At 49.8% G+C, this 71,213-nt stretch overlaps 1 protein-coding gene across 7 annotated transcripts; it reads left to right on the forward strand.

The window, feature by feature from the left end:
* The first annotated feature begins 17,264 nt into the window (after window positions 1-17,264).
* CMKLR1 (chemerin chemokine-like receptor 1) lies at window positions 17,265-57,679 on the forward strand. Of its 7 annotated transcripts, none has more exons than XM_028480674.2 (3): window positions 17,265-17,568; window positions 53,172-53,247; window positions 53,882-57,679. In XM_028480674.2, the coding sequence occupies exon 3, from the start codon at window positions 53,885-53,887 to the stop codon at window positions 54,980-54,982; it is 1,098 nt and encodes a 365-aa protein (XP_028336475.1). In that variant the 5' UTR covers window positions 17,265-17,568; window positions 53,172-53,247; window positions 53,882-53,884; the 3' UTR covers window positions 54,983-57,679. The 7 variants fall into 7 exon arrangements, with proteins under 7 accessions (XP_028336475.1, XP_023976862.1, XP_028336473.1 ...); XM_024121094.3 differs by having other exon boundaries at window positions 17,265-17,517; XM_028480672.2 differs by lacking the exon at window positions 17,265-17,568 and adding an exon at window positions 32,951-33,118.
* Window positions 57,680-71,213: the final 13,534 nt, after the last annotated feature.

Genomic DNA, 71,213 nt, shown 5'->3' on the forward strand with positions numbered 1-71,213 from the left:
AGCTGGATACTGTTGCCTGTGGGCTCTGAGCCTGAAGCCTGCTCTTTCTTTGTTATAGAGGGAAATTGGCAAGTGTTGGAGAGGATGCTGAAGACCTGTTAGCACCAAATGGAGACTTTTTCCTAGGTGTCATTGGAAGGGTTGAAAGAGAATTGGAAAGAAAAATTTCCTCATGTTGTGATTCCATATGTATTTTGTGTCTTTTTCATATTATCGGGTATTTTTTTATCATGTAAATTCATTTGCACGAGCTCATAGCTTGCTCTTATAAAGTCAATAGCAAGTCTGATGCTTCAGCGTCAAGTTTATTTTAACTGATTTTGTTTTTCTCCAGGTCTTTCTTACGACATTACCAAGGTCGAGATCAGGGTAGGTCTTAGGGTCTTTTGTTCTGCCTAAACAGTAAAGTTAAGAACCACCGACAGATATAGGCAATAGACTTGTGGTTGCTAAATCTGGAGAGGGGTTGGAGGAGGGAAGGATTGGGAGTTTGGGATTAGCAGATGCAAACTATTATATATAGGATGGATAAACAACGAAGTCCTACTGTAGAGCACAGGGAACTACATTCAATAGCCTATGACAAGCCTTAACGGAAAAGAATATGAAAAAGAACATATATATGTATAACTGAATCACTCGCTGTACAGCAGAAGTTAACACAACATTGTAAATCAACTATACTTCAATTAAAAAAAAAAAAAGAAAAACCACTGATAAATCCCAGGTATCTTGGAAGTATAACTGACCAGGGTTGGAACCTTGGTTTTACCATTTGTTTGATCTGTGACCTTGGGCGAGCACTTCACTTCTCTGGCCTCAATTTTCTCACCTGTACAATGTGAATAATGGTATCAGCCTCCAAGAGTTGATGTGAAAGCTTATAAAAAAAAGTATTGTACGTGAATCCCCCTCTGCAGCAGGAGACAGGGTCTGTAGTTGGTAGTTATGGTTGATCCTCTATGCTCCGAGAAAACAGGACAGTGTCTGTCTTACTCACTGGCATAGAACCAGTGCTGGTTGATGCTCAAGAAATATCCTCACGCTTGACCAGGTTCAGGGGTGCAGAGGGTGGGGATGCCATTTGCTCACACTGCCTTCTTTGGAAAGTCTTCTTCAATTAGGTGGATTGAAAAGTGTCACTCAATTTAGAGACTGCCTTTGGGGGCAGAATGGCCCTTGAGATTCCTGGGGCAGGGGCTGTACTGGGCTGTCGATAGGAAGAGCTTCCAGTTGTTTGTTACATGGATGGTAGAAAGAAAGATGGCAGATGTGAGACCATAGAATCACAAACCATCAGAACTAGGACCCAGTGGCCTCATTTTAAAGAGGGGGAAACTGAGGCCTGGAGAGAGATGGTGACTTGCTTGACTAAGGTCATCCAGCCTGTTGGAAGCAGAGCAGGAGCTCGAACTCACATCTGTCTCCTGGTGTCCACCCAGTTCAGAGCTCTGTCCCTGACATCTGGTCCAGTCCTTATTTACCTCCTCCAGCTGTTGTCACTTAACGATGATCTTCCTTGTCTTTATTCCCAGAACTTTGCAAAGCTTCTGGTCTCATCTCTCCTCTGGAAAGAAGTCCACATTCTCCGCCAGCACCTGCAGAAAGCAAGGGATGCTGGGAGCCTCCATGAGGGCACGTGTTATTCCACTCAGCCCAGCTCTGATCCCAGGGGTGTGAGTGTGCTCCCACCAGAGGGAGGGCCAGGCCAAGCATCCCCAGAAAAACATTGCCTGATGTCTTCCCTCCCGGGTGTCATCTGTTGGACTAAAAAAAAATGTTTATTCTTTAATATTATGCAACATCCATTGTGAATATGGAAAAGGAAAAAAGGTGTCCGGAAGTTTTAAAAGATTGCAATTCCACAACCTGGAGATAACCACTGCTAATACGTTGGCATATTTCTTTCTAGTCTTTTTTCTCTTCAGACCTATGCATTTCCGTTTCCCCCACCCACTCGTGTACTCCCATCCTGTACACAGAGCTTTATATCTGCTTTTATCATGGATGTGGAGAAAATAATTTTTTATATTAAAATTAACATGGCCGTATTTTGAAGTGGAAGGCAAAATGGGCTGGAATTTTGTAACTAAAACACGAAGCTTCCGAGAAAAATGTTCCAGTGGCTTAAGCTCTACCCCAGACCCTCAGAGCTGTGCATTCATTCTTCTTTACCATTTGATGGGTAGGTCTGAAAAGTTATAAGGCTACTATTTCAAGAGAGTGTTTTTATATAATATTCACCAAGAATCATTTACTTAATATATATTTACACATTACATATATATACTTAATCTATACTTATATATATTTATATTATCAGTATACATTTATATGTAATACACTTAATAAATGATATTCATTGTGTAATAAGACAAATAAAACAGCTTTGTTGAGATATAATTCACATACAATTTGCCCAAAGTGCTTATTTCACTGGTCTTTAGTATGTTCACAAAACATACTATTTTGGTGCAACTATCACCAGAGGCAATTCTAGAACATGTCCATTACCTCAAAAAGAAACACTGTATGCATTTGCTGTCATTCTCCGTTTTCCTCCAATCCCTGACAACCACTAATCTACTTTCTGTCTCTAGATTTGCCTCTTCTTGATATTTCATATCAATGGAATCCTACACCATGTGGCTCTTCGTGTCTGCCTTCTTTCACTCAGCATAATACCTTCAAAGTTCATCCTCAATGTAGCAGTTATCAGTACTTCATTTCCTTTTTACGGTTAAACAATAGTTCATTGTATGGAGAGACCATATTTTGTTTATTCTACTTTTCGGCTGTTATGAATAGTGCTGCTATGAACATCTGTGTCTAAGTTTTTGTGGGGACATACATTTTCATTTCTCTTGGGTGTATCCCTAGGAGTGGAATTGCTGGGTTCTATGGTGACTCTGTTTCTCCTTTTTAGGAACTGCTAGACTATGTTCCCAAAGCAGTTGCATCATTTTATGTTCCCACCAGCAGTGTGTGAAGGTTCCTTTTTCTCCACATCCTCTGCAACACTTGTTATTACAGTCATCCTAGTGGGTGTGAAATGGTATTTCACTGTGGTTTTGATTTGCGTTTCCCTAATGACTAACGATATTGAACGTCTTTTCGTGTGCTTATTAGCCATTTGTATATCTTCTCTGAAGACATGTCTATTTAAATCACTTGCCCATCCTTAATTTGGGTTATTGGGTTATTTGTCTTTTCATATTGAGTTATAAAAGCTCTTTTAATATTCTAGATGCAAGTCCCTTGTCAGGTATGACTTGCAAACATTTTCTTCCATTCTGTGGCTTGTCTTCACTTTCTTGATGATATCCTTTGAAGAACAAAATCTTTTAAATTTTTAGGCAGTTTCAAGAGTATTTTCAAGACATGACTTTACTTGATTTAATGTTTCATATTAGTATGAAACATTGTTTAACACCTGCTGCTGGAGACTTACATTGTCTTCAGTTTCTTTGCTGTTCTTAATCATGTTAAGCTGTATGTCTCTGTGAAGAAATCTTTGTCACAATTCTGATGCTCTTCTTAGGACAAAGTCCTGGAAGGGCAACTATTCTGCCTAAGATTGTGAATGCTTTGACGCCTCTTACAAGATTGCTTTCCAAAAAAGTAATGGTCCCGTGTACCTTCCTTCGCCCACCACCCGTCCCTATAATGCCTACCAGTGCCTAGTCGATGCAGCCTCTGGTACTATTATTTACAAAGGAAGACTTCTTTACCGAATTCACTGCATTTTAAGATGTGTATTTTCTAGCTGGTCTGGGGAAAAATTTGGGGGGTTGATCAGAGGCAAGTCTAGGTAGAAGAGATGGCTAATTAGATCCCAGACTGTCTTTTAAGAGATGCAGTTTCATTACTTTTGTGTGCAGACAACTGTCTGGGATGAGAAAGCATCTTCTTTGTAAAGTTCCTTGGGGAGCTGCTTCAGTGCTTGGAGCAGGAAATGGCAGCTCTGAGAACACTCTGCTGGCCGGCAGTGGACACCCTTTAACGTCACTCGCTGCTCAATCTTCTTTCCGTCATTAATGTAACTCTCCCTTCCTGGGACAGAAAAAGAATCCATTCAAGTGATTCCCAAATTCCAGATGGGAAAATTGGAAAAATCTGATTATCAGACAGTTTGGCAACCTGTGGTTTGAAAAGGTCATTCAGTGAATGATTCATTCAGCAAACACGTCTTGAGCACCTATCATGCACTGGCTACAGTACGAGACAGTAGGGACGGAGCTATGCATCAGATTTATGATCTCACATTTACAACCATCTCAGGTTCTGGAACTCTTTTGAAAATCTGATGAAAATGCTGGACAAGCACCACCCCCAGAAAAATCTGTGCCCACACACACGTGATTTTATGTGTTTATGTCCACCTGAGAGACCACCAATGGATTTCCTAGGGGGGCCATGGATCCCAAGTTCAGAGTCATTGTTATATTCCGGTAAGTGAGAAAAAAAAGATGCCGTGTCATATTTGTGTTATTATAATTATGTAACACCCTGAAGCTTGCCTCCGGATCAAGGATTTCCTTCCTCATACCGCGGGATTTGTAGACTTTGCCATCTGAACATCGGTTCCTAGGTTCTCTGCTGGGGTTGTTTGAGATGCTCCAGCTTTAGCAGAAAGTTTGACAGACATGGTCCCGGCCCTGGAGCCTGCAATCTGGGGGAGGAACTTCTGTCCTTACTTGACCTGGGCTACCCTGAATCTCGGCAGGGTGTTCCTCCTCTGGCTCTCACTGACAGTGTGTCAGGAAGAAACAAGGGTGACAGAGATGAAGAGGGGACGTGCAGGTGGCAGTGGTGTCAGGGTGCACCGGGTATGATGGCCTCCAGTCAAGGCAGGGGCTGCGGGTTGCTGAGTCCAGCCTGGTGCTTTAGATGGACATCAGAGCTCAGTTAGGGTTTGGGGAACCAACACGCCTCAAACAGTGGAAACCAAAACCAATGCGTTACATCTGTGGGCATAAAACAAAGCCGAGGAGCGTGGCCACCAAGATCCTCCAGATCTGGGAGGTCCACAAATGACTTTGTGTGCGGTTTTCTACACCACATCACCAAAATCCTGTTGAACCGATGAGGAATGGCAGGTTCTCCCGTCTGCCTCCAAGGAGTGAGTCCAGTCGGACATAGGAAGACATCTTTCTGGGGTGAATAATTCACAGGTTTCCTCTGTCAAATTCCAAATGAGCTCTTGGGCCCTCCTTTCTTTCACCCCAACATCACACAAAAGGAACACGAAGGGTTCTGAACCAGGGGGCAGCCAGTTGTTTCAGAACAGGCAATACAGCAGCACAGAGAGAAATCTTAGTGATGAAGCCTCGATGTCTTGGTGCCCTGGAGCAGGACTGTCTGAGAACAGGCAAACCCGGGAAAATAAAGGAGGCTGTTGATTTAGACCCGGGCCAGCTCCTCAAGCGCTCATGATCCGGGGCTTCCCTGGTGGCGCAGTGGTTGAGAGTCCGCCTGCCGATGCAGGGGACACGTGCCGCGGAGCGGCTGGGCCCGGGAGCCATGGCCGCTGAGCCTGCGCGTCCGGAGCCTGTGCTCCGCAACGGGAGAGGCCGCAACAGTGAGAGGTCCGCGTACCGCAAACAAAAACAAAAACAAAAACAAAACAAAACAAACGCTCACGATCTTGTGACTGTGTCCTTCTCATGGGTCACAGGCTTTGAGTAGCCAATGAAAGCTATGGGACCCTCTCTCCATACGTTACTACTGCGAATAACTTTGATGAGGTTTTTGGACCACTGGAACCCAACCATGGGTTGCTATGTGGTCCCTGGAAAGCAAATCTTAACATGTATCGTCCACTGAGGGAGACAAAATGTATATGTACTGTAATTATTGCTGTTAAAGAAGGTATGAATGATACAAATCAGGCAAACTTTCTCTTAAAGGGCAAGACAGTAAATACTGTAGGCTTTGTGAGCCATTCGGTCTCTTGCTGCAACTGCTCAGCCCTGTGGTTATAGCATCAAAGCAGCCAGAGATGATCCATAAATGAATGGGTGTAGCTGTGTTCCATTAAATGTTTATTTACAAAAACAGGCAGTGTTTTTGTAAATAAACAAAAATAAAATATGTTTATTTACATATTTGGCTTATGGGTACTAGTTTTCTGACCCTTGATAATAATAACAGCCAGTGTTTAGGAACACTCATCATAAGCCAAGATCTGAGTATGTTTTATTATATTATAATAATATAATATATTATGGGCTATTATTATCCCTATTTTACAGATGAGTAATTAGTGTTGCAAGTTGCCCAAGGTCACTTGGCTGGTAATTGATGGAGATAGATTCTGATTTTATTGCTTTGTTCCTAAGAGATGATCAGATAGGTTCTGATTTTATTGCTCTGTTCCTAAGAGATGGTCACAAAAAGTGTTATGAAGGATAGGAGGTAGGAGATGATGATGATGTTGATGATAATAATAATAAACATTTATTGAGAGTCTGCTATGTGCCAGGTGCTATGCTAAGTACCTTATTTGGGTTAACAGAAGTCATCCCCACCACAACTCACTGTCACTATTACAACCCGTGAGCGGGAACTGAGGCACAGAGAGGTTAAGCCACTTGCCTTAGGTCACACAGCTCATCAGTGGTAGGGCAGGATTCAAACTCACACTGTGCTCTCAACCTCCTTCAGTTGCTGTCAAAGTCCTTAGGCTATGGGGTTATCTGCTCTCTCATCTGAGAGGACATGGGCTCTGACCAATTAGAAGGCAGCCCTGAGTCAAGATTCTGGGCCCGCCGCTTGCCTGTTGTTGCCCCTTTAGTTCTTGGATCAGAGGGTGGTCCTAGGAGAGGGTCCTGTGTAGCTGGGGTTTCCCAGCTGGCCAGGAAGTATTTTGATATTTACAGAACCAGCTCAAGTCGTCCAGCTGTGCTCCTACAAGGTGGGCTGTTCTGAAGACGCACTCCTAGGTGGGAGTATGTGGATGAACACAGGGAGGGAAGCCCGGGTGATGACCAGGAATGTCAGGGGCATCTGGGTGGCTGGAGGACATGCCAGTTGAAGGGGACCTGAGGCCTGGGGCTCCTGAGCGTCAGCAGGACCCCCAGCCCTCCCTCAGAGGCAGCAGACTGAGCTCTGGGCTTGCCTCTGAGTCAGAGGCCCCAGCAGGAAAATAAACTTTCTGTACTAAGAGGAGGAGGGAACAGCTAACTTTTTAAAAATAGGAGAGGCAGCCCCGTTGCTATGACGAATTTCTCGTGTTGCTCCATGTTTTTAAATTTAAAAAACTTTTTTTTATGACCCACATAAAAAGGTACATACAGCCTCCTTGGAAAAATACATGGAAAAATCTTCATCTTATGCCCAATACGAGTGAGACTCAAGGGACTATGGACCAAGAGAGCTTGTTTTAAGGCCTTTGAAGGCTCCGGGACCTCTGACGTTATGGGGACCGCACCCCACACCATGGCAAACCTCAAAATGTCGCTACGGATCCCATTACACATATGCATTTTTGCTAAAAGTATCTGAAAAGGTGTTAAAGTAATTCACATATATGGGGTTTATGAAGAATAAATTTTTCGTGTCCTTGTGATTTGTGCTTTTCTATTTCTAAACACAAGTGCCATTGGATAGCAGTTGACTCACTAACATGTTGTAGACATTTAATCAGACATTTATTAATTTTGAGTTTGCAGTTGCCTTTTGGTGTTCTGTGGTCGATTTGCTTGTGAGTTCAGGTTTCAAATATCTCTGTAGGCCCTTGACAGGTTTGTAGATCTCAAGGTTCTGGGCCTCTAATGTTGGACCATGGAGGTAGGGGCCAGAAGCAGCTCCTTGGGTCTCAGTTTTCCCATATGCAAAATGGGAGTGGTTCAGGAAAAGATGTGCAGAGAGAGAGAGAGAGAGAGAGAAAGATAAAGCAAATGGGGCAAAATATAAATAATTGGAGAATCTGGGTGAACGTATAAGGGAGTTCCTTGCACTACTGTTGCTACTTTTCTGCAAGTTTAAAAGGATATCAGAATGATGGCACATATCTGGAAAAGACACAAACTCTAGTCCGAAAAGATACATGCACCCCAATGTTCACTGCAGCACTATTTACAGCAGCCAAGACATGGAAGCAAACTAAATGTCCACTGATCGATGAATGCATAAAGAAGATGTGGTATACACAATGGAATATTACTCAGCCATAAAAAAGAATGAAATAATGCCATTTGCAGCAACATGGATGGACCTAGAGATTATCATACTAAGTGAAGTAAGTCAGACAAAGATAAATATCATACCATATCACTTATACATGGCATCTAAAAAAATGATACAAATGAACTTATTTATAAAACAGAAATAGACTCATAGACATAGAAAACAAATGTATGGTTACCAAAGGGGAAAGGGCAGGTAGGGATAAATTAGGAGTTTGGGATTAACAGGAACAAACAACTATATATAAAATAGATAAATAACAAGGACCTACTGTATAGCACAGGGAACTATATTCAATATCTTGTAATAACCTATAATGGAAAAGAATCTGAAAAAGAATATATATATATATATGTATAACTGAATCACTTTGCTATATACCTGAAACTAACACATTCTAAATCAACTATACTTCAATTTGAAAAATGAAACGACATTATATCAAGATGAAAAATGAAGAAGTCCCCCCACCCAAGGTGGGAGGGGGCAGGGTCAATAGATTAAATGGAAGTTTGGGGCTGTGCTCAGATGGAGCCTGGGGACAAGCAGGGAATTGAGGGGTGTGGCTCCCTGTCCCCTGACCCCTCTAGCCAAGCACGTCCATTTTCATGTGCCTTATATTTTGGGGATCCAGATTCTTCTGGAAGAAGAGGGTTCTCTAAAGAAAAAGCCGGATACCACTGGCCGTGGAAGCGCTTGAGGACGGAGGCAGGCCGAAGGACATGAAGGATCTTGTCCAGCCATCTCGGAGGCCTTGGGTTTTCCTAACAGTGAAGGGAAAATAGGCCAAGTCATTGGCTGTAGATTGTGGGTGAGGCAGGAGGAGGAGGTGGGCAATGGCAGAAGAAACACGTGGAGGAAGAAGTGGCAGAAGACGATGGTGAGTTTGAGTCTTCACCCGCCAGTGCTCAGTGCGTGCCAGGTGCTAAGCTAGGTCCTTTACAAGCACTAACTCCTTTGATTCTCAGAATACCCTGCCAGGCAGGCACTGTTACCATCCCTATGTAACAGAGGAGGAAACTGAGGCTCAGAGAGGTGAAGTCACTTCCTCAAGATCACACAGCCAGGCAGTGGCAGACCCAGCGTGGCTTTACTTCTTCCCTGTTAAGAACACAGCAAGAGGGACTTCCCTGGTGGCGCAGTGGTTAAGAATCTGCCTGCCAACGCAGGGGACACGGGTTCGAGCCCTGGTCTGGGGAGATCCCACATGCCGCGAAGCAACTAAGTCCGTGTGCCACAACTGCTGAGCCTGCGCTCTAGCCCGTGAGCCACAACTACTGAGCCCGCATGCCACAACTACTGAGCCTGCGTGCCACAACTACTGAAGCCCACGCACCTAGAGCCCGTGCTCCGCAATGAGAAGCCACCACAATGAGAAGCCCACGCACTGCAATGAAGAGTAGCCCCCGCTCGCCGCAACTAGAGAAAGCCCGGGCAGCAACGAAGACCCAACGCAGCCAAATAAATGTTCCTTTAAAAAAAAAAAAAAAAATGAACACAGCAAGAACAGGGACTTTGGTGAATGACGCAAGGCCAGAGAAAGGAGGGAGGATGGGGGGAAATGGGCTTCCAGAAATAACTCACAGAGTTATGGCAACACTATGTATTAAGCACTTGCTCTGAGCCCCATGCCATATATACGACACGTATCATCTAGGAGAATTCTCCTAACCCGCCCTATGAGGTGGAGATTATGGTCTCCATTTTACAGAAAGGATAAGGGAAGCCCAGAGAGGGCAAGTGCCTTACCCAAGGTCACACAGCAAGAAAGTAGCAGAGATGGGATTCAAACCCAGATCTTTCTGATCTCAAAAGGCTGTGTTCCTACAACACTGTACATCAACTATACTTCAATTAAAAATAAATAAATAAAAGGCTGTGTTCCTGAACACTAGGTTGAACTGCCCGAGTATGCAGTGGCTTTGGTGTATCTGATCCATTTCTAGTAGCTCACATAACAGCTGGCCTTGGGGAGGGATGGGCAGGCATGGGGGCTACCTCAATCCATCAAACATTTCCAGTAAGGGTCAGGTCTAGTGTCAGGAACTGGAGCAACAGAAGTCCAGAGGCTGAGACAGGTGTGCACATGGCAGAATGAAAAAGCAGTGTGATTTGAGAATGGATGGATGGGTTGGCCAAGTACAGACCCACCTGGCAGAAGGAGTGACCAACTTTCCCAGGTAGGTGGGAAGAGAAGGGACAATCCTGGAAGGCTGACTGAAGGAAGGGACGATTGAGCTACGTTTTGAAAGATGACCAGGTCACCAGGTGGCTGGGCACAGGGCGGTGAGAGAGAGCATTACTGGCAGAAGGGGCAGCTCAGGCAAAGGTGCCAGGATTTGAAACTGCACGAAGGGGTCAGAGTAGAAGGAGGGGAAGAGGTGGGCCATGTGGCTGGGGAGATGGGCAGGGGCAAGGTAATAGAAAACGTGTGTGCGCGTGCGCGCGCCATGTGTAGCAGAGGTGAGAGGGTTCTCTGGGAACTGGGAAGCTTGCCTGCTCAGGACTTGCTGTGTGGCTCTGAGCAGCTGCTAACCCTCTCTGGGCCTCTGTTCTACCCCCTGGAAAATGGAAGCTTTCCCAGAATCAAGCTACATGCTGTCAGGCACCACCTGAGAGCTGGGGAACTGCAGGCAAGGGGGCTCCAAGCTTCTCCCATCCCCAACCTGGAGAAATGGGCCGGAACGACCTTGCCGGCCCTCCCAGCCCTCCCAGGCATCCGGGGTGGTTCCCCCCCCTCCACTGCCAGAGGCAAACTGTCTCTTCCAGCAGGAGGAGCTGGGTGGGTGGGGTCTCCATGGCTCACGGGGGAGCGGTGGGCCTTATCGACCCCTCACCAGGACAGTCCCCTCCCCTGGTCTCAGAGTTGAGGTTTCCTCATTCCTTATCCCACCCAGGCCCCACTTAGCGCTGTTAACCCTTCCCAGCTTGGATGAAAGCCAGGGCCTGGATGCTTGCTGAGTGGACAGAAACCTGGGCTACTAGCATCCTCCCCTCTCTTCCTCCTTTTCAGCCCCCCCCCAATTCAACATCTCACCTCAGACAATCTCTGACAGCTCGAGGGACCCGCCTTCACCCAAGAAGAATTAACTCTTGCTGTTACTTGAACCCAAATCAAGTTTGCAATACAATTTTTGGCTGCGGGTGTGACAAGTGTCTAGTGATGCTTGGCCCAGTGCTCAACTCTCCTGTCTCGATAACTCTGCAGCCCTCTCAGTGGTTAAGAACCAGAACTTGGCTGTCAGGAAAAACTCTGGGTCCTCAGCCCAGCTGGCCTGGGAGGTTGCTGACTGGTTATCCATCTCTTCATTCATTTAACAAATCCTTATTGGGAAGGGACTATATGCCTAGCACCAGTCTCTGCCCCCATAGAGCTCACCTGTGGAGGGGGAGATGGATGGTATATTCCCAGCACAAATGATCCTCACATTATGACTGAGGTTGGTACTGCTGTGGAGGTCAGGATGCCACAAGAATGGACAACAGGGGTGCTGACCTGTCTCAGGGGGTCTGGAGAAAGTGACGTTTCAGTTGACATCTGAAGGTTTGTCTCCTCAAACTCTTTCCAGCTTTGCCATCCCTTTGTTTTCTCCTTCCTGGGAGATGAGGCTGGCAGGAGCCCAGTTATGGGGGATTTTGAGCAACCAGATTAAAGACATTGTACTGGGGAGCCATGGAATGTTGTTGAGCAGTGGAGGGACACTGAATGAAATGGAGCATCAGGAAGGTGGCTCTAGCAGCATCCCAGGGGAGATTAGAGGGCATGTATTTGGGAATGTAGGCCTCTTAAGGCCCAACAGAAGGGGGGAAATCCAACATTTATTGAGTGCTGTGTGCCAGACTCTGTTCTAAGCATGTGGTGTGTATCAACTGATTTCATTTTCCCTACAGCCTGAGGGTGGTTCTTTATTACTCTCATGTGCAGAGTAGAAAGCTGAGATTCAGAGAGGTTAGGAATTGCACAAGGCCACACAGCTAGCAAGTGGAGCAGGGACTCAAGCCTAGAACTACCTGCCACCAAGGGCAGTGTTCTGGTCTTCTCTGGAACAGCCCTTGTATTCATTTCCTATTGCCACTCTACAAATTACCACAAATTTAGGGGCTTAAAACAGTACATATTCTCCCACAGTTCTGGAGGTCAGAAGTTCAAAATGAGTATTAAGGGGTTAGAATCAGGATGTTGGCAGGGCTGGTTCCTCCTGGAGGCTCCAGGGTAGAATCCATTCCTTGTCTCTTCCAGCACAGAGGCTGCCTGCATTCCTTGGCTTGTGATCTCAGATCTCTGCTTCCTTCATCACCCTACTGCCTTCTCCTCCCTTTGATCTCCTGCCTTCCTCTTCTGAGGCCCCTTGGATTATACTGGGCCCACCTAGATAATCCAGAATAATCTTCCCATCTCCAGATTCACAACTTAATCACATCTGTAATTTAATCTCACGAGCACTGAAGGAACCAGAGAGGATAAATGACTTGCCCAAGGCCACACAGCCCAAGGCTGAAATGGCGTTCTCATTCGGTGTGGCTTGTTCATGCCTTAAAGAAAGTCCAAAATAGGCATAGTTTGGTTTTATAGAGAATCCTGCATGTCACAGAAAGCATCTTTGAAGGTTCCCTTTGGTTTGAGAGCCTCTCTGGTGAATCTGCTTTAGCAACTGATGATCAGGAAGACAGAGGAATCATTTAGCTTTAACTAGGATATTAGGGATCCATGAACAGTAAAGATCAATCAGAAATAAATACCAAGGAGTGTGGCAATTGAGATACAGATTAGATATACACTAGGATCTGCCAATTCCTGGAACAAATGGGGCAGAGCTGGAACCAACCCCTGAGCCTTCTAGTCCAATGGGATGGATTTTTGTTGGAGGAGAGAGTGGGATGTGAAAGCCAATACGGTCCCACCCCACTCCCGTCCAGGGCAGGCATTGCTAATCAATCACGGCGCTCTTCCCAGCCAGGCCTGGAGGTGGCCTCAGATTCCCTTAAACAGAGAGCTCCAGGACTCCAGAACCAACCAACTGGAGTTGGGCATCAAGGTGAAGCCTGATCTGACAAAACTATAATTCAAAAAGATACATGCACCCCTATGTTCATAGCAGCACTATTCACAATAGCCAAGGCATAGAAACAACCTAAATGTCCATTGACAGATGAATGGATAAAGAAAATGTGGTGTATATATACAAGGGAATGGTACTCAGCCATAAAAAAGAATGAAATAATACCATTTGCAGCAACATGGATGGACCTAGAGATTATAGTAAGTCAAGTAAGTCAGAAAGAGAAAGACAAATACCATATGATATCACTTATATGTTGACTCTAAAATATGACACAAATGAACTTATGTATGAAACAGAAACAGTCTCACAGACATAGAGAACAGACTTGTGGTTGCCAGTGGGCAGGGGGTTGGGGGAGGGAAGTATTGGGAGTTTGGGATTAGCAGATACAAACTATTATATATAGAATGGATAAACAACAAGGTCCCACTGTATAGCACAGGGAACTATATTCAATAGCCTGTGATAAACCGTAATGGAAAAGAATATGAAAAAGAATGCATATGTATGTATAACTGAATCACTTGGCTGTACAGCATAAATTAACACAATATTGTAAATCAATTATACTTCAATAAAATAAATTAAAAAAAAAAAAAAGAATGAAGCCTGATCCGCCACCTTGGAACGACACAGTTTCTATGGGAATAAACAGAGGCGTCTTTGCAGGCCCTGAAGAGCACCACGTCTCTCTCAGGCCCCAGTATTCCTATATCAGGCCTTAGATTTCAGAATCCTATTTAAAAAAAAAAAAAACACCAAAAAGTCAAAAAACTCACCGAAAGTCTTTTCACTCCAAGGAAGAAAAAGCCAAACCTTGCCGCCATGTTCAGAATGGTGGCCCAAGACTGTGGCTTCTGATTGGTCGGAGCAGCGCGACTCCGCCTGTTCCTCGCCGGGCCGGGTGGGGCTGTGAGCTCCGACCTCCACCTCTGGCCTCTGGCCTCCGAGGCCTGGCTGGCTGGAAGCCCAGCGACCTCCCGCAGCCTGGTGTGGCTCCCAGCTGATAACACCTGAGCCTCATTATTATAGCCTTGGGTTGGCTCGGGAGGCGAGAGGACTCCGGGGGGCCTGCAGTAGCGGCACCCAGGGAAGGAGGAAAAGGCAATTTCCATAAATCCATCCAGAAGCCGGATTCTCCCAGCTCCTCTTTCAGGATCTCCCCTCCCCCACCCCCAGTGTGCTACATCTTCCTGGAAGGCTGCTTCCTCCTTCTCCTTCTCCCCTCCATCCTCTACTTCCTCCCCCTTCCTCCTCTGCGTCCCCCCCGCTCCCCGTCCCCTGCTCCTTCATCCAGAACAGATGAGGAAACTGAAGCTCCGTGAGGTGAAAGGACTTGCCCACACAGCTTCCAGTGGTGGAGACAGGGATTCAGTCAAATCGGGTCTGTCTGATCCCAAGGTCTCTGTTCTTAACTACGATTCTGTGGATTGAGAAGGTGACCTGTCCTGGGATCCAGAATGTATTCTTAATGGCTTTTCCATTAAGAATACAGACATTTTCTGTATCAGTGGTTTTTAAACTTGAGCCAGCATCAGAATCCCTTGGTGGCTTGTTAAGAGCCTGCATTTCTAACAAGCTGCCAGGCAAGGCTGCTGCTGCTGGTCCAGAATCCATGCTTTGAGTACCACTGGTCTGTATTAGTGACAAACCTTTAGATGGTGATGTATAGGATCCCCGTTGCATGGTGGAAATGTCCTCTCCTTTGGACCAAGGAGACTTGGGGCTGCTGCTCTACTGCTAACTGTTGAGTGACCTTGGGCGAGTCCCTTGCCTTCTCTGGATCCAATGTTCCCATCTGTACAGTAAGGATTTGCATGGGCAAGCCTGGCAGAGTGGGGAGGAGAGGAGTTTAGAGTCAGGCCGGGTCTGACTTCTGACCTTAGGAAGCTGTGTGACTTTGGGCAAGTGACTTAACCTCTCTGTGCTTCCAGTTATTATCTCTGAAATGAAAGCATTAAACCAGATAGTTTCTAAGTGTAAATTTCACTGAATTAAGGGTTGAGGATGGTGGGGAGAGAAGATGAGGTTCTCGGGCTAGTCATATGGTGAAGGACATGTTTCCCCACTTGCCAAAGTTCTGGAGGCCCAAGAAGAGCAGATGTCCCTTCTTCCCCCTCCCTCCCTCCTCTCCTTCCTCCCCCTTCCTTCTTTCTTTTTTCCATCCCTCCCTCCCTTCCTTCCTTTTTTCCTTTCCTTCTTTCCTATGCCCCCTCCTTCCCTTTTTCTCTGTTACCTTTTCCCCTCCCCTCCCCCACCCCTCCCCTTCTCTTTTCCTTTTTTCACAGGTTACTTTCAGCAGCCCCAGCTTTGGAATCAGACAGACCAGACCTAGGTTCAGTCATGCCTCTGTTGGCATGATCTGGGAGCCCTTGGCAAAATGACTTTCCCTCCGTGGCCCCAGAATCCTCATCTGTAAAATGGGCAAGTGTCACCTCCTGCAGCTTTCACTACTTACTCCACGGAAAGCACCGGGCACAGGGCAATGCACACAGTGGGCCCTTCTGTTAGTTCTTTAGTTTGGAGGCTAAAGGCGGGGCTCTGGAGCCAGCTTTGCCAGCTACTAGCTGTGTGCCTTGGGCAAGCGACTTAACCTTTCTGTGTCCCAATTTTCTCATCGCAAAATGGGGGCAGAAATAGTGCCTGCTTCCTTCCTTCCTAAGGATTAAGTACCAAGTTTCTAGCACGTTGCCTGGCTGTCAGCTATTTCGATTATTCACTGATGATGGTGATGTTGCCAGGCACTGTGCTTAGTGCTGGGGATAGAGCAGGGGACAAAACACAGACCCTTCCCCAAGGAGTTCCTAGTGCAAGGGAAAGGGACACCCTAACAAGCTGGGAAAACATTGCATCAGTGCTGTGATGGGGGGAGCCCAGAGCAGTCCCCCAAGGGGCAGGGTAGTCTTACCTGGGAGGTGGCCCCAAGCTGAGACATGAAGAGAGAGTGGGCGACTCCATGAATAATAAACATGTTCATAGGAAATTTGTATAGTAAAGTAATTGGACAAGTGTGCAATGGTGTGCTCACTATAGTCGAAAAGTTGAAAGTAACCTAATCATCCACCCTCAAAGTATTGTATTGATTAAATAAACTACGGTACATTTTGAGTAAATGAAATAATTAGCAACTTTTAAAATATGGTAAGGTATATATACATATACACATATATTTTATATATATAATCATTGAGTGCAAAAGCAGGTTACAATAGGTACACAGAGCATGACTGAGCCATTTTACATTTATATATAAAATATATATGTGCATGTGTTCATACCAACATGTTAATGATATTTATCTCTGGGGAGCTGGGTTTAGGATGAAAACAGAATTTATATTTAAACAACACAAGGTCTGAACATAGTTAAAGGTTTGATGTAGTTTGTTAGCTTTCTAGAAGTGGTACATGAATGTATGTAATTCCAATGATGGATAAGATTTTGGCTTCCCTGTAACATTTACTACAATCAAATATTACAGAACATTTTAATCTTTGTTCATTTGATACTTGAAAAAAAAAACACATTGCTATTTTAATTTAAACCCCCCCCCCCCCTGCAAAAAAAAGGAAGCAGGAGGTCATCAGGCCACGAATAGGGGCAGGAAGCAGGAAGGGCATCCAGGTGGAAGGATGTACAAGGATGCACAAATGCCTGGGGTGAGGAGGTGACCCAAGGTGGTGGGATATCCGGCAGCTAGTCTTGCTTGTACGTAGTCTGTCTGGAGCTCCGGAGGCCCTTGCTGGGAGCAGACGTGCTTCCCACAGCTGCCTGGGGCCCACATGTGCTCCTGGTTTGTGCTCAGACGGTGAGCAGAGCTCCCAGCTCCCAGAGGGGCGGGTCGTCCCCAGCAGGCCTCATCACCAGCCACCACCCACGACAGACAGACCCGCTCCACGCAGCTGGCCGCCCCCGCCCTCGGGTCAGCCTGGTTTCCTGCCCCTCCCTCTCTCCTCCCTCCAGCTGTTTCTCTGGCAGAGGCCTGTCCTATTCAGGACAGCAGCTCTGGTGAGCAAAGGGCGCAGGACAGACCAGGGTCTCCCTGGGAGCCTCCGGGGGATGAGAATGTTCTAGGGGGGCTGAACTCTGGGCTGTTTGAGGGGCCCTTGAATGAATGGATGAACTGCTTTCTGGGCAAACGGCCACAGCCAAAGGACAGTGTGATTTCAAGAAAGAAGTCGGGGAACACGGGTCTCCTGCACAACCTCGAGTGGCCTGAAGTCAGGGAACCCTTGGGAAGACCTGGGCGGAGACCAGCCACAAGGTATCACGCTTGGCTCTGACATCACCCAGAGGCGCCAGGAAAGGGGAAATGGTAATAGAGAGAGAAGTTCTTTGGTTCTTGGTAAAATGTAATTTTTGTCAAAATGGAAATAGCTTTATTATGATTTTCAGATTTCCAAAGTAATGCATGCTAATTGTAAAAAACCAGCGAGGTCACCATAGTTATAGGTGAAGAAACTGAGAGTCAGACTGGGGGGTGTGGGGCTGGGTGCTGAGATCCAAATGACATGAGAGTCTGCATAGCCCACCTTCTTAGCTGCTGGACTGTCCTACCGCTCAGCTATGGAGAGGAAGGAAGGGGTACCTAACCCAGAGGTGAACCTTCGGGTGCCTCTCTGTAGAACTCTCGCTCACCCTCTCACTACTTGACCTATTGATGTTTGTTAAGTGCCTACAATGTACCAGACACATAGGAGTATCTAAATGTGGACACCCACATGCTTTTCCAACATCTCGTTTCGTACCTTACCTTGTCCTTAACCACGGATCATGGACCTGCATCTGTATTTTCTATGTTCCTCCAATATACATTTTAATGGCTGCACAGAGAGGGTGACTTGGGATTTATTAATCATTCCTCCATGTGGTTGCTTCCTTCTTCTTCCTCTTTTTTATTTTTTTCATTATCGTAAACAGCACTGCAAAGGCTGCTCCTAGTACATCATCTTTGCGTGTTTGGGCCTAGGGATACCTTTCCTAAGGTGAAATTGCCGGCTCAAATATTCGCGTGTTTTTAAGTCTTTTGAGGCTATTGCCCTGGAAGGTTGTGCCGGCTTGCACTCCCCTGGCACAGTGTTGGGGTGTGATATTCTCACAGCCTCACCCACACTGGTTGCTACCCACCTCCTAAAACTTCCCTGATGGGAAGGGTGAGAATAACATCTGGCTGCTTGACTTTGCATTCCTTCATTCATGCTGAATAACCTTTATAATCTTATTGTTCATTTTATGACTATCCTGCTCAAGTCTATTCCCATTTGTTCCTTGCTGGCATGTTTGTCTCCTTTCTTATTGATATTTAAGAGTTCTTTGTATGTGAAGGATATGAACCCTTTGCCAGCGGTATCTGTTGAAAATATTCCACTCCCCTCTCTGCTTTCAAATTAGCACATTTTAAATGGGTGAGCCATTTGGACCAGCGTTTGGCAAAGTTATGAGCAAACAGCACATCATTATACTCAAGTAACTGTTACTTAATGTCAGTCTGATCATTCAGACCTATGTGGTTCAGAGAGGCCAGCGAGCAAGTGGCTGAGCCTTGGGTCTACCTTCTCTCTCTATGCAAGGGCCCAGCCCCCAGCTTCCTTTTTGTCATCCCTGACCTCCTTTTCAAGACCAATCTTCCCTGCAGTTCTTGCTGTTGAATTACACTGAGTCGAATTAGACTCAGGACTTCTCAAAGGGCAATCCTGGGACCACAAACATCAGTTTTTTGAGTCAGAATCTCTGAGGATGGGGTATAGGAGTCTGCATTTTGAATCAGCACCCCCAGTGATTGTGACACACCCTAAAATTTGAGAACCACTGAGCTAAGTGTCTTTGATTTTTGCCCTTTGTCCAAGTTTCTGGGTTCTTTGTTGCACACTGAGGCTTCTTGTTTTCCTTTCTAAGCAAATATCTATGCCCTTCTGCGAGTCTACATGCTCTGTGTCAGCAGCTGAGGCCAGGAGACGATGGTGGAGAGGAAGCAGAACTCGGTCTTGTACCACAGAAAGTCAGACCACATCATCCAGCACTCGGGCTTTGAAGTTAGTTTAAGCCACAGAGCCCTTTCTTCTGATGAAAATATATGGAGAAGTGCAATCTGAAGACAGATAAAAGTGATGTTTTTCTAGTAGAAACAGAAGTGGAGGACTCCAGATGGCAGCTCACTGAACCTCACTCTCACTGCCGAAGGGCCTCTCAGGATCCTCATGGCTCTCGGGGGCAGGTTGAAAACTGCAAAATCTACTCCAAATTGTTAAGACACCAAAGTTGCTAACCATTGCTGAATTTGCTGTGTGACCTTAAGCAAGGTACTCTCGTTCTCTGGCCCTAATCGTCTCATTTGTAAATAAGGAGGTTGAATGTTGTATTAGGGTAGTAGGTGCAGTAACAAATAGACCCAAGCATGTATAATGGCTCAAACAAAACAGACGTTTGTTATAAGGCAGGTATTTGTGAGTGGAGGGTTGTCCCCTTCCACACAGTGATTCAGTGAGGCATCTCACATTCCGACTATCCCTTGGACATCATCACCGAGGAAAGAAAGCATGGAGGGGGCATGTTTGCTTCTTAACTGTTTTCTGCCACACATGAGAACTAGTCATGTGACCAATCTAGTTGCAAAGGAGGCTGTGAAATGTAGCTCTTGGCAAGGGTGGCTCTTTCCCATCTATGGCTGTGTACTGTGGAAGGGAGAATGAATTTTTGTGGACAGCTAGCTCTCTCTGCCACAAATATGGTGACCTCTTGGGTCTCTTCCAGTCTCTGATTCTAAATTCTAAATTTTCATTAGTTAATCTTAAAGTTAACATGGTGATGTTGGACCCACAAATACTTTCCTACTTTCCTATCCTCAAAATAATCTCCATCAGATAGACTGAGTAAATTCCCACTTTCCAGGCCCCTAAACACGGATTTCCTTGAAACCTAGGCAACTGCCATTCTCTTTCCCTCCTGGAAAAAGGAAACAAAAATAACAATGTTGTTGAGCAAATCACATTTACGAACCAAAGGTTTTTGTATCCACTATCTCATTGAATCTCCCTATAACACTACATGGAAAGGCTTCGTGATTAGCATTCCCATTTTATAAAGGAAGAAAATGAGGCTCAGAGAGGTAAAGGGACTTGCCCAAAGTCACACAGCTCATAAGCAAAAGAACTGGGATTTGAACTCAGAAAATCCAACTTCTGTCCTAGGGTCCTACTGCACATTGGAGTGCATGTGTGCAAGGGTGCGTGTGTGTGTGCCGGTGCGTGTGTGTGTGCCAGTGCATGTGTGGGGTTAGGGTAGGGGTTTTCCTTGGGCTGTATTTCGCCAGGGCAGGGTATAAGGAAGTGGAAGTGACAGAATCATTGTCCAAGTCCCCAGAATGGGCCAAGCTTGCTGTTTAGAAGGCAGCTGGGTCATTGTCGTGGGCCGAGGAAGCCCACTGTGACTAAGTATGATAGTCACTGGCCAGAAAAAAGAGAAGGGGGTGGCGTGTGAGGACACAGCTGAGGCTGTGTGTGGGTCCTGGATGCCACTGAGGCCTTGACTGGGCTTGGCACGTAGTAGGTGCTTGTGGATGATTTCCTGTGTGAATAAACCCACGGAGGAGTGAAAGCTGTACCTGTGCGAGAACCTAAGATGGGTCAGCCCAGCCCCCGTTTTTAGGGCCTTTGGGGGAGGGGAGGCAAACTTGTCACATAGACTTTTATTCAGTCACTCAACAAACATTTATTACCACCTGCTCTGTGTCTGGCACGCCACAAGGCAGGGTGATGAAAAAGACAGGATTCCTGCCCTCGTGGGACTGTGGAGGGGCTGTGAGGGTAGTTCCATTGGCCCCCATATTAGATCTGAGGAAAGTGAGGCCCTGATTGGTTGAGCGACATTCCCAAGGTCACTTGGTAGGATTAAGACCCGGGGCTCTGGTTCCCAGGTCAGGACTCCTTATGTGCCCCTGGCTGAGGGCGAGGCCCTAGCCTTGGGCCTGGGATGCAGGGTTGGCTTCTGGCTCCCAGGACATGCTGTTTTCAGGCAAAATTAGGACACCAGTTAATTTACAATACGTCTCTTTTGGAACCTCTATATTTTTGCAGCGTTGGGCGCAAGCATGATAGAGGAAGAGTAGAATTTCGTGCCCTGCTGGTTGGAAGCCAGAGGCCACGTTAATTCTACACGGTGCTGTCAGAGAAAGAAACATTAATGTCAGGCTGGCATCGGCTGACAACATGACATGGCATGAGCTCCACAGCCACCTGCTCTAGGGTTCAGACCCCGTCTCTGCCCTTTAATCTCCTTCCCCCTCCGAGTCCTCATCTCTAAGGGGGGGATACTCTCAGGGTCTACTACTTCACAGGGTTGTTGGGGGTTAAATGAGTTAATATACATAAAAATATACACGAGCACAGCACATGGCCAACTCAATGAAGGCGCTTCTATTTTTATTCCCGGGGAAGTGGGCACTGATATTCATGTTTGTTTGCAGGGGGTGATGTGGGCATCTTGTGCCCTGTGACCTCGGGTTCCCAGGACAGGAAAGGTCATTTCGGTCAGTCTCCTGGCTTCATGCCTTGCCCCATGGGGGAGTCCTGGGCTCCGTGGGCAGTGGGGGGTGTCCCACCCACCATAGACACACTCTGGCAACCTTGGAAGTGTCAGCAGCTGACTCAGCAGAAGGGTCAGCTGCTATCCAGGCAGAATGTCAGAATCGGTTCTGCTTTCTTGGGGTATGTGACTTGAGTCCTCTGATCTTGGCCCTGGGAGCCCGCTGAGAGCAGCTCTTGTGCAAGGAGGCAGGTTGGGTCGGGGTAGGGGGGCGACTGGTGCAAGAAACAGTGGCTGGCGTGCTCAGTTTTTCCTCCTGGAGCTCAGGGGTCAGAGACACAGGAGGCCTGGTAGGGTGTAGCCAGGCAGACCTGGGTTCTGGTCTTGGGAACCAACCACCTGGGTGAGCAAGTCACATGACCTCTTTGAGCTTCAGTTTCCTCTTGTTTCAGAGTTGTTGAGTTCTGCAGTGTTCAATCAGTGATCTGGGGGTGGTGATTAGAGCCAGGGGACATTCAAAGTATGCCCTTCCCTTGTTATCAGAATTTGTTTGAACAGTTTTCAGAATCTACGAATTCCGGGGTGTGGGATGAACGAATTGCTCAGATAGTCAGTGTATGAGCCTGTTGCTGCTATAACAACCACTGCAAACTTTGTGGTTTAAAACAATACACATTGGGCTTCCCTGGTGGCGCAGTGGTTGAGAGTCCGCCTGCCGATGCAGGGGACGCGGGTTCGTGCCCCGGTCCGGGAAGATCCCACATGCCGCGGAGCGGCTGGGCCCGTGAGCCATGGCCGCTGAGCCTGTGCGTTCGGAGCCTGTGCTCTGCAACGGGAGAGGCCGCAGCGGTGAGAGGCCCGCGTACCACAAAACAAACAAACAAGCAAACAAAAAACAATACACATTTATGATCATACCTTTCTGGAGGCCAGAAGTCTTAAATGAGTTTCACCTGGGCCTTTTTGACTGAGGCCTTTTCGATTGTTGAAGATACTCCCATCAGTGCCTGCCTGGTGCATTCAGCACCCAAACTACCATGGGAACAAAGACGGGGTAGCTTTGATCGGGGAAGTCAGGAAATAGTGTCTGGAGAAGGGAGTATGCACCTGAGCTGGTTCCAAGGATGACTGGCCTCGAGCGCCTGGAGGAAAACTTGGCCAGAAATAAAAGATATTTCTGGCCGGGAGAGCAACATGAGCAGAGATTTGGAGGCTTGAAGAGTGAGGAATATCTGATGTGGCGAACGGAAGCAGGGAACGGCCGGAGGGAGCCTGGATGTTCTGCAGGGTCTTGAAGGTCCCATGAAACTTGCTGGGTGGTCCAGTACGCCCCATTTCACCGGAACAGCATCTCGTTGTCCCCAGACCTTGCCCTCTCCAAACTTGGTGCTTAAACTCGAACATTTGGACGAGTGAAGATTCCAGACAATCTCAAGTTAACTGAGTTTGAAATTCCAACTTGACAGAAGGGCATGTCGGTTAGTGGCTTCATCTCCTGGGTTGTCTGGTCCAGAAACCAGCTCGGAGGAGAGAATATTTCTTTGCATTGGTGGCTTTCTTGGCTGAATGTTGGGTCTCCTCTCCTAGCACATCCAGGACTTGCTGACAGCTGTAGGCGCGGAACTTGGGAGAAACGAGGTGTTTCCTTCAGGGTTAAAGAGAGTTGGCTTAGGGTGGCACCTGTGACCGGCCTGGGATATGTTTACTGCGGGGAGAGGGACTTGGCCACTGCCCGCTGGAGCCCCATGAACTGGGCTGAGCATTGAAGGGTCCGCTGGCCCCCGCCATCGCTGGGCGAGGTAGAGCTGACTGACGTCAAGAGCAGGTCTTCGGGGAGTTCAGGCAATTTTCAGTCTCTTTTATGACAGGTGCGACTCACAGGGGGCCTTCTTCAATGGTCAGGGATTTGGGTCAGGAAGAAAAACGACATCCTTTGAGTAAGAAAGAAACGGCCACCCGGGGTAGAAGCGGGACTCTGCCAGCTCACGGACCTGTTTTGAAACCCACCTCTGCCCTCGCTGGCTGTGAGACCTCGGAGAGGACACTTAACTTCTCTGAGCCTCAGTTTCTTCCACTGTAAATTGGGGGTGATTAAAGGGTTTTCCTCACGGGGTGGAGGGTGTTGGCTGGCTTACGTGAGACGCAGAGTGGCGCAGAGTTGGGGCTGAAGACCGGCTGTGGCCTGAGCATGAGGGGCTAGCTCACGTGGTGGGCGGAGCAGCAGGGGCCGGAAGTCCTGAGCTCTGAGAGGCTAGAAGTGCCAGGTGTGGATGGTGCCAGGGTCGGAGCTTCACCCCAAGCTTCCCCTCCACTTCCCGGCTTGGCCTGAAAACACGGCAGGGTCTGTGTAGAGACCCCAGATCACAGGTCTCTCTTTTCCTGGGACCAGTGGGGCCTGACTGGCTTAAATGGGCCTTTCTTTTTCTGTGTTTCCCTGCCCTCCTGTGAAAAACCTCAGACACGAGGGACATCAGAACCAGGACCCTGGGGAAGGGGAGGGCAGCTTCCCTGAGCCTGGCTGGGCAATGCTGCTCATCTGCCCCGTGCCACTGGGCTGGCCCTGGCTCCACGCAGCCTGTCTGCTCCATATTCTCGGCCCTCTCCCAGCTCTGGCAGCTCACGCTTTCCAGGGGGCTGGGAAGCCAGCAGCGCCCCCAAATTCCTCCTTCCAAGAGCTTTTTGTATTGTTTCCAGTGTCTGAAGGGACAGGTAGCTTTCATTCGCCGAGACCACGCCGGACTTCGGCCCAATCCTGCTTCCCACTGCCAAGATCCTCTTCGGGGTCCAGTCCTTCCTCTCCTGGTGTCACACAGACCCATCAGAAATGTGGGAGATGGGGCAAACTGTCCCATTTTACAGCCGAGGAAACTGAGGCCTGGAGAAAACATGTGTGCTCACCCCTCCTCCGTTCCCTAATTCACAGCCTCCCTCTCTGCCTTGGGAACACGTCCCATCTCCAGTGGCCCTGGCTTTTTGTACTTTGATGGGGCCCTCAGAGTAATGATTCAGTTTGGAGTAAGGCAGAGCTGGGTTCGAATCCTGAGTCGCTTGATGACCAGCTGGGTGATCTCGGGTCGGTTCCTCTCTCTCAGCCTCGGTTTCCCCACTTGTAAATGAGAGTGTTGGAAGGTTCTGCCTTGAGTTGTGTGGTGAGAATTAAAGGAGATAATCCATGTAAAGGGCTTAGCACTGGGGTCCCACACTTAGTGGGTCCCTGCAAAGACTTCTGGGCCCTGAAAATGGGGTATGTGCCAGGTCCTTGGTAAATACTTCCTGAAATGAGATTGAATTCTTTAATCACCCCCTTCTGCTCCAACCCCCAGACTGTGGGCAGTTATTTTTTTCCTGTGAAGGATGAGGCTCAGAGATTGAGGATCAGAGAGGTTAATTGGCTCCCTAAGGCCACACAGCTCACAATGAAAGGAGTCAGGCTCCTCAGCCTCGTGCTTCGTTTACCTGGACACCACAAGGGCTGTCCCTATTCTCCTGGTCCCTTCTCCAGAGCTCACCTACCCTCCTCCTCTGCGATTTCCAGGCCTTTCCACTGATGCCACAGACTCTCCGTACACCAGTCAGGGCTATCTCATTTATCTTTGCTAGCTCGATCAAAACTTCTGAATCTCATGCCCCATCCCTCAGAAGACTTCTTATCCAGGTGTTCCACTGAAAACCAAAGGGATCAACTCCTTCACCCTGAGGTGTTTGCAGCTGATGACAGCTCGCAGGAGAGGGGTTTGTGAGCCTGGTGCCTTAAGCCAGCACAGTGGGTCCACAGTGGTGGACCCTCAGGCTTTTGGACACGGGTGATGGGAGCCTTTGGCCCGGGGATCTTCCTGGAGGCTAGTAAGCAGCAGCCTCCCCTGCTTCAAGGACCTGAGGACAGGCAGTGACTGAGTCAGTTCCATAGACGTCTGTGTTACCACTTCCTCATACCTCCACTGGGACCTCTCTGTTTCTCCCTTTTCTTGTAGAATTGCGTTCACTTTTTTTTTTTTTTTTTTTTTTTATGTAACAAAGCTGCATGTCAGCAGAGCTCAGAGAAACCGAACAGGTCTGGGAGGCCATGAGCGTGAGTGTTGCAATCTTGGCACACCCATGTCTACACTGCCTACCTGCCTGCCTGTGGCTTTCTGCCAGAGCGGTGACTGAGGGTGGTTAAGGCTGTGTCCTGTGACCTGGATGAAGAGACCGGGGTCCCTGTCACCTTCTGCTGAACTGGTAAAACCGTTCCCTCACTCGGGCATCCTTCCTTCCCTGCGTGGGCATTGGAGCCGGTGCCGGGAGACTAGGGGTAGAAGCACGGCTCGTCAAGGTGTGTTTGGAGAGGCAGGATGGCGTGGTGGTCGGAGCTTCTGGAATCCGACTGCTTGGCTTCAAATTCCTCACCTTCCTAGTTCTGCAGCCTTGGTTTCCTCATCTGTGAAATGGGAACGACACTGCCTCACAGGGCCTTTGGTGAGGGGGACATGGATCTAGGGGAGGGCACATTTTATTTTATTTTTTATCTTTCTTATTTTGGTATTTGCCGTGCCATTTGTTTAAAGGAAAGAACCTGGGGGTGGGGAAGTTGGAATTGGGCGTTCATGTGGGGGACGCGCTTAGCTGGGGGCCCAGAGCTCGGTAAGCGTGTGGCGTTCACGACTTTGTCTCTAGGTGTCCGTGTCCCCGGCGATGGGGCAGATTTAGTGAGAAGCTCTGCCCCTTTCTGCTTTCTCGCTGTGGCGCTTTGGCAAGTTGCTGTGCCTCGCTGAGAGCCGTGTTCTTGAAAACTGGGGCTGTGTCAGCTCCATCTCTGGTGGGTGTAAGGATGCAGGGCTGACGTCAAAGGCGGCCCTGGCCCTGGGGCATCCATCAGTTCTGGAAGCGCCTGAAAGGCCTCTTTGGGCGTCAGCCCCCTCCCCCGGGGAGGGGGGTGGTGGTGGCTGGTTTCTCCCCTAGGATGTCATATGGAAATGCTGGGGGCACCCCAGACACTCAGGTTCCTTAGGGGGCTCTGAAGCTCATGGGGTGCAGAGCAGGGCCACTGTGGGGGGCTGAGTAGAAGGCTGGCCTCCTGGCTCCTGCCTTCTCAATGCACCTCCTGCCCCCGGGTCCACTCCACCCCTTCTGGCTCTCCCTCCACTCCTCTCCCCTTCCCCCTCCTTTCTTCGGCAGCCAGTGCTCTGAGCCAACCGACATCTTCCAGAGCTGGAGTGGATGGAGCATCTTTGGGCAAAACCAAGCACTTACCTGCACCCTGAATCGTGGGCCCTCATTAACCCTTAGCGAGGGAATGAACACATGAGCCCCAACAGCAGAGGGCCACCCCCTGATATTTTGGGGGACAGGATCTGGGGCATCACTTGAAGCCCCCTCTTTCCCTTATGGAAAACCAACCCTCACTAAAGTTATTTTGAGGTCGTGTGCCTTATTTTTAAAACACACATAATTCTTTTGAGGGAATACACTTTGTAAAAAAAAAAAAAAAAAAAGCATGAGACTTTTGTGTTCAACACCATAATATTCCCATCCATTTAAAGACCAAAATTGTGTCCCTTGGAAGTCTTTGGCTCAGCTCCAGGGAGAGGCCCCTCACCTGATTCCTATCTCTGTGGTTCATTTGGAGAAACTTGGGGTAGAGAATGCATGGATCGTCAGGTCTGACGGGGGACACTCACAGACAATTGAGCCCTCTTCCCTTGCTTCTCCGCTGTGTAGGTGAGGAAACAGAGGCACAGAGAGGTTTAAGTGACTTGCCCAAGGTCACACAGCTGGTAAAGGCAGAGCCAGAGTTTGAACCCAGACAGCATTAACCACAACACTTGCATTCCCAGAAGAGGAAACTGAGGCCCAAACGTGATGTCAGAGAAAGAAGCCTGGGTGTCCAGACCATTTCTTCAGCCGTGCTGGCTCCTGAGCTCAGGCAGGGTCTGAGCCCCATGTCCTCAATGCTGGACCAGAGGGCATCTTCAGGGTCATCTGAAATATCTACAGGTTCGAGGCTCAGAGAGGGGAAGAGATTTGTGCAGATTCTTTGAAAATTAGGAGCAGAGTTGGGCCTGGAACCCAGGCCTCCTACCTCAGCGTGGTTTCCCTCTGGGGAAGATTCAAGGACGTGGGTTTGGACGGGAAAGACAGAGCTGCTCTGTGGGTCTCAGTTTCCCCTGATGTCAAAAGGGGGGTTGAGAGCCCCGGCCCACTGGAACCTGTCAGGACAAGTTTTTACCAGCCTGCAGAGAAACGAAAAGAGAGAACACAGACAATCGAGTGATTGTTTTTTTCATAAAGTGAAGTATTTTCAGCTGAGAAGGATGAGTCCATGTCCCATCGATTTTTGTCAGTATTAACATACTGTCTGTTTTCTGAAATGGTGAAGATGGTCAAAGACAGTTTTAATTCTGCCGTGCCGTTACTTGGCAAACCTAGAAAAGTGGTAAGTCTAGGACAGTCTCAGAAGCGTTTGGGAAATGTAACTGGTTCAGGAGTTCGCTTGAGCTCAGAGGGTCTCTGGGGCTCCTTTGAGGTGAGGGAGGGCACGGGTGCGGCTGAGGTGGGGCGCCCAGAAAGAACTGAGAAATTGGGAGTGGAGATGAAGGCTCCGGCCGCCAGCGCCAGGGCTGGACTTCAGAGAGGACGTACCTGGCACACCATGGGTTCCCCACGGGGGCAACAGGATGCCATGGTTGCCATATGAGGCCTCCGTCATGACTCGGAGTCCAGGCAGTGGGCGGGGAGGGAGAGGACTGGGGGAGAGAGAATGAAAGGGGGAGATGCTGATCGTGGGTCAGGACACAGGAGGGGGCTGGGAAGGGGCGCAGGGAGCCTGCTCTGGCTGGGACAGAGGGCGAGATTTTGGTGGGAAGGGGGCTGAGTGGGGAGGAGTTGAGAGGGGGTCGTAGGGCCTCTGTCGAGGTGGTGGATACACAGGAGAAGAATGAGTATAAGTCCCAAGAGGCTTGTTGTGGCTTCTGAGCTGCATATCTGTCTTAGGCGGGGGCTCCCCAGAAGCAGAGCCTGAGGTGAGGATTTGGTGAATGGGAGGTGGTGAGGGTGTGTCTCAGGCAGGGCTGGGATTTGGTGAGGGAAGGGAGGCAGGGTCGTGCCATTTCAGGGTTGGATCTCATCTTTATTGAACATTTTGATATTTTGCTCATCCTGCCTTGTATGCATTAGCTTTGATTTTTCAATACTGCATGAAAGTATTTATCCTGATTAGTGGGTTTGGGGGGGCACACCCCTAAATTTGCATTCAAGGATGCACAGGGATCAGGGAGGAGGTTAGCAAGAATATGGTCTCAGGTAGAGACTAGCCTCAGCCTGATCCCGGGGGGGTGGGTGGACTCTGGAGCCTAAACTGTACCCCATGGCAGTCGGGGAGAAGCTGCTCCTGCTTGGCTGAGGGCAGTTCTCAGGAGAAGGGGGCAGTGTTGAGCTGTGATATCTAGCGTTCTCTGCAGCTGTGGGATGGGTGCCCCCCTCTGGTAAAGGGGATCTGGGCCACCAACACCTACTACAATATTCTTTGTGGTTCTTTGAGAGATGGCAGTAAAATTTGAATTATTTATAAGTGCTTATGGCTGCTGGACTGTTTCTTTGAATGTGACTGTGCTAGAGCTTCCAGGGTGCAGCTTCTAATCCTGTTATAGAATGGATGAATGAATGAATGCTTGCAGCAGGGAGGGTGTCCTGGCTTGGGAGGAGGGGAGCAGGATGGTGGGAGGAGCTAGTGTGGCTGTGGACCTCACCTGAGGGGTGGGCTCATTTCAAGTTGCTCGTTCATTCCCTTAGAAGGTGGGAGCTGGGGAGAGGAAGGCCAACGTGGAGTAAGTATCTATGATTCTGGCCATGGAAAGAGGAGCAGAGGGAGGAGGAACCTGGCTTTGGGTTTCTTAGGACTTTGAATTGTATCTTTGTATTCCTAGCTGCTTGCCTGCTACCTGGCAGATAATATGGGCTCCGTGAGGTTTCCTGAATGTATGAATGAGAAATACGTAAAATCTGTGAGCAGATATTTACACCTCAGTGTGAAAGAAGCTCTGAGGGGAGGTTTTGTATACTCACACTCCCTTATGACTGTACCACATTCACGTCTGGGGCAATGCCAGGCAATCGTACGAATCGTAATCATACTTGACAACACTAATAATAGAAACAGTGATAGATTATTTACTGAGAACTTAACGTGGACCAGGCATTGTTCTGGATGCTCTGTATTCCTTCTCTTATTTAATTCTAATACCAACTCTGTGAGGTATGTACTATTACTGTTCAATCTTGCAGATCGGGAAATCGAGGCACAGAGAATCTAAGCGACAGAGAAGGCTCACAAGTCGTAAGTGGCAGAGCTGGGATTTGAACTTGGATGGCCCAGCTCCCCAGCCTGCCCTCTTCACTATCACGTTGAGCATGGCTTTGGGTTCAAGTCCTGGCTCCTCCATTTTTTAACTGTGTGACCTTGGGCAAGCTGCTTGACCCCCTCTGAGCTTTAGTCTCCTCAGTTGTGAGGTGAGGGTAGTGTCAGGGCTCTTGGGAGGCTGGAGCAAAGTGAGGGATGGGAAGGATCCTGAGGGCCCACGGTGATGGTTCCCACGGCTCAGCATCACGGTGGTTTCAAGGGTCCCCACTTGTGGCTACAAACTGCGGGGGCCCTTGGAAACCTACACCAGTGAGACGTTGCCAGGATTCTTGGCAGGAGGGTGAGGAAGAGGGATGAGGGAGACAAAGGCTCTTCTGTCAGCCACTTGCGGCCCGTCCCAAGTTGGGAAAATGTGAGTCCTATAAAGGAGAGACGAGGAGTGCCTGGGTGTGGGGTGGGCACTCTGTTGCCCGCCAAGATTTGTTCTTCATGAGAAATGGGTGGAAAATTATTTTGGATCCTTTCCTGAGGGGCGGGGATGGCCAGGGCCCGTTCATGGAGGGGAGAGGTTTCTCCACACCCCAGGAATGCGATCACGGCCTTATTTTAAAACAGAATGAAAGCAGAAAACAGCTTCAAGTCGGCAGCTGCTGTGGGCTGCTCAAGGAGGCCAAGCCAGCTCCAGAAAATGGCTTCCCATGGGCTCAGGCTCCAGGCTCTGAGCTCGGGGTGGACCCCAGAAATCCGCTGAATGGTCCGTCACTACCCTGTTCTGTGCCTCCTCCAGCCTGAGTGCCTTCTTCTCTGGGAACCTACAGGCTCCAGATCTACACTTTGGGGTTGTTGAGGGCGCCTTGGGCCTAAATCTGTCTCCCCCACTCTGCAGATAGTTTCATACACCGCAGAATTCATTTCTGATCCCAGTCTACATGGCTCTGAAGCTTTTTTTTTTTTTTGATGGATTAAATCACAGCACAGCCACTGCAAAGGAAGGGCTTAAGACTTGTTTGCTCATCATAAAAGAAAGGGTTTGAGAGCCCTAGACACTATTAAGAATAAGTGGAGAATGACACACACACACACACACACACACACACATACACACACAATGATTTCATGTAATACTGTAACACATACATGATGGTGAACTCTAACAGTAAGAGACTGGAAACAAGCCAAGTGCCCATGCCCAGGAGACTGGTTAAGTAAATGAAGGCAAATCCAATAATGGAATACTATGCAGCCATCAAAAAGGATGGGTGCTTTCTACACACTGATATGAAAGCATCTCCAAGGTATATTGTTAGGTAAGAAAGACAAGTTGCAAAATAGTGTGTGTAACAGACCAACTTTCATGCAAAACAGGGAAGAACTTGGATATATATTTGTATTTGTTTACAGACACTCTGGAAGGAGACATAAGAAACAAAAGGATTTGGGTGCAGTGGGGACTGGGTGTATGGTGGCAGGATAGAATGAGGATTTGCATTCTGACCTTTTTATAATTTTAGATAGTTTTGAACATCACCAATCAGATGGAGTTGTGTAGCTAGTCAAAAATTTAAATTAAAAAAGCCAACTTCGAATTGTGACTAGATGCCCATTAGGCTAAAGCAAGTGCCACTGTGAAGAGATATTATAAATGCTAATGTCCGTGGCTTTCATCACCGTTATCTCTTTGGCCACCACAGGAACATATTTGGGATTTTAAGCCTACTCTACCTGACTCCAGCTTCCTCGATGTCACAAGGAGAAAGTTCCTTCTGGTCTCCTTGAACCCGGCCTGAGAGGGTCCTGTTTGAGGTTTATGTAGGACCCACTCTTTCCTCCAGCATCCGTGTCATCCTGGTGGCTGACATGTGCTCCCAGTGGCCCCTGTGGCCACGGCCGGTCCGGCCGATGTCTCACAGTGGATTTGCCATCTCATTCCAAGAGAATCCTTGAATGCTTGACCCCTCGATGAAGTGTTTGTAGGAAAGAAATATGTCCTCACGGGCTAATTTTCAGTGGACACAGAGATCCTCTGGAGAAGGTAATGACTGAAAACCCATGCTTGTAGGAGTCGTGAGTGTCCTTGTCAGCATCCTTTTACCATAGAACAGGGTAACAGACAAGCAAGCCCAGGGCAGTGAGTGTCATGACACCCCAGGCCCGTCTCCGGCTGGTGGAGAGCGTGGCTGGGTTCTAGCATTTGTCACAGAGAATAATGTCCTGCTCTCCGCTGCTTATAGTATCAAGACATCAGTTCAGAGAAACGGCATCAGGGAGAATGCCTTGAGGGCCACACACTTCAGGCCCTTTCCCAGACATTCTAGAAATTTCTTCCCATTAAGCCAGCAATGCATAACCCTGAATGTCTAGACCAAAGCAAATAGTCACTCCTTCCCTGGCACGTCTGGGGAAAGCAGCTCTTACTGGATGGCCTTTTGGGGCAGAGCTGCCAGCTTACAGGAGGGGGTGTTGTATTCAGGCAGCCAGTGTTTGGAAGCCTCTCCTGAAACATCTGGAACCTCAAGCCTGCATCTACCGTCAGCACATCACTGAGAATGCTGACCTGCACATCATGCTGGGTCCTCTCTACACGGAACTCTGGACAAGGCCCTTCTGCTCCTGGCCCCCGAAGGTTTCGCCTTCCCCAAAGTGGGTTTGTTTTGAGCCGAGGGGCACGTGACTCCTGTAACTGGTTTTTCTTTTCCAGACTAGGAGTCTGTGAGTCCACTGTGTGGCCCACCCAGGCTAAGTATTTAGGACATTACTTATTGTCTGCATTTTTCCCCTCAGCCCTGGCTCCGTTTTCTGTCTCCACCCATGTTTCCCTTCCTCCTTTCACTCTCACTTTTAATTTACGTTCCCCTGGATACGTGAGCCTCTTTGGAGCTTTATCCCACCCTTGGGACCAAGCCCGTACATAAGCAAACAAAAAACTGGACAAACCTGCAAGCAAAAGCAGCCTGTGAACACCCCTCTCCCCGCTCAGGGAAAGAGCGGTCCCAGCTGTAGGGACCAGCAGGTAAGGGGTTAAGAATGATGCAGAGGAAGTGCTGGCCAAGGTTAAAGTGAGGAAGTGGCTGCCGCCAGGGGAAGGAGGTGGCCTGCTTATCTTGTGTGACTCCAGGGGGCTGACCCAGGCTGAGGGGAACGTGGCAGGTTGCTGGAGTTTCAGCTTAGTAAAAAAACGAAGAGCTTTCTAATGACTTGATGGGTTTTTCTAGAAGTTCTGCTGTGGGGATGGGGAAGAGGGAGAAGGGCAACCTTCTCTGGAAAATAGCAGAACCCAGGGAGAGGTGTTTTTCTGATGATTTTATTTCTGAGTGATGACTCGAGGGCCCAGGGTATGCCCGAGAGGAGGTTCTAAGTGGATGGTCCCCCATTTCGAGGTGAAACCAAGCCTCAGGAACCAAGCAACTTACCAGGAGGGCTCCCCTTCCTGCTGCCTGTGTGATGATGTCTTGCGTCTCTCTAAGCTCTACCAGGCACAGGTTTTTGCCCGCTCTGCTCTCTACAGCATCCCCACGCCTAGCACAGTGCCTGGCAGAGATCTGTCAAATTTAACTGAATGAAAAAATAAAACAAAGTTTTTTTTTTTAAAAAATGATGACAGAGCTAAAATACAAACTCGATGTTATCCGACTCCAGAAGTAGCTTCCTTTAAACATCACAGCCATGGGGTGTGTTTGTTGGAGCTGGGATTTTCATATAGGCAGGGCCAGCTACCTGTCCTGATTTGCCTGCAACATTCTGGTTTTAGCACCAAAAGTCCTATTTCTCAGGACACCCCCAAACTGGGATGACTGGTCAACCTATATACCCTGCATTTGTGATCTCATGTAAGCTTTACACTGGCCCGCTTTGCAGATGAAGAGACTGAGTCATGGCCCGAGATCTCAGGGGTCAGGCTGGCCTTGGCACCTGGCTTTGCTGCATGAGGCTTAAGCCCTCCGCTGCCCTGAGCCAGTTTCCTTTTTCTGTAACATGTGGGTGGCAGACCCCTCGATCCTATAGCCTCTCCATCAGTGGCTTTTAAGGATTCTGACATTTCCTCTGGGCTTCAACTGTCTGTTTTTTCCACTGAGGGTGGGGGGCAGTTTTCCCAATGAGATGCTTTCTGTGGCAAGGCTGAGTTTCTCCTTGGGAAAAGGTGACAGCACAGTTACAGGGTCAAGGGGGAGGGCAGCCTGCCCCTCTCCTCCCCCCAAGCCTGGGAACAGGGTGGGATCTCCTACATACTCCACCAATGCCAGCCCTTCCGTCAGCTGCTTGGGCTGGAGCCAGGCAATTCCAAGGGGCCAGAGCCTGCCAGAGTGCCCCAGGGGCCCTGTGCCTGGTGCTGGCAGCCTGGGCGGGGTGCGGCTGGGGCGGCTCAGGCCTGCAGGATCTCCCAGGGGTCCTCCCGGCTGGACGTGCCTCTGCAGCCCCCTGCCTGCCCTGGAGCCTGGCGTGTGGCAACTGCACTGGCCAGAGGTTGGTAAGTCGGGTCACTGAGGGCTCTTTGAGGTGGGGTTACGGGTATGTGAGACACGGCTCCCTTGCCTGCCCTGTGCACGGGGGAGTCAGCGGGTGCAGGAACAGAGGGCCTTGCACACAGTGGAGTCCCCAGCCAGCAAGTCGCAGAACATCGAGGGCAGTCACGGTGATTGCAGATGTGGGCCCCCATGTCAGAACAGCCCAGGTTCAAATCTTACCTCTGCCTCTTCCTAGGTGTGGGATCTTGGGCTAGTGGCTTTGCTTTTCTGTGCCTCAGTTTCCACATCTGCAAAATGGGAATGAAAATACCCACCTTAAAGGTTTGTTCTGAGTAGAGGCACTCGGTACACAGTCGGCGCCTGACAAGTAAGGGCCACTGTTATCACCACCTCCCACCCCCAGCCTCTCAGTGGTTTAGATTCCTCCCCTACCAGGGCTGCACCTGGGAACCCGGGGAAGAAGGAGGGAGAGGAAGGGATGCGGCCTGAAGGCTTGTCATGGCCTAGCAGTGAAAGAGGCCAGCCGCCCACCCAGGACGCTTAGAAGCGCTGTGCTAAGGACAGGAGAACATTTTAAACAGCTGTGTGGATTGCAGCTGGGGTGCACTGGAGCACGGGCTCTGGAGACCACAGATCCAAGTTCAAGTCCTGGCTCCACCAGGCCTGTCTGGTGATCCTGACCAGGTTCCTTTCAGAGCCTCAGTTTCAACACCTGTTAAGCGGGGATAATAACCATCCCCGTCTTGGGTGGGGAGCTGGTCAGGCTATGGGGAGATAAGGAAGGCAAAGCATCCAGCCAGACGTCTGACACACGCCAGCAGGATCATTCTCTGTCTTCTTACCATTTGCTCTCTGTTCTGCCTGTCTTTTTGTCCAGGGCGTAGTGAGGCTGGGAGGAGCAGGAGGACAACAAAAGGTTCCTCCAACCCCCAGCAGAGGAAACTGTAAGAGCAAATGCCCAGAGGCCTTGACCACCACGCGTTCAAGGGGCACTGGGCTCCTGAGGGCACAAGGGAGTGGGTCGTCTTGGAAGGACTTGGGGTCCAAGGCTCCCCCTGCGGCCCCTCCCTGAACCCAGCCGGCGGCTTCCCATGAACCCTGCTGCCCTGTCCTGGGTGGGTGCGTGCATGTCGCTGACCTCCCTCGGGCTGGCTGAGGGGAACAGAGCTCGGTGCTCACAGCCAGGGGCCCTCCCTTCCTCTTTTTGCAGCTTATCTCCACCCAGCCTCCTGATCTGGGCTGCCTTTTCCCCTTAACATCCCTTCCTTAGTAACGTCAGGATCAGGCACACGCGCACACATGCCCCCACGTCGATGCTTTTAGCCTTGTTTCATCAATAGTGAGATAACAAGAACCAGGATCTATGCTATGCGCTCTACGTATGTCAAGTTATTTAATCCCAGAATAGTTCAGTGCAAGAGGTATTACTATTTTCCCCACTTTGCAAATAGGGAAACTGAGGCAGAGGGCAGGTAAATGATCCTCCCCTGGTCCCACTGCTGAGATTAAGCCCAGGCAGCCTGGCTCCCCAGCTGGGCACTCAGCCCCGCCACCATCTGGCCTCAGTGAGAGCCTGAGTTTGATGGGCTGGATGTCTAACCTTTCTCCCAAATCCTATTTCAAGGAATAGCTAATGATTACATAATAGCAGCATTTCTGCCTTTTGTCTTTCATAGCTCTGCAACCCCCATAATTCCTCCACACTGCACCCCAACTTTCTTTGCTTTCCTACTCTCTCTTTCCTCCACTCCAAAGTCTTCCTCTCTCAGTCCAACCTGTCCATTTTAGAGATCTGGAAACTGAGGCCTGATCAGAGAGGGAAAGTGCTTGCCTAAAGTCACACAGAAAACCAGGGACACGATGGGAGGTTCTGTCAGTTTGTTCTCTAAGCTCAGCCCTCAATGCACTCCTCAGGTTGGCTGGAGTGGAAGACGGGGAGGGGGGATCAGGTTGCATCCTTGAGATGTCCTGCCACCCCCATCATTTAGCATAAACTATTCTCTCCCTCGCTTCTCTCCACACCCACAACCGCTCCAGCCTTGCCCCCCAACCAGCCTGAGCCAGTGAATGGTGGTTGGGGGGGGTGTTGGCCCCCAGGCCATTATTACTTTTACTGCAGTTAATTGTGGGGGAGTCAAAAGTAGAACTCTAATGGTGGAATTCAAGGCCTAGCAACAGGGTTTACCGGGCATCAATTTTGGGGTAGGGGATGCCTTTCTGAATCCAAAAATCAGACCCCAGAGGCTGCTCTTTCATCTGCACCCGTTTTCTTCACTTACCTGCCTCTCACACCCATCCTAGGATTAGCATACCTTGTAAGCCACTGGTCTGGCTGCCCCTTGGCATTTCCTCCCTCCTGTCTCTCCCCATCCCCAGTGATACCCAAGGATGGGGAATCAGTGTTGCCATGGTGACCGGCTTTCATCTGTGGCATCAGGGATTCTGGGGCTGGGGTTGGGTCTCAGCCCCTGGGACTGGCCAGTGTGACCTGACTTCTTCCATGAAGACTCATTTTGGTGTATCCTGTCCCTACTCCTTTGCTCATCCAAGATTTTTCTTGGAGCATTGGCAGTTGCCATGGAAACGGCTCTTGAAGCAGATGTGCCCATGCCGGCTGAGGAAGAATTCCCTCAAGAAAATGGGGAGATTGCCAGACTCCCCGGCTCTGTGATGGGGCCCTTGATTTCTGAAGCCTCCAAAAACTGCCACCTCTGAGTGGACCTGGAGCTGGTGGGGGATTCTCACTCAGCTCATCAGGTCTCTTGCTAGCCTCTTGCCTCCAGTCTCCCCTCGTCCAATGAAGTCTCCGTATGAGCCACCTGGGTTAGAGCTGGGGTTGTTTAGAAAAATGGACACCCCTCTGCTTAAAAACCACCCATGGCTCCCTATTGCCCACAGGATAAATTTGGTAGCTTGCAGGAGGTCTCATAATCTGAACCCCTCTTCTTTTCTCAGCCACGTCTCCTGCCATCCCCCCAAAATCCCCGCCACACACACACAGACACACACGCACAGACACCCACCCACAATCTAACCTCACGTTACCCAGCCTCTGTACCTTTGCACACAGTTTCCTCTGCGGAGATGCCTTCTCCCTCCACTGCTCCATTAAGCAAAGGCTTCATAACCCTCAAGCCTCAGCTCAAATGTCACTTCCTCCCAGAAGCCTCCCCTGATTTCCCTGGCTACCTTCCCTTTGCTTTGTACAGAGCCAGGGCCACAAACTCAGCCAGCAACAAGGTCAGGCAGGAGACACGACTGACTAACATCGGAACATTCTCCACTTCCACAAAGAAATCCACACTCTCCCATTAAAGCTGAAAGTGAGAATGACTTTGTTCATCTTTCTCTCATCTTTCTCTTGTTTCGACAACAGCAGAGAGCCAGGGCAGGCTCCATGGTGAATCACAGCAGACTCATTGCCCCAGAGTCAAGGGGTTGATAGGGAGGCTGCCAAGAACCCCATCCTGTCTGTGATGCAGGCCCAATAGGGCTGGTTTGCTGGAAGTCTGGATTTTAGGTGACATCTCAGAGCACTGACTATGCCATGTTCCTGCACCCACCTCCCCTACTTGGGGGGCACAGACTCCCAAAGTCTCCAACAAGGAGTGTGACACTTAGAAGGTATTCACTAGCTGCTTATTGAATGGATGTTTGAATGAATGGATCCATGCTATTTCTTGAACCTGCTAAACCTGCTCCTGCCTCAGGGCCTTTGCACTTACCCTTCCCACTGCCTGAAGTGCTGTTCCATCAGATAGTGATATGTCTCCCTCTCCCTGTATTCAAGTCTGCTCAAAGGTCTCAGAGAGGCCTTCTCGGAACACTCTGCCTAAAATAGCACCCCGCCCCATCTCTATGCCCCACTCCTCTTTATATTTTAGTTCACAGCATATATCACCATCTGTTATATTCGTTTCATTTTTCCAGCACTTACATAGTGCTTCCAATGAACCAGGCATGCCTCTAAACATTACCAACGTAAACTCATTTAATCCTCGTAACAACCCTATGAGGAAAGTGCTATCACCCTCATTTTTCAGATGAGGAAACTGAGGCACAGAGAGGTGTGGAGACTTGCCCACAGTAACACAGCTGGTGAGTGGCAGGGCAGGGGTTCAAACCCAGGCAGTTTGGCTCTAGAGGTGTTTGTCCTCTTTATTACAAATTTGTTTACCTGTTTGTTACCCAATCCTCACCCTTGAGAATGCCAGCCCCTCCAGGGAAGCGATGTGTCCATTTTGTTCCCTGCTGTAGACCCTGGATCTGGATCTGGATCTGGGCTTGGCACACAATAGGTGTTTAATAAATATTTCTTAGAAGGATGGAGGAAGGGAGAGAGGAGGATCGGAGAATTGGAGGGAAGAATCCTTGGCCTTCGGAGCTTTCCGTTAGCCCAATGTCAAGGCCATCTTGTTGGAAGTTTCTCAGGCTCCTGGAGGGTTTGAGTCAGCCTGTCTGGAAGGGACCCCACCTCGCCCTCCCTTCCCCCCCTCACCCTCCAAGAGGGCTTCTGTTTTCTGACCTCTCTCAGGCAAAGGTGCCAAACCGCACTCCTGGAACCCCAGGCCCATGCTGCGCACACTTCCTCCTGTGACAGGGCCATGGAGGAGAACGTTCCAGGCCAGAGGCAGGAAGTCTCCGAAACAAAGTGGCCTGGAGTGAACAGGGCTGTTGGGCAGACAGTGAGGGGCCTGGGCGGGGCTGCTCTCGCCTAGATGTGCTGGGGCCTCAGGGCTGCTCAGGCGACGAGCAGATGGGACACAGGAGAAGGCTGGAAACGGGTCCGTGACCTGATGCTGCAGCCTCCTGGTGTCTCCAATTTACCCAATGTTCCCTGACATTCTGGGAATTCCAGAAAAGGCTATGTCCTGCCAAGTTCTCCTTGGATCCTAAAATAAAGGACCCCACCAAGAGGGCGGAAACATATTTTCCAGTTTCACCACTGTGAGATAAATCCCCCCCCTTTCCTGTAATATTACTAATTACTGGTATTAATAGTATTGGTAATTGTGATCATGGCAGGCACGATGCCAAGCACTTTACCAGCCTTGTTTTATTGTATCCTCACAACTCCTAGAGAAAGATGCTATGGATGAGGAGCCTGAGGCTCAGAGAGGTGAAGCAACCTGTACAAGGTCACATAGCCTCTAAGTGCTGGAGCTGGAATTGAAATCTAGTTCTAAGTGATATGGAACATGATTCCAGGGAAAACCAGGAGAGGAGAAGCCCAAAGTCCAGCCTAGAGCTCCTGGTTATACCCATTGCTCACTTTCTGGGTAACTTTGGGAAAGATCATGAAACTTGTTTGAATCTCAGTTTTCTTATCTGTTAAATGGGCATAAGGGGGAATTGGCATCGTCTGAGGCCCTATGAGCGGCTGGCTGTTTTGCTAGGTGCTTCATATAGATCATTTGCCTTCATCTTCACAGTATGTTGGGCCACCTCTATGTGCCAGGTTGGAAATGGAAGGTTGGAGAGGTGGAGAATGGGCCCGAGGCCACATAGCCCGGGCACCTCCTTGTTATGCTTTAATGCCCTGTGCAGCCGGAAGTGGGACAATGCTTATTTTAACCGAGGGACTATAGTCAAGTTGAAAAATGCTTTGCAGAAGCTCTGGCAGAGGATGTGGGGATGCCAGGAAGGGAGAAGGGGCCGAGAGGGGGAGGGAATGGCAGTAGCCACCGTTTCCTCATCCGGCCCCGGGCGGCATCTGGTCTGGAAGGAGGAGGCTGAGAGCAACCGCTGGCTGGCTCCCAGCCCTCCTCTACTTCCAGGCACCATCCAGGCTCATCTTTGAGCTCCGTGGGTTTCCTGGTAACACAGCCCTTTGCTTTGGTTCAGAATCTGCAAACTGGATATTCGGCCTGGCTTTCTCCCCTGCCTCCATGAGACAGGGATGCTACCAGATCTCACAGGCACGTCACCATCTGATTTTTCTATACAAACGTTTGCTGAGCACCTGCTGTGCACCAGATACCACGTTCACCTCATCATTTCGTGATATGCTCACGGTAACCCTAGGAGGGAGGTAATAATATCAGCCCCATTTTACCAATGAGCACGCTGAGGCTTGGAGAAGAGAGGTAATATGTCCACAGTCACTGAATGAGGAAGGGCCTTTAAACCTGGTCTGGCTGACTTTCAAGTATGGGCTTTTAGACACTGTGCAGCTGGGAAGGGGGAGGGGGAGCGAGTCTGAGACAACACTGTCACAGTCAGTAAGGACCCCAGACTTGGGGTCTTGGTGGTGGGGAGGCTTGTAAATTAACCTTGAACTTCCATCCCAGAGATCTTAGACCTGCAAGGGGTCCCAAGAGATCGCTTCATCCAGATCCCTGGATTTTCTGAAAGGAAGGTTTTATTATTGCCATTTTATAGGCAACCCTACTATAGCTCAGAGAGGTAAAGCAACTTGTCTGGGGTCACACAGCGTGGAGCTGAGCCATGCTGTCTTTTAATGGGCACAAGGCTGGGAATAGACAGTCACTTGGCCCATTCAATTTTGGCATATTTTAAAGCTGGAAGAGCGCCTTTGACGCCATCAACTCCAACCTCCTTGTTTTATAGGTGGGGAAACCAAGGCCCCAAATGGTCAGGGGTTTATCTAAAGACATTTGCTAAGTAGATCCTGTAAGGTATAAAAGAAAGAGCACTGTGTTCTTAATCTGGGTTCAAATCCTACCTCTGCCTCTCACTAGCCACGTGACTTCAGGTAAGACTCTTAACCTCTCTGGTCTTGGCTTCCTCAACTCTAAAATGGCCATAATAATCCCCCTGGGTTTGTGTCAGATGATACACATAAGGTGCTTCTCAATGTCCTGGCATATATAGTAGGTGCTCAATAAAATATTGATATTTTGGTGATTATTATAATATTTAACCCTGGCATTCTAGGGTCAAAAGCTCTTTACCAGAATGTCCAGGAGTGAATTTCAGGGGCCTGGTAAGGTTCTCAGAGTAACAGAGAGAGAGGGAGGGGCTGCAAAGAAGGGCTGCAGAAGCAGATGAGGCCGGTCTTCAGCTTCCTTGCCCTTCTCTCCCGCAGCAGGTTGGGGCACTAAAGATGGGGACAGTTCCTTTGGCTGCTCCCTTCCACGCGTCTCAAAGTACCCAGAGGAGAAGCCATGCTCTGGGGCGGTATCAGATGCAGCCTGGCCCTCAGGGCTGAAGGTGGGCTGTGCTGGCCTGGATTTAGGGGGACAGGGGCTGGAACTATGACAACTCGCAGGGCACCCAGGAGCCACTCAGAGTCTGGGCTCCAAGCCCACACCATGAGCAGAACACTGAGGGCATTGCCAGCATTGGGGAGAGAGCGACCACCACTGGCAGCCTCCTCCGACCACATCCTGAGCGGCTCACGTAAAACCCCTGTGCCTGCTGCCTTCCAGATACTCTGTGTACACAGCTCGGGGATTATTTGCGTGAGTGGACTCAAGGCTGACTTCAGGGGATTAAGCGAATGGGATGCCGGGCCTCCCAGTCCAGTGGGTTATAAGCATGGGAGAAAATCTGTTTACAGGCCACCTTCAGAGGCTGGGGCACTGTTTATGCGGGAGAGAACCAGGCTATTTCCCTGACCGCTTTGGATGTAAGCTGAGTGGCCGGGAGAATTCGTAGTGTTTGTGCATTGGACCCACGGTGGGGGCCAGAGTAGCTTTTTGGCCTGGAAAGAGACATACGTCCAAACAATACGTCCAAACGACATACGTCCAAACAATCTTGGACATATGTCCAAAGAGAGACATACATCCAAACCATCTTGGGGGTCTTTTGTGGCTGGAATAGCTGCTGGGTCTGCAGTAAAATAGTGGGGCTGCGTTTGCAAGGAAGAGTCCGCACTCTACCTGGGCCAGGAATCTGCTTCCGAGTCAGGATTCTCTCTGGGGCTGGGGTCCAGCCTCGGCTCAGTCCTAGGGTAGGCAGGGGCCAGACTGCTTGGGCCTTCGGGACATTGGTAAGGAGTTAGCATTGTTCTAAGAACAAACGGGAGCTGCCAGGGTCTTTTAAGCGGGGAGAGCTGTGATGAGGTTTGCATTTTGAAACTGTCTCTCCAGCTACTAGGTGGAAAATGAAATCATAGTGGAAGTGACATGCTGGTTAGGGATCTCTAGCACTCACCCAGGCGGGCAGAAATGATGGACAGATTTGTGAGCTGTTTAGGAAACAGACGTGTGGGTGTCGGAGGGGGAGACACGGAGAGTCTGGATTCTGGGTCAGGGTCTCAGCAGGAAACAGATGACCCACTCAAATGGGGACTTGATGAGTGCTTAGGCAAGGGAGGACTTAGAAAGTGTGGACAGCATAAATGATGTATCCTTGTATCTTAGACCTGGGATCTAAGATACAAGGAGACCTTCCTGCCCTTAGGCCGAGGGGTCAGGGAGGGACTGGTTACTGGGACCTACGTTGTGTAGCTGTGACCAACTCATGTAGACCCTGCAAGGAGGGCACTGGTACGATAAACACCCAACCTGCTTTCTTCTTGTCCTGCAGCCCCTGCTGGGCCTTCATGGATTAAGTCAACTGGAGGTCAGAGGGCAGGGAGTTAATAATATTATTCCTACAGCTCAGCCTGCAGGGCACAGAGCAGGGAGCAGTGAATTTGAGGACAGCACATTGAGGAGAAGGCATGGATCATTCTAATGGGGGGCATCCAGGCAGCGGAGTGGACATTTGGCGGGTTACTGGGACCTACGTTGTGTAGCTGTGACCAACTCATGTAGACCCTGCAAGGAGGGCACTGGTACGATAAACACCCAACCTGCTTTCTTCTTGTCCTGCAGCCCCTGCTGGGCCTTCATGGATTAAGTCAACTGGAGGTCAGAGGGCAGGGAGTTAATAATATTATTCCTACAGCTCAGCCTGCAGGGCACAGAGCAGGGAGCAGTGAATTTGAGGACAGCACATTGAGGAGAAGGCATGGATCATTCTAATGGGGGGCATCCAGGCAGCGGAGTGGACATTTGGCGGGGGTGGGGGGGTGGGGGTGGGCAGTCTCCTGCTTCAGTGCTCCCATCAGGCACTGGCGGTTTCCTGGGGCCTCTGGGCAAACAGGTTGCCCACATCGAAGGGCATAAGCTCCTTGCTTTTGCCCACCGCTGCAGAGTCCTAAGCCCAAACGCAGCCCCATCCCAACCCAAAGACAATGGGGCCGGCTGATAGGCAGCCAGCGCCTTCCATCCCCACTACAGTGACTCAGCCAGAGCTCCCGGGAGGGGGCGTGGGACCAGGGAGGAAATGTTCTCCCAACACAGAGCTAATTCTGTCCCAGTGCTGGCAGCCAGGGCTGTGGCTGGAACAGCTGCTGCTGTGTGGTTTCGAGATTCCTGAGTCTCTCAGGGCTAGGGATCCAGGGATGGTAACCCCTGAGTATCTCTTGGAGCCGCCTGTGGGGCTGGGAGGCCCCCTCTCTCTGCCCTGAAGGATGAGGGACTGGTGGATGGGACCAGCCAGGGGCCTGTGGCAGAGGCCAAGGTATCAGGACCAAAGCTGGCTGGCAGGGCCTGGGGGAGGTGGGGATACCGCCAAGGAGGGACATTTGTGACCGGGAGAGCGGTGCCTGGAAGGCCTCATTATGTTTCACCTGCTGGCTGAGGCTGTGATCTTGGGCAAGTAGAAATAGCCAAGGTTTGGGGGTCAGAGAGTCCTTGGTTCAAACCCTGGGCTGATGCTTAAAGGCTGTGCGAGCCGGGGTGAGTCACTTCACCTCTCTGAGTGAGGCTTCATTTGCAAATCTATGCCACGAGGGGAGGGCGGAGTGGTGAGGCATAAGGTGTGTCAGGCACCAGGCCAGCTTCTAGGCTCTGGGATACATCACGTGCAAGACAGGCTAAGGCCCTCTTCTCTGAGGCTTAGGGAGGGTCAGTCCCTCTCCTGGACCTCCGTTTCCCCCGCTACAAAACAGAATGCCCTCTGAGGGGCCTCCCAGCTCCTGAGAGCCTGTTGGAGGCTCCGAAAGCTGGAGGAGAGGCATCCGGGGCCTCCCGGCCCGGACTGTCAGGGTGGGCCATGGGGAGGTGGGAGACGGGGACAGGAGCCAGGGCAAACATGGGGGGAAGAGTTTCCAGTTTCCCTGATGGGCTCCCACACCCACGGGCCCTGATAAAGCCCCTGCACTCGGCCTGGGGCCTGCAGCCAGGAGACGGTTAGCCATAGGCTGGAGAGGCAGCAGCCAGAAGGCGGCGGGCTGGGAGACTGGGTGGCAGCCTGCGGTGTAGCCCGCTAGGCACATAGGTGAGTGATGCCGGAAGGTGAGGGGTGGCTTGGCCTCTCAGGGGGGAGGGTGGGGAGAGAGGGAGGGAACAGGGAGACAGAGAGAAGACAGGGAGACTGCACAGAGAAGTGAGAGGCAGGGCGAGACACAGAGACAGGGACAGACAGAGAATACAAGACGAGACAAAGGGAGAGAGACCAAGACAGAGGCTGACGGAGAAGCAAGCAGGGAGATACCAGACTCGGACAGAAAGGGAGCGAGTCCTTTGCAGACTCTGGCAGAGGGGCATGGCAACGACACGGAGAAGAGGAACCTGAAGGCCACATCTGCCGCCCAGATGGCTCTCAGCCCTGCTGTCCCCTGAGACCAGGGAACATAGGCCAGCAGGAGGCAGCCGGAGGAGGTGGTGCCCTGGATTCCTAAGGACCCGTGTTCAAATCCCTGCACTGCCACTAACCAGGTGTGTGACTGCAGGCAAATGACCCTTCTCCCACTGATCCCTGGCCTCAGACATCCCCCCGGTAAGTCAGGACTGATGACAGTGACCTTGCAGGGTTAGGGGGAGGTCCAGGTGGGAAGAGCCGTGCCCACGGCACCCTAGCCTCCTCTCCAGGGCCAGGGGGCAGCAGGCTCCAAACATCCTCGAAGGATGGATGAATGAATGAGCCCCCGCTCCAAAGGGCTTTTCCTGCAGCACCTGGGATGTGACACGCTCCCCTTAGGGCCATTACCTAGAGGCAGGGGGGCTTGCGGGAAACCCAGGGGAGCCTCGTCTTGCCCCACCTGTAAAATGCACACCCTGACCTCGTGGGGACTCTTGGTTGGGAGGTTCCACTGGGGCAATGACTAGAGGATTCTGGAATGTCCCGAGGAGGTGAGGCACTGAACAAGGAAGGAGAGTGGGTTTGGCAGTTCCTCAGGCTGTGAGCTTCCTCCTCTGTCTGGAATGACGATTTTGGCCTATCTTGCTTACCTGAGCTATCTGTGTGACCTTGGGCACTTAACCTCTCTGGGACAATTTCCTCTTCTGTAATAGTGCTTAGAACCGTGCCTGGAATTTGGTGAGGGCTCTATAGACGTCTGCTTAATAAAAACTAAGCAAAGAACATCTGCCTGAGGTTTCTGCTCTCTGTGGTGGGAGGAACCAGCTGTGGCCTTGAGCGCTCCCACCCCTTCCCCAGCAAAGGCCCTGGCCAGGTGGGCAGGCCAGGACCATCTGTGCAGCGTCTTCCGCCTGGTCCCTCTGGTCTCCGGCAGGAGGAATCGGGCCTTGGCCACCGCACGGCCACCTCTGACTGGGTTGACGCTGTTGCTTTTGTGGGCTCGTCCAAGTTCATTCCCAGCCTGATGGAGGAGGCTGGCAGGGCGGGGCTCTCAAGGCCCTGGGCAGGAATTTGGGGTGTGTGTTTGTTTGCTTTGGGTTTTTCTGGACCTCAGGAGGGGAGGAAAGGCTGACATGATGACACCCCTCCACCCATCCTCATCTGCCTCAGAGGCCTCCGAAGTCCCCGCCCTTATTTTCATTCTTCTCTGCATTCATTTCCTTTTTCCCCTTTTCCTTCTCCCTCTCCCTTCCACCCACGCTCCCAAGGAGCCATTCTAATCTGTTCAGCGTGTATCTCGTTATTTGGCCCTGTTCTTGCAAAACGTGTGTTGCTGCTTTTGGATGCTTGTTTTCAGTGTACTTATGTGCTATTTGGGTAGGTGGTTTTAAATTGCTGTGTTCTTTTGCTGTGTGTACACTTGCTAATCTGTTGCTTCTAACAGCTGCGTAGCTTTTTGCCTCTCCCACACCTGACGTAAGCAGCTTCCAGCTTCCAGCCGTCAGCAGATGCCCCTGCGCTGCCCGAGACCCCTGGATCTTTGACTGTTTTGGGGCACGCAGCCTCCCCGTGGGCTCTACTACTGACAGCCCTCACCTGTGGCTCTTTGTCGGAGCACTGCCCTCAGGCGCTGGGAGGGCCTGGGACTGCGCCCCTCCTACGACAGGATGGAGGGACATAAATAGCCTCCTGGAATTCAACCTCCATTGTTCCCTGACCCCGGCATGAACCAAGCCACCTTCCCCGGGATTTTGCCCGGCATTGCCCCCTTGTCGGACCTCCTCCCTTTCCTAATCCTACTTCTCCACTCCCTTACTGGGTTTTCCTGGAACACTTCCTTAATAATCGCCTTTGCAGGAAGGCTTATGTGAGGTTTGCTTCTGGAGAACCAAAGCTAAGGCATGCCCCTCCAAACACCGCACATGGGCTGTGGGGCACGCAGGGGTTCACGGGTACCCGCAGCAAGGCATGAAGCCTGTGCCAGCCCCAGGGGGTCTCCATCCCAGCTTTCTAGAACTTTTCCACAGTTCTCATTTGCATGTCTTTGATGATCAGTTTGTCTAATACCTCGGTTTGGAGGTTTCCCTCCTGTAATTTACCTGTTTATATCATTAGCCCATTTTTCTGCTGGGGTTGCTGTCTTTTCGGATTTGCAGGAAGGCGGTCCCTTGTACATTCCAGATGGCAATCCCAGTACAGAGGGAGCGGCCTGGAGGAACAGCAAATAGCAATGTTAAGTTCTAACAATAATGACAACTATATAGGTGTTGTGGGCTGAATTGTATCCCCTCCCCCAAATTCATATGCTGACGTCCTAAATCCCAGTACTTTGGGAATGTGACTGTATTTGGAGACAGGGTTTTTAAGTGGTGATTAGGGAAAAGTGAGGTCATTAGGGTGGGCCCTAATCCAACCTGCCTGATGTCCTTATATGAAGAGGTGATTAGGAGATGCACACGCACACAGGGAGGACCATGTGAAGACACAGCAATATCCTGAGGACCCACTTGGTGCCCACAGTCTGCTCTGACCTGAGATAGGAGCCTGAATAAGACCCAGTCCTCCCTCTCAGGTAGCTTGCAATCTAGTCAGATGTGTGAAGCCAGTAATAATCATATAAATACGAGCAGGGTGCTGGCGGAGCCAGAACGGAGGGTGTATTAGTGTCCTAGGGCTGCTGTAACAAATTACTGCACACCGGGTGGCTTAAAACGATAGAAGTATATATTCTCTCGTGGTTCTGGAGGCCAGAAGTCTGAAAACAAGCCATCGCAGGCTGTGCTCCCTCTGAAGGCTCTAGGGGAGGATCCTTCCTTGTGTCTTCCAGCTTCTGGGGCTCTGGGTGTTCCTTGGCTCGCGGCTGCATCTCTCCAGTCCCCACTTCCCTCTTCACATGGCCTTCTCTGTTTCTGTGTCAAACCTCCTTCTGTCATTTCCTCTTATAGGGACACTTGTCATTGGATTTAGAGTCCACTTTAATCCAAGATGATCGCCTCTTGAGATCCTTATGTTAATTACCTCTGCAAAGACCCTTTTTTCCAAATAAGGTCACATTTGCAGGTTCTGGTGGACTTTTTTGTGTGTGTGTGTGTGTGTGTGTGTGTGTGTGTGTTTTTTGAGGGAGGACATTTAACCCACTGCAGGGGGTGGGGGGACGGATGCCAAGGGAAAACCGGCTGGAGAGGAGCCTGGTTTTCAGAGATGAGTTTGAACTTGTAGAGGAAATTTAAAAGGGAATAGAAACTCTTACACTCTGAAAAAAAGAGTGATTTTGATTTTTGGCAGATGCCACATAGCAAATGTGTTGCTTCACTTCGGGAACCTTTGTCTCTCCACAAAGTGGAGCTCTCAGACCTCCCAGGGCCTTGACTCAGACTGTGTCTTTCTCCATCATCCTCACCAAGCCTGGGACAAGCTGAAGGGCCTTAATGCGTGCTCCCAGCGGTCCTGAGAAGTAAGCAGGGCAGGGATTATTATCATTCCCATTTTGCAGATGGCACAACTGAGGCTCAGAGATGGGGAAGCAACTTGCTCCGGTGTCATAGCAGGTCTCCTGCCTCCCCTACCACCTCCTCCCTGGCATCCCCTTCTGGGGACCTATGGGAACTGTCCCAAAGAAAGGACTGCCAAGACGGGCTTGGGGAGTCTGTCTCAGGAGCCTCAGAGCAGACCAGCTCTAGGCCCCGGTTCCAAATGGGTGTAAGTTTGGGATCACAGGAAGAATCTGGGAGCCGAGTCAGGACAGCTCATCTGTCCCCTGGGCTCCCTGGGGGGAGCCGAGGGCAGAAAGAAGGACAGTCTGGCTACAGGCTCGCTTGCCCGCCTGGGCTGTGATGGACAATGTCAGCTTTGGCAAACGATTCCCATCTGTGCCCCAGACCTCAGCCAGATTGTCCTGAAAACTGGGGAACATGGGTTCCTTGAGGGGCTAAAAAAGGGGAGCAAAGAGGAGGTTTCCCGGGAGGGTGGAGCTGGGGACCCTGGGGCATCAGCAAGGGTGTGAACAGACATGGAAGGATGTGCTCCACTTCCTGGAAAGCAAGATGGTTAAGAGCAGGGCACAGAGTCACAGCAACCTGGGTGTGAACTGGCGCTAGCTGACTGTGTGCCTTAGCCTTACTTCCTTACCTTTACATTGGGAGTAATAGCAGTACTACTGCTGGGGTTTGTTGGGGATGCATGAGTGAATGTCATTAAAAAGCTAGGTACAATGTTTGGGCTAGAGTGTGCCCCGATTTATCTATCACAAGGAACTAAAACCAACATAAAGTATAGCCAGATGTAGACATCAGAGCCAACCCAAACCAACGCAGAAACTGCAGACCAGCAGGATGAATGGGCTTGCTGCCTCTGACCTGCAGATGTGACTCTGAGCTTCCTTATGGCCACATCAAAATGGGAAACGTGATCCTTTGTAGAACTTTGTTTATTAAGATTGAGGAAGCAGCCTAGTTCCTCAGAGGAAATAATGTTTTTCCTTACCTTGAATTCTCCAGGGCATTTCTCACTGGGCAGGGAGCTTCATAAAGGGCGCCTTGAGAGAGACAGCGGGTAGCATCATTGTCCAGGACTAATACAGCATCACAGATGTGATTTCCCTGTGGTAGCTGCTTGTAGGGACCTTGAAGGCAAGGCAAAGGGAAACCGGGGAAGGCAGCTCCATGGGAGGATCAAGAATGTGATGAAGGTCTGGGCTCTCAGGGTTCAAAGCTAAGGCTTAGAGAGCTCAGAGAGGTGGGATTGGGACTCCTAATCTCTCAGGGAATCAGGGGGAACCCAAGAGACTTTTCACTTGAGATCCTTGGACGTCAGGCTCTGGAGTCAGATTTCCCAGCTGTGTGGCTTCGGGCAAGTTGCTTCACCTCTCTGAACCTCAGTTTTCTTACCTGCAAGCTAATGTATCCTTGTAAGGCTATTGCAGAGCACAATAGCATATAGGGAGTGCTCAAATAAATGTTAGCCATACACATATTATGTGCAATGTTAGTATACACATAATGTATACTAACATTATGTATACAATGTTAGTATACACATATTATGTATGTATACTTATACCGTTTTTTCCTAAGCTTCCTGGTTACAGAGGGTTTAAGGAATCTGAACAATGAGAATTTTACAGCTCTTTACAATTGGCAAAGGAGTCATTGTCATTTCTTACGACCCTTCCAACAGCAATGAGGGAAGGGTTCTTACCCCGCTGGAGAGATGAGGAGACTGGAGCTTAGAGAAGCAAATTCTTGCCTGTATCGCCCTTGACCTGCCCTTGAACACAGAGCTGGGGAGACAAGCGGGCAAGATGCACAGGTCCTCTGGCCTTCCTGGCCCCTCCCACCATTTTAGAATGGCAAAGGCCATTTTAGAAGGGAGTTAAGAGTAGAAGACTGAGGGGGAAACATGATGATAATAATAACAACAGTAATAATGACAGTAAAAACATAGTGCTTACCCCATAAGAGACCCTGTTCTCAGTACTTTGCATGTGATATTTAATCCTCTCAACCATTTGAACTATTACGATCATACCCATGTTATAGATAAGACAACTGAGGCACAGAGAAGATACCTGAGTGGCTCAAGGTCACAGGGAGTTCATGAAGGAGGAGGATTTGGACGCTGGTAGCTAGGCTGGGCCCCAGGGTCTGTGTCCTTGACTGGTCTGCTGTACCGCCCAGGCTGGGGGCAGTACAGGACAGGAGGGATGTACGTCGGGGTAGAGCAGAGGCCGAGGCTGAGGGCAAACCTGTGACTAGCGCCCCCCTGCAGGAAGATCCCAGGGGCTCAGGCAGGGGGGAGTGGAGGGGAAGGGCACACACCTATGGGGGACACGGACATTCCTGGGGGGATGAGGGGTGAGGAGTAGTCGGACAGACATGCGGGGGGTGGGGGGGATGTCAGCACCACCCTGTGCAGGCCCAGCCTGGCCTCCACCCTGCTCAAAGATGAAAAGACCTGTGACCTCTGACCCCGAGCTGCTTCCAGCCCAGCGGGAGAGCCAGACGTGACATTTCTGCAGCTGCTTCAGTGCCAATTGCTGGGTCCTGAGACCCTGCTACTCTTCGCCCTCCTCTGGGGGCTCAGACACCACCCCCCGCCCGCTAATGAGGGGGGGATGCGGGGGAGGGGGAGACGGCCTGGCATGCCCTCCCTCCTCCCCGTCTTAAGTCACAACCGTCCTTTAAAACTCAGCCCATAGCCCACCTGCCACAGGAAGCCTCCGATGCCCAGGTTAGGGGATGCCCCTCCGCGGGGCTCCCTGCGGGCAGCCTGGCCTTGCTCAGGACACAGCACCACCTCTGTCTTGTCCCTTGTGGCTGACCGTGAGCCCCTGTGGGAAGGCACCCTGGGAAGCCATGTCCTCGTCCCTGGATCCTGCACAGCCCGGAACAGGGAACGCGGGCATGCTCATTCCTTCCTCAAGGACACGCTCGGTGGCTGTCATGAGATCACGATTTCGCCACGTGGAGTGGCGGGCAAGATCCCACATTCTGCAGACCTGGTTCAAATCCAGGCTCTCCCACCCCCTGCCCAGCTGTCTTGGGCAAAAGGGTCTTCATCTCCTTCAGCCTCGCTGTGGCCCCTCCTGGGTCAAAGTGAGACCATCTGAATTACGTGCTCGGCACATACATTATTATTGTGAACACCTGTCACGTTTCCCCCAGTTGTGGGAGTCGGGGGAGGGGGCAGCTGCTGCCTCCCCATCTTCTCTCCGCATCCCACAGGAAGTCCTTGGGGACCCCTGGTTGGACACCTCTGGATTCTTCTCCCAGGCTGCAGAGTGGGATGATGCCCACTCCTTTGAGCCCAGAGTCCTCAATGGAAATTTCCAAGTGGCTTTTATTTAATAAAAAGCGAAAGATGACTTTTATGCAATAAAATACAACCTCAAGCCCATCAAGCAGCAATGATGAATTTATATGGAGAAGGGTTGGACTTATTTATAATGAAGTGTTGATTGCCAGTCTCGCCAGGCTGAAACATCTGGTTTAGAGCCCATTTGTCAGATGGGGAAAACATAGGTGGTGGAAAGTGCATGGGCTCTGGGTTGTCAGCGCCCCGGGTTCGAACTCCAGCTCGGAATTCAGCTGTTTACCCTTGGGTTGCAATGTAATCACTAATATTTATCGAGGGTTAACTGTGTGCCAGCACTGAGCCAAATGCTCCAAATTCCTGATTGCCTGTAATTCTTACATCCTTTCTGTGAAGCAGTGAGTATTCCCATTTTACTGATGAGGAAACCGAGGCTCAGAGAGGAGAAATCATGTGTCCAAAGCCACAGAGCTGGCAGATGCATGAGACCACCTCCTCCAAGACCTCCCAAGCTTGCGAACTCTCCAATCTTTGTTCCTTCTTCCATAAACTGGGAAAATACCCAACAAGGTTGTTATGGGGATTGTACGAAGTACCAGTTCAGCTGCCTGGCATACAGTAGATGCTCAGGGAATGTATTTGTGTCTGTCTCATTGGACCGTTGTGACACCAGGGCCCAATTCTTGGTACCAAAGGGCCCAGAGGATGCCCGGTGAGAAGGATGCTTCTCTCTGAGCCTCAGTTTCCGCAGCTCCAAAACAAGAGTCGTAGCATCTGCCTGGAAGAACCTCTGGGAGGATTTAATGTGATGAGGGAATTATAGTTCTTGGCATATAGTAGGTGCTCTGGGCAGTTCCTCTTCTTGTCTCCTGTGTCCCCGACACTGCCTGAAATGGTGTTTTCTGGGTCCTGCCCTGGCAGTGGACTTGTATCGCGCCACCCATACTCTCTCCCCTGCCCCTTTGGCTGCACGCACCCCCGAATCGGGCTCTCATCTCTGAATGTGCTGGGATGGGGGGATCGGGGGAGATGGGGGTTGGATGAAGGGTTCAGCTGTTGATCTGGGTTCAGGGGGCTCCACCACTTCCCAGCTGGGCAACCTCGGGCACGTCACTTAGCTTCTCTGAGCCTCTGCTTCCTCCTCTGGAAAGTGGGAGTAACAGCGATACATTCAACCTCTGGCTCTGGGTCCACCCAAACCTCTGGATCTTAGATCCAGAGCCGACTGCTGTTCCTCATTCTTCCCTGCAGGTGTTTCCAGCTGTGTTTGGGGACTGATTGGCCAAGGACCCACATTGGAGAGCTTTGGGCATCGTAACAGCGAACGGTAAGGGACACGGGATCTGAACTCATCTCTCCAAAGGGCATCAGTGGGGGACGAGGGTGAGGTGGGTGCACTGTCAGTGCGGCTGTCCCTGGGTTTTGGAAATATGGTCGGAACCAAGTTCACAGCACTATGCACCTCTCCTTTATTGCGCTTAGCACTGTTGAGATTTTTCCATGATTTGAGGAGTTTTTTGAGGAATATTTGTCTCCCACTAGACTGTAAGGGAAAGGGGAGGGTCCCAGAGAGGCAGCAAAAACATGGTGGTCCAGAGGGACCATAGACTCTGAAGCTGGGGCCTGACTCCTGGCTCTGCCTCTTCCCAGCTCTATGACTTTGGGCACGTGACTTAAGCTCTCTGTGCCCCTCAGTTTCCTCATCTGTAAAATGGGGTTTGTAACAACCTCATTGAGTTATTATGAGGATGAAAAGAGTTTACATACATCAACCTTTTAGAATAGTACCCGATATATAGGAGGTGCATGAGAGGTGTTAGTCAAGGAAATAAAGTAGCAAAGCCACCCAACTGGCCTTGCTCACAGCCAAGGAGGACACTGTCAGTCGCGCTGGCAGCGGTCAACCTCTTAAAGCCAGTTCTAATCAAAGTTCCCCTGATGACCCCTGCCTCCACTTGCAGAGAATGGAGGAGGAGGATAACAACGCGTCCCTCACCTATGAGTATGTGTACTCTGACGATTTCGACCCCATCGTGGTTTTGGAGGATTTGTCTCCCCTGGAAGGCAGGGTGGTCAGGATCTTCCTGGTGGTGGTCTACAGCATCATCTGTTTCCTCGGCATCCTGGGCAATGGCTTGGTGATCATCATTGCCACCTGCAAGATGAAGAAGACGGTGAACACCGTCTGGTTCCTCAATCTGGCCGTCGCGGATTTCCTGTTCAACGTCTTCCTCCCAATCCACATCACCTACGCCGCCATGGGCTACCACTGGGTGTTCGGGACAGCCATGTGCAAGATCAGCAACTTCCTGCTCATCCACAACATGTACACCAGCGTCTTCCTGCTGACTGTCATCAGCTTCGACCGCTGCGTCTCCGTGCTCCTCCCCGTCTGGTCCCAGAACCACCGCAGCGTCCGGCTGGCTTACACGGCCTGCATGGTCGTCTGGGTCCTGGCTTTCTTCCTGAGTTCCCCATCCCTCGTCTTCCGGGACACAGCCCATCTGCACGGGAAAATATCCTGCTTTAACAACTTCAGCCTGTCCGCCACCAGCTCTTCCTCGTGGCCCACTCATCCCCAGATGGACCCGGTGGCCTCTGGCCGGCACGTGGCCGTGACCGTCACCCGCTTCCTCTGTGGCTTCCTGACCCCGGCGCTTACCATCACCGCCTGCTACTTCACCATCGTCTACAAGCTGCGGCGCAACCGCCTGGCCAAGACCAAGAAGCCCTTCAAGATCATCGTGACCATCGTTATCACCTTCTTCCTTTGCTGGTGCCCCTACCACACGCTGTACCTTCTGGAGCTCCATCACAGCGCAATGCCTGGCTCCGTCTTCAGCCTGGGTGTGCCCCTGGCCACTGCCATCGCCATTGCCAACAGCTGCATGAATCCTATTCTGTACGTCTTCGTGGGTCAGGACTTCAAGAAGTTCAAGGTGGCCCTCTTCTCCCGTCTGGTCAATGCTCTGAGTGAGGACACGGGCCACTCCTCCTATCCCAGCCACAGAAGTTTCACCAAGATGTCATCCGTGAACGAGAGGGAGACCAGCATGCTGTGAGCCTCGCCTGGAACGCCCCCCCGTGGATACTCCCAACCTTGGAGGCTCAAAGCTACGCCTTCTCGAGACCACGGCAGGAACATCTTGGGCACCCACAGATGCCCGCTGTATTTCGCATGGGGCTGAACTGTGTTTTGAACTGGGAATCCAGGGCTCAGAACTCCTTTCTTCCAGGGGCACGGCAGACAGAGCATGCCACGGTGCTCAGCCTTGGACCAGCATCCCGTGCATCCTGGGAGACCAGCCTTGACTGATGCAAAGCAAAAAAAAGGGAGAATTCTCGAAAGCACTGCCATGAACTGGGAAGGGCATAAGAAAGAGGGGTCAGTTACCTACCTGAGTGCTTCCCAGGAATGACACAAACACTTTTCAAGGTCCATTCCTGGTGTAAGCAGAGGAGGTCAGAGCAAACCCAGTGTGATGGAGGTCACGCCTCGCTCATATCCCTCTGTCAATAGCTGGCCGGAAATCCTGCCGCTCAAGCCTTTCCTCTGGGTTAGGGCGTGTGGAAATGCACACACCTTCGCCAGGTTCCCTGGGAAGAGAAGGTGACATATGAACGCAGGATCTCCCGGGACCATGCATTTGACTTTCAGATCAGCTGAAAAGACAGACAGCAGGTCCTGAGGAGCCGTGGGGCTCTTTGTGAGGGCAAGAGAAGCAGGGCTATGATGAGGACTTGGGGTTTAGAGGAAGGAATGAAGAAAGAAAAGACCTTTCAAAGGGTGCGTGACATGAATCAACTCACCCTCGAACCTCCCAGCGCGATGGTACTTTGGGCCGTAGCTATTTTGGGGGTGGGGGTGACGCCAGCCCCTTGCCCCAAGCCCTGTTCTCACTTTGCATTTGTTACCCTGGGCTGGTTCGAGGTGGGCAGCTTCACCAGCAGCCTCCACTCCATCACAGGGATTCCCCCTTCTTCCCTGATCCACTGGTTCTGGCTGGAGATACTCAGAAGAAAACACTCCAGGGCAGGAGGCAGATGGGAGGATGGTGGGGGACACCTACTCCTTCTCAACTTCCTCAAAGCCTGGCTGGAGGCTAGTCCAAAAGCAGCTGCAGGAAGCAACCTGGGAGCACCTCACGGGCTGAAGCTGAGTCCGAGGGTTCAGTCCCCGAGCTTGAAGCAGAATCTGGAGCCTGGCTCACTGGACTGTGCTCCTGAGACGCGGGGCCGAGGGGGGGGCCACAGGCCTAGGGCCCCTCCTATGTGCAGTCACATTGTCTTTTCTGGGACCCACACCTCCCTGTGCTGCAGTGGCATTGTCCCATTTACAAACGACACAGCTGAGGCTCAGAGAAGGGAAGTTACACACCCAATGTCACACAGCTAGCCAGGGGCACAGTTACCCGTCTGAACCCAGCTCCATCTGGTCCCAGAAACTCTGTTCTTTTATGGAGAATGTATCTACTGAGAATATTCTAGACTATCCTGGTAACCTACATTTATTTAGCACTTCTATGTTAAGCACTTTACATGTGTATCTCATTTATCCCTCACAGCAGCCCTGAGTTAAGTACAATTATCACTTCCCTTTTATGGATGAGGCATCTGGGGCTCAGAGAGTTTAAGTAACTTGCCCAAGGGCACCCAGCAGGTCTCTGTTAGAGTCTGGCTAGGTTTGAACCTAGGTCTGTCTGGCTCAAATAAGTCCGCAGAGGCTTGGGGTTTTGACCATAAATATATATGCATCCCTCAGCAGATTAATGTAAACATCTTAAGGGCTTTAAAGGCAGCTTTGCAAATAGTTTTCAAAAACGATCCAACGTGGCAAAGAAAATGTACTTGGCTCCCGGCTCCCTTGGCATCCATTCACAGCCACCCACCCGGGCTCTCACGTCCTGTGTCCCCCCAGCTCTCGGTGGGGGGGGGGCAGTGTGGAGAGAGGCCTGGCGGGAGGGCCCTTTGGCCTCCAAGTGTCCATATTCTCCTCTCTTCCAAGTTTCTTTGTTGCAAAGCCACTTCAGCAAGATACAGTGAACAGATGTAACGTCTACACAGTGCGCGGCAAGTTCCCGAGGCCAAGGGCTGTTTGGAATCACACCTCATTAAGAGACAAACTGTTCCTTCCCTTGTTGGGTCATTGTGTTTGTGAGGCAGCTCTGAATTGACCCCACTGGGGCCTCCGATTGCTTTGAGCAAACTGAACTTAGCTTGAGCTAAGGGAGCTTTAAATATTGCCCAGCGCCCCCTGTCTCCCCGCCTTCCCAACTTCACAGGGGAAGCATCCAGGGCACAAGATGGAGTGGGACGTGTTCCAGGCCCCAGAGACAGTCACCAGCCACTCGGGGAGGACCGTGCTGTTTCTTGGGGCTCAGTTTCTGGTTCCTTCCGGGCTGCATGCAGGTCAGGCCAGGCTAGGGAAGCCAGAAAATCATTTTGTCATTGGAAAAGCTGATGAACAGGAGCAAAATGAGAACCAGCTGTTTTCCTCCTCGGAGCCAGGGCTCGCTCTTTCTGGCCGCCCCACCAAGTCTTCCTGTTCCGATTGTAGTTCCCCATCAAATGCTTAAGTGCAACCATAACACCCTTTTCAACCTTGTCCCTACAGCTTCTTCTGACGACCCCACAGGTCACACATACAAAGGCCCAGCAGTTCACAAAGCACATTCACCTGAATTACTCCACAGGCAGCCAACACGCTTTGTGCCCGAGAGCCCTCGCTCCAGGGCCAGGACCCGCCAGTGGAGCCTCAGTGCTGCCTCCTGGGTTTGGTGGGTGGGTGGAGGGGACACGGGGCTGAGGGCAGAGCGACAAGCAGAGAAGATGCTGTGTGAGGTGGGGGGGGGGGGAGGTAGGGAGGAGGCAAGCACAAAGGAAACAGAGGACACAATGAAGAAAAGAGATCTGGCATTTATCAAGCATCTACCATGTGTCAGGCACAAAATCTCATCAAACCCTCAAAAACCGGTCCTGTGAGAAGAGGACCATCAGACCCACCTTGGGGGCGTGCAGAAAAGGAGGGTCAGATTGTGGACCTCACTTGCTCAGGGTCACACAGTAGGTAAATGGAACTGGGTCTGCCGCCTGAATTCCCAGCTTCTTCAGCCCTTGGGAGGATGGAGAGGGAGGGGGAGGGGGAGGGGGAGGGGGAGGGGGAGAAGGAGGAGCAAGACAAGAGGGAGGGGCTCAGAAGGGGAGACCAATCCAGGCGCTGGCTGAGGGAGGAGTTTGCCTTAAGCCCTTAAGCTTGGGGAGCTTAGGGGCCAGGGTGGGTGGGAGAAGAGAGAATCCAATCATGAGAGCCACAGGGCCATTCAAACTCAAACCACCCAGGTCTTTCCCATTTTACAGATGAGGGAACTGAGGTCGCAAGAGCTTCCCTTTGAGAAATCTGCAGAATTAGGTGGTGTTGGCTTGGATGGAGTGGTCATTGATTCCCCCACTCCTGCCTCTGGCCTTCTCCCGTTCCTCCCTGACATGCTGTGATGCTCTGGCTCTGGAAAATTACTACTGGGGCTGGTATCCAAGACCAGGGGAACCAGGAAGCTGCTTGTCAGACCTTGAGGTAGGGGGCTTGCTTGCTTTCCCTCTTTGAGGACAACATTTCTGTTAAATAAAGAAACTGAAGCAAGTGTGGGGCTCCATGCTGGAGGGTCCTGACCCTTGCCTTCCCCGCCCAACTCGTGGAAGACCAGCTGAGGCTCAGAGAGGTGAAATGTCCTGTCCAAAGTCACACAGCTATGTTGTGAGACAGCAGGAGAAGCCCTGAAATTCCCGACCTCCCATTCCCCAAATTTTGAACTTCAAGAAATCCACATCTCGAAAAATATTCCCTCCACTCATGTAATTTTCCTAGAAACCAAGGATATGAGACAGGTAGTGACTTACCCAAGACAAAATAGCAAGCCATGGCAGAGAAGGGACTGAAACCCAGGACTCCTTACCCCTAAGTCCATGCATCGGGCCACCCAAGGACAGATGCTTCCATATACACATTCATCTAGCCATCCTTTCACACACCCATCCATTTCCATAACCATTTGTTTATAAATCCACCCATTCATCCACTCCACAAGCATCTATTTAATACGTCCGCTTTGCCAGGCCCAGCAGGCACTGGGAATGCGGGGCTGATCGGTACGTACGCCATCTCTGTCCCCCTGAGCACATTCATTGGCCAGTGGCGACAGCCAATTAAAAAAACACATACCCCAAATGGAAAACAGCCACAGTAAATGCTACCCACATATTATAGAGGGATGTGACCCCGTCCAAAGGCCAAGGAAATTTCCTGGGGGAAGAGACACCTGAGATGTGAAGGACGGGTAGGCACTGATTCAGCGGGTAGGTGCTGGAGAGGGTGTTTCAGGTGGAGGCAACAGCATTGATGTGGGAGGCAGTAGAATGACTCTGAGTGACGGAAAGAGGGTGGAGGCCGCAGCAGAGCGAGTAGCATGAATAGGGACCAGATAGGATGGAGAGGAGACAGGGCCAGACGGTGGGATGGGGGTGAAGGGGAAGCTGCGTTTTAGGGAGTAATGTGCTCAGACCTGCCTATTAAAAGGATGCCCGCTGCCCAGGGCTGCTCTGGGGGACAAGCCAGAGAGAGGGGCGACAGGGGAAGCGGGAGGTTGCTGCGGCATCCAGGTGAATGCCCTGGCGCCTGGACTTTGGGAGCCAAGGTGGAGCTTGAGAGAAGTGGACTATTCCAGAGATAGTTAAAAGCTACCCAAGCTTTCTCCAGGGACCGGTTAGCGGGAAACCAACCCAGGGCTCGTTTCAGCTGCACAGAGACCTCGGTGCATTGCTTTATTGACAGAAATTAATTGTAAATAGTATTCAAATGTACCTCCCCATGCACACTTATATTTCTCAGGGGAGCCCTCTGAGCATATAATAAAGCCCTATAAATAATACATATATTAACCTAAGAGGAATGGAAGCATATTAATGCAGCAGTTGTGGGTGGTGGCTGAGGGGAATTTAAGCAGACGATACTCCAAGTGCTTGAACTTGGAGTTTAACCTTGGAGGTCACCGAGTTCTGCCCTGGGGGATCCTCCAGACACCCTCCAAGCACTTTCCTGTCATTAACTCATTGAATCCTTACAGCGATCTTTGTGGTAAGGACCATCACTATCTGCACGTACAGATGAGGAAACTGAGGTTCAGAGAGGTGAAGTGACTTGCCCAGTGTCACACAGCTAGTAAGTGGTAGAGCTAGAATTCAAACCCCAGTCTCTTTGGACCCTAAAGCAACTTGCAAACATACACTGTCCTCTGAAGAGACTCCTCCCTGGAGAACGATGGCAAGCATGTGCTCTCTCTCCAGCGTCAGATTTTGAGGCGGTGAGAGTGGGGGAATCTGAGAGATTGGTTTTTCATTTGGAGGGAGGAAGTGGTGTCTGGGTGGGCTTGTCACTTCCTCCTGAGCCTGAGAATCTTAGGGTTGTTGAGTTTGGAAGGAACTCGGCTTCATCAAGTTCATCCCTTCCCATCCCCCCATTTTGCAGATGGTGAAACTGAGGCCTTTTGGTAATAATATTGGGACCTCCTTCCTACCTCACTGACTGCTGTGAAATGAGATGTGTGTGGAAATGCTCATGTGGATCATTTTTAAATACCATTATTCTACAGACCTGGACATTCACCAAGCTACCCTCTTCACTTCTTAGTTTGTTGACAAGGGCTTTGGTGCTGGTCTGCCCTGAAGGACCCCTGCCTAAGATCTGGGAGTCACTGGGAGTTTCCAGCAGAGTCTTCCTTCCAGGGGAAACAGGAGATCTTGGAAAAACCTGGTACAGGGCAGAGACATGCTGTGTTTGGGGCATAAACTTTACCCTTCAAAATTGTCCTGGGTATGGGTGAGAGATGATCTCTATCTTGATGTAGATGGTGGTTCCATGGCTGTCTTCATATGAAAAAACCCATTTATCGGTACATATAAGACTAATGCACTTCACAGTAATTAAGTTATGCCTCAATTAAAAGCATGTTTAAAAATAAAATAAAATAATTCATGGCGTCTGCAGGAGTGACTTCCCCCTTGCACTGGCAGCATAGAGAGACCCAGGTTTGGGGGCTTCCCTCTGATTCAAGGGAGCAACTCAGAGGGGGGTAATCCCTGCAGGGGCCATCCAAAGAGGCAGGACCTTAGGAAAGACTGAGCACCCCCTGCCCAGCTCTGTCCGCTGACTCAAAGGGCTTCTGATGATTAAGATCCAGGATGACATGGGCTCAGGAGTCAGACTGAGTGGGTTGGAATCTCAGCTCCACCATTTACATCAGCTAGGGTTAGGGCTAAGGTTAAGGCTCTATGACCTTGGGCAAGCTATTCAACATCTCCAAAGCCTCAGTTTTCTCATCTGTACAATGGGTATAATAGGAACTTGCAGCTCACGGGGTTGTTATGGGGATTAAAGGAGATGTGGCATGTAAGCATTTAGCAGGTGTTGGGCTCACACTCACTGCCCTCTTTCATCTAGACATGCATCCACCCCATCACTGGTCTCCCCACTTCCAGCCTTGCCCCCCGACAACCACTCACCACGAAGCAGCCAGAGTTAGCATCCATCCGTCCCAGAGTACAGTAATCGAAACCTTTTACTGTGGCTTACAAGGCCCTAGAGGACTGACATCACCTCCTCCATCTTTACCTCGTGATGCTCCCCAGTCAGGCATTCCTCTCTGAGTCCCTAAAACAAAAGAGGCAGGTTAACAACGGCAACAACGCTAACACATCCAAGGCTGTTCCCAGTTCTGGCCTTCGTGTCTGCTTTCCTGGGACCTCTGTTTGCATGACTGGTTCCTCCACCTCCTCCAGATCTCAGCTCCAGTGTCACCTCCTGAGAGAGGTCCTTCCTGACCCCTTCCCCCACTTAAAGTAGCCTCCATCCCCATTCACTGTCTATCAGATCTCTTGTTTCATTTTCATCATGGTACCTCCTGCCATCCGGAATGATTTGATTTATTTGTTTAGCTGCCTTAAGACCGTCCCCCTACTGGGCAGCGAGCTCCATCAGGGCAAGGACTGTGCCCATCTTGCCCACCTGTGTATCCCCAGCGCCCAGAGTGGTGCTTAGCACAGAAAAAGTGCTCATGGTATTTTGTTGAACGGATGAAAAAATAACGTAAGCTGATGTTATTTTTATCATCATCATCATCTAATTTCATGACAATCATTATTACAATACATCATTTCCAAAGTATTTTCACATTTTTTTCCCATATTGATGGAACTTGGAAAGGGTAGGACTATCCCCCATTTCACAGACATGGAAACTGAGGCCCCAGGTCACCTAGTTTGGAAGTGGAGAAGCCACGGTTCTTTCCCTTGTACCATTAGGAGCGGTCACAAATGAAGGAGGCTTCCATTAAGTGCTTCTACCTCCCTTGGTTTTTCCCCTTCCCTTTTGTCTGATTAATTGCAGCCTGAAACTAAGGGAACCAGACGCCTCCCTCCTCCTCTTTCCCCTCCTCCTATTGTTTTGTAGTTCTCTTCCGGACCAGGACTCTGTGAAGGATTTGGCTGGTACACAACCATGACCACAAACTTCCGCTTAGAAATCATGGATAGAGCAATCAGCTGGGCCCCAGGTCTGTGCTGGGCACTGGGTGATACTACAGCAGGAAGCACAGCCGGATAATTACTCCCTGGTGCCCAAGTGTCCCTGGAGCCCAGATGCCCAGCTTTGGGAGAGGTGGATCCGGATTATCTTCTCCCTGGCTTCCATCATACAGATGTTTGACACCTATAGAGTAAACATCTGGATAATAGAATGAGTTTCTGGTTGGCTCCCAGATGCTGGTGCCAACAGAGCAGGGACACACCCAGGGAGGTAGGAAAGGGGGCTCTCAGCCTTGGCTTGTGGCTGGTAACAGCCTATGAGCCCCTGGTTCATGGTAGGCAGTTTACAATGCTCAGGGCCCAGCGCTTTACTGGGAAGGTTTGACTCATGATGGGATTTTAGGCAATTCCACATCCACCATCCCATTTCATCCTCTTTAGAAGCCTGAAGCGTAAAAGCGTCTTAACTTTGGAGATGAAGAAGTTGAAACTCAAGAGCTCAAGTTTCCTAGAACCACACAGATATCCATTAGGGTACTTATTGCCATCCGGAATAATTTCATTTATTTCTGGGTTTAACTGCCTTAAGGCTGTTCCCCTACTGGGCGGTGAGCCCCATGAAGGCAGGGATTGGTGTATATCTTGCCCACCTCTGTATCCCCAGCACCCAGAGCTGTGCTTAGTACACAAAGAGTGCTCACAGTATTTTTGTGGAATGAATGAAGAAATAAGCACAAGCTGATGTTATTTTTATCATCATCATCATCATCATCGAGTTTTATGACAATAGCTATTACAACTCACCATTTCCAAATTGTTTTCACCTTTTTTTCTATATTGATGAAACTTGGGAAGTTTCATTGATTTTTACTGAGCACCTACACAGTGCTGGGCTCTGGGGATATGACAGCAATGACTATCCTCACTTTCCTGACTCTTACAACATATTAGTATGGAGAAGGGTTGAGATTTGCACCCACGCCTGTATCGCTTGGTGGCTCATACTCTTTCATTAGATATGCTGCTTCTTGTGTTCAATAAATGAGGTATGAAGAAATTAGTACAGAAGGGAGAAAAAGGCTTTCTTATAAAGCCTTGAACCTCCCAGGAGTTAGAGAAGACTCACATCTTGGCTGGGAGTTGCTGAACTGGGATTGATTCTGGGGGCCAGGATGCATCTGTCAGCGTCTGCTCCCCCACCTCTGACTCCTGAAAATAGGAGAGTGATTTGATCCCATATTCCTTCCCTCCTTTGAAAGAGCATCAGGGGGCCGGCATTGCTTAGCCCAGACGAATGGCGTGCTAAAGGTGGAATTGCAGGAACCGAGAAGGTTGAAGGAGCAAGAAATTGGGAATGGAGCGGGGGCTTCCCTGCTCCCCTAGCAAGCTCTCCATAGGGACAATGGGTTTTCAGCTTGTTGGAATCTTAAATGTCACCCCTTTCTGGTTCCTGGATTTCCCAGGTGTGTCATCCTGGTCCCCTGGCCACAGCATCTTCAAGGATGCAGATAGTCCTACGGAAACGGCTTGCTCAAGCTGAACATGTCAAAGCTGACAAGACCCTTATGGTCAGGCTAGTGGAGCCCCTCCACTGGATCCCTGATGGGACTCCACGGTTCATCGGAGGTGAGCCAGGGCAAGAACCCAGATGTCCCCACGGCCAGCTCCACTGTTCTCTGCTCTTCAACGTGGTTGTCCGTCCCCTTCAACAGCTCCATCTTTTTCTCACATTTTGGTTCAGACACATCAATCCGTGTCAACCACATATTCCTTTATAGAGCATTAATCGCTCAGTTGATTTCCTAGCAAACCTAGTAAAAGAACCACAACTCATTTAGGCAACCCCCTATTGAGGGACATGTAGATTGTTTCCTTTTTAGAAGTGTCATTGTTGGCCGTTGTTGTTTTTGTAACTCCCTGATGGATTCTCCCCGGAGAAGCTAGGTGTATAGCTGAGTTTTTGAAGCCTGACCCTCAAGCCCCGGGAAATGTGCAGATCTGACTAATCTGAGCTTTCCGCACACCAGCCCCACCTCAGGTCTGGACCCCACCCTCTCCCTTGGAGGAGAGGGACATGCTTTGGAGGCCTTAAGAGGAGGTCAGCCAGCTCAGGAAAGAGAGGCGGGTGCAGTAGGCGGTGATCACACACATAGTCTCTGGAATCAGGCCAGGTTGATTGGGCAAATAACTTTTCCTCGCTGAGCCTCAGTTTCCCCATCCATACGATTCGGCGTGTGGGGAAAATGTCTTGCAGGGTTGCATGAGGATTCAATAAAATAATCCATGTCAAGAGCTTATCACAGCATCTGGAAAATATTACATGCCCCCCAAAGTTGCTAGCTCTCGCTGTTGTAATGTTTTATTCCATTTTTTCCCTTTTACTGGAGCTACAAGACTGCACTTGCTTTGTTATCTCTGGGGGCCGTGCCTAATTCAGACCATTGTTTCAGGAGGCTGCGCAAATCTGCTTAAATTACGTATTGGGGTTGCACCTCGAATGCTTGCTGCAATGTTGGTGTGCGAAGAAAATGTAATTTCTTTGTCTGCAGCTGATCTGGTCTTCCTTATGACATCTGTCTCAACTTCTCCCACCCCCCTGCACTGGCAGAAAACAAAACAAAAAACAAACAATTAAGCTTTACCCATGTTGTGGGTTGAAGTGTGTCTCCCAGGTTCATGTGTTGAACTCCTAACCCCCAGTACCTCAAAATGTGACCTGCTTTGGAGATAGAGTTTTCACAGAGGTAATAAAGTTGAAATCGGTCATTAGGGTGGGTCCTAATCCAATATGACTGGTGTCCTTAGGAAAAGGGGAAATTTGAACACAGATACAGAGAAAAGACGACACAAAGAGACAGAGGGGGAAAGAGCCATGTACAAGCCAAGGAGAGAGACGCGGAGAAGATCTTCCCTTCCAGGCTCTCAGCAGGAACCAACCCTGCTGACACTTTGATCCTGGACTTCCAGCCTCCAGTTGTGAGACACTGTGTTTCTGATGTTTAAGCCGCCCGATCTGTGGTAATTTGTTACAGCAGCTCTAGCAAACGAGTCTAACCCCGTTTTGACATTTTAGTCCAAATGATAGTTATACAGGTTCCTGAGGTTAAGTGTCCTCCTGCTTTTCTCCTGGGGTGGTTTTGGGCATGTGGAGGGCGGGGCTTGGTCTGATGGGCCCAGGGGAGCGTGGAGGAGTCCAGAGCTCCTGAGGGCTCCCTGACCCAGTGCGTGTGGAGAAATTTCTCCATTCTCCCTGGTCCTGCGTGTGTGAGTATAAGACCATGGAAAGACGATCTTGCCCTGGGCTTGGCTGGTTAGCTCCCCGTGGCTCCCCTGAATATACACCCCAGCACCCCTCCTCTGCCCTCCTCCCAGCTTGGACTGAGGTGAGGCATCCCAGCTTGTGTGAAGGTCACCTGGTCCTGCCCCACATCCATACCACATGAGAACTGAGGGTGCTGAGAAAGCCAGTGAGATGAGGCTGTGATCTAGAGAGCCCCCCTGTCCTCACTGTACCTGGGGCAAAGCTGCAAGAAGGAAGGCCAAGCAAATACCTAGGCAGTCCTCTCTCCTGAATCCTTCTCCCCTTCTCCTTCTGCGACTCCTGGTTCTGGAAAAAGAAGCAGCTTTTCTTTTCCTCTCCCTATGTTGTATTCCCCTATCATCTGGTGGTAAGCCTCGGAGTTGTAGCAGGAAGGGGGTCTGCTCTGCACCCTGGCAGAATCCAGGAGCTAGGCTTTCTTTTGTGTGTTAAAAGAAGAGAATAAAGGAAGTTGGAAAATCCTACCTCAAGACAACAGCCCGCCTTTAGTCCATAGCTTTGCTGCAAATCCCATTGTGCGTGTCAGAGCAGAATATCCCATAATTCTTCCTCTTATACAACAGGTCCAACTCTCCTCCCACGCACACAGCCTCTTGGGGCCAATTGGACAAAGATCTTGCATTTGGAACACTAATAATACAAGCTTCCTTTTATTATCATTTCCAGAAGAGCCACCTGTTACCATTACTTCTTGACTTTTTGCTGCTCCCCACAGGGTTTGAGTCTTAAAAAGTGGAATGAAAAAGTCATAATGATCACTATTAAGATCATTATTAACAACTTTCAACACTTATTGACAATTATTCTACATTTCACATTTGGAGGAGGAATGGAGGCTTGGAGAGGTGAAGTCTCTTGCCCAGGGTGACTGGGCAGGGGAGATAGTATGGCGATGGGAGTTGAACCCACCTTTGTCTGACTTCAAGCTGTTTATCCTTGCACGAGGAAGAATGCATCACTGCAGCCCAGGAGGTTTTGGTGTTGCTGTAATCAGGCTCCTGTGCACAGCCGCATGTGATTTTCTGCCCACTTAGGTGAGCTGCTTCCCAGATTTCTGAGACCTGGGACTCAGCCAGTGACAGGGTTGGAAAAGCTCCATGGAGAGGATGGTGCTTTATGAGATCCCCTTAGTCTCCTAATGCATCTGTAATAGGATTAATGTTGCCTGGAATCCTGGGCATCTTCTCTCCCTTCCTGAGCTCTCTGCGTCCCCTGGGTCGGAGGGTTGCCAGGAATTAGAAACCCATCCTGGATCTTTGGAGACTACAAGAACAGATGCTCAAGCCATTCCCCAAATGTTCCATGTGCAGTGCTGTTTGCAGCCATTCTGGCTTACAAGAGGCTTTCACCTGCCTGACCTCACTGCACCCTAACTGTTCACTGGGACAAGGGGGATGAGCCCCAATTTTAATGAGGAGGAACCAGATGCTCAGAGAGGTCAAGACATGTGCCCAAACAACACAACTAAGGAATAGTGGTGCCAAGACTAGAATATAGGACATGGCAGCTGCCAAGTTCTTGGGCTCAGTATTGAACTTGATGACCTGGCCACCAAGTGCCTTCTACACTTTGTGCCTCAATTTCTTTCTTTCTTTTTTTTTTCATCTGCAAAATGGAGAAGCAGTGCAGGTTCTGAAATGAGGTGCTAAATCGGAAGGCAAGAGACTTGTGTTTGAGTCCTACCTCTGTCACGGGGTCTCTGTGTAACTTTGAGGTGGTCATGTTCCCTTTCTGGATCTCAGCCTTTCTTTCTGAAAAAATAGGGAAGGGGAAGGAGATGGGTTTTGACAGGAATGCAGTTATCAGAAGTTAGCATATAGCAGGTACCTACTATGTACCAGGTACTTAGGACACACATCACTTCATCGAATCCTCCCCAAACCCAGGGAGGCTAGCATGGCTATACACATTTTATGGATGTGTGTGTTTATTGTGTGTTTCCAGAGGCTTGCTCTTGGCCAGACAACCTCTAAGGACCCTTTAAGCTCTGACATTCCAAGATTCTAGGCAGAGGGTTTAGACAGACCAGGACTCAAATCCTGCCTTTGCCAGACTGGGATATTCTGGACTACTAGCTTCACCTCTCTGAGTCTCAGTTCCTTCATCTGCAAAATGGGTCCATTGTGTCCACCTGCTGGAGTTACTGACATAATTAAACGATACGCTACATATAAGTCCACCATCCAGCATGTGGTAGACGTGGATCCTTTTGCCCTTTTCCTGCCCACACTCACGGAATGTTTGAAAGGAGTTTGAAATCTCTCCTCTCCCCAGCAAAATCCTTTCCCTCCCTTCTTCCCTTCTCTTCTGCTCTACCACACTCAAATTCCAGCAGTTGAGCCTAATTGGATTTAACTTAATAGTTTTATTGATGCCTTTTGGTTCCAAGGATGAAGAGGCCTCTGGGTAATTTGCACATTTTTAACAAACCAAATAAAGAGCTGATAAGCATAAACAAGTACGTTTTAATTGGATTAAGGGAAAGCTTGGCTTGGGGACTGCAAACCACAAAGGAGCTGGAGAAAAAAGGGCTCTTGGAGATTTCAGATTTTCTGCTTCCTTGGATCTCCAAAGCACTCTGCACAAGGCTCTGGTTTCTTTCTAATAAACTGCGTTCTGGTGTATTTGTGTCCACGTCTTACTTCCTACATGAGATGGCAGCATCTTTCCCCCACCATCCTTCCCCACCTGCTGCTGTGCGCCATGTGACAAGTGGTTCAACCCTTTGCCTTTGGTCTCAGACCCACCAAAGTTCAAGTCCTGGTCCTGACTTTTCCATGCTTCTCTTGAGCAATTCATTTAATCCTCTAAGCTTCAGTTTGTTATGAAAGGGGATAGTGGTGTTCTCTAAACTGTAAGGTTAGTGTGAGAATTACATGCTGGGAAGTTGCCTGCTTCTGAATAGGTCCAGCAAAATGGCAGCCACTAATAGCAGGGGGAGGGATCAAAGTCCCTGTTCTCAGGGGGGCTCACATATCTGTGAGTCAGATATTCTAATACTTATTGTCCAAAACATCCCCAACTGATGGGGTAGGGGATTGTTTTGTCATGTGAATCCCTGCACAAAATTTAAATATGCGAACAACTAAATTCTTATACACTCCTGGAGGGAATACAAAATGGTGCAGCCTCTTTGGAAAAGTTTGGCAGTTTCTTTTATTAAACATCAATTTACCTTGTGATCTGGCAGCAATTCCATTCCTAGGTATCTACTCAAGAGATCGAAAACATTATGTTCACACAAAGACCCACATGTGAACATTTGTAGTAGCTTTATTGATAATAACCCAAAACTGGAAAGAAGTCAAATTGCTATAAATTGGTGAATGGGTTAAAAAAAAAAAAAGAGTACTCGGAGTACTACTCAGGAGTGAAAAGGAATGAACTATTTACATATGCAACATTGAGTATAAATCTCAAAAGCCTTATGTTAGCTAAAAGAAGCAAGACTTGTATGACTCCATTTACATGAAATCCTGGAAAATTATAATGATAGAAAGCAGACTAGTGGTTGCTAGAGGCTATGGGGTGGGGGGCAGAGGGAAAGAATTGACTGCAAAGGGCATCAAAGGATTTTGGGGGGGGAAATGGTAATGTTCCATAGCGTGATGGTGGTGACATGATTATATATGGTGATGGTTAAAATTCATCAAATTGTATAGCTGAAATTGGCAAATGTTGTTATATGCAAAATATACTTCAATAAAGCTGATCAAAAAACAAAAGAAAACATTGAGCCCACGGTGGAAGACATACTGATATTGACAACAATAATAATTAAATCCCTTCAGTGGGTGAGCCTCTCCACATACACATGTCTCACTTTCTAGACCAGAAAACTGATGCTCAAGAACATGAAACAACATTTCTAAGGCCACACACCTGGGAAGTGGCAGAGCTGGGACTTGAACCTGGGAAGGTGAAAGCACCTCATCCAGGCTCCAAGACCAACGAGCTGGCCATCCTGTGGCTTGGGAATCAGGTCATTTGCTGGGGAAAGATGCAATCCTAACACCTGAGGGGGCGCTGGTTTCTCCTTGGGGATTAGCTAACAATTACCAAATCCATGCCGCTAATGAGGTGGAAAGCAGCCTCTGATAACAATAATTAGCACTGAAACATTGCTTTTTAATATTAGCTTGCTTTGAAGGTGTGTTTATTGATTAAACACTTTCCACAGCCCTGAGAGGCAAGAGAAGGGTGGATGGCTGGCTTTCCAGGGCACCAACCAAGAGGAGGAAGAGGGTGTGATTTTCCCGAGGTCGGGCTCCTGCCAGCCTCCCATCAGGACCCAGTGGCCTTAGTCCACTTAGCCCATCGACACACAGAGAAAGGGCACATGGTGGGTGACTGTTCTCCGAACCATAGTTTTGACAAAAGGGAACGTACGTGTTTATAAATACAGTATGAGCAAACCTCTTTCCCCCTCCAGGCCTTGTTCCCCAGCGGGTTGGCTTGTGTGATTCTAGGTTGTACATATGCCCCTAGCTGTCCCATCCCAGGGATGATTGGATCGTTAGGGGATCGCCCAGTTCAGTGCCCTGGTTTTACAGAGGGGCAGGAGACTGGGAAGTCCAGGAGCAAGGTATCAGCAGATTTGGTGTCTGTTGAGAAACCAATTCCTGGTCTGCAGATGGCTGCCATCTTGCTGTGTCCTCTCATGGCACAGAGAAAGAGATCTAGTGCCTCTTCTTCTTTTTATAAGGGCACTAATCCCATCACGAGGGCCCCACCCTCATGACCTAACCTAATCCTAATCACCTCTCAAAGGCCTCACCTCCTGGTACCATCACACTGGAGACTGGGGCTTCAAAATATGAATTTCAGGAGGACACAAACAGATAGTTTATAGCTGTTCTTGATCCCTCAAGTTAGCCAATGGCAGACAATTTTCCGGGTTATTACAAACTGAATTCCTCATTTGCAAAATCTTCCACAACACCATGAATAATCATAGTAATGATAATAAGGAGAATACGTTTGCACTTTTTATTCCCTCTGTGTATAGAGTACTGTGCCCAGTACAAGAACTCCAGTAGTTATATTCCATGATAATCTCCATTTTAGAGATGAGGAAGCTAAAGCTAAGAGATCTTTGGCAGCTGGTCCCAAGTGACACAGCTGAGTCCAAATGTAAGTCAGTTTAGTCTGATGCTGGAGGAGCTCCATACCCCACTCCCTGCCCATTTCACTGAATGAGTGAATGAATGAATGAGCAGCTCCCCTTTTATTATATTACACCAGGGTTTGCCAGCATTGGCACTATGGATATTTTGGGACAGATCATTCTTGGTTGTGGTGGCTGTTCTGTGCTTTGTAGGATTTTGAGCTACATCCTTGGCCTCCACCCAAACCAAAAATATCTCCAGATATTGCTAGGTATCCCCAGGTTTAAATCCCCC

This window comes from Physeter macrocephalus, chromosome 19 (genome assembly GCF_002837175.3).
Source record: "Physeter macrocephalus isolate SW-GA chromosome 19, ASM283717v5, whole genome shotgun sequence".
Classification (NCBI taxonomy): Eukaryota; Metazoa; Chordata; class Mammalia; order Artiodactyla; family Physeteridae; genus Physeter; species Physeter macrocephalus.

Bases quoted from the DNA above. Each gene is read 5' to 3' on its own strand.
- CMKLR1 (XM_028480674.2), top strand. From the start codon at position 53,885: ATGGAGGAGGAGGATAACAACGCGTCCCTCACCTATGAGTATGTGTAC.